A 71,165-nucleotide genomic window follows, 5' to 3' on the forward strand; every position below is an offset into this window, starting at 1 on the left:
TACATTTTTTGACGGGAAAAATCATAAATAGAGAAAGTATGCATTCCCAATTTTGTTTTTTTTTTAAATAAAAAAGCCAAAATGAATTTTAAAAATCAAAGGCATTGAATTATTCAACAAATAATATAAAAAATTATAAATTAATTATATGCATATTTTCAATGTAATAATCTAAACAATAGGAACAAACTAAACAGAAATAAATGTTACATATCATACATTAATTAGAAAAATATATTTCAGTTGGCTAATATAAAGCGGGCTATGATACTCCATCAATAGATTCATCAAGATCAGACTCAAACTCTTAGCTCATCCCTAACATAGGTAGAGGGCTCATGACAAGCCTATGTATTCTCCTATAAATATCAGGTTCGGGTGTCTAACTCAATTCATTCAATATATTATTTTTCAGCAGCACCCATTAGCTGCTCTCCACTTATACCTTCAGTCTCTGACTTGAGCGCTGAAGGGGCAACGCCAAGACACCCTCCTGACCCCTGTCTAACGGTCTTATTTGCGATTTCAGGCTTATGACAATTTCGAAACCTACATCTGAACTAATGACATTTGCTGGAATCGAACCCTAAATTTTACGTGAGTATCACGCTAAAATAGGTTCACCTAGTAATTGATTTAATCATTTTTTTTAAGTGTAAAGACAAGGTATTGAAGTAGTTACTATAACCATTTATTGTGTAATCGCGTTTATAAAATCCGAACACGCGACAACGTGACACTTAAAAAACCCAAAAATGAAGTTTTATTAATAAATCTAAAACAAAATTTATTCAATTTGAATAAATAAAAACACTTTTTTAAAAAATATTATTTCTGATATGTAATATTCATTATATAAAACAAATATTTTAAATGAAACCCCACTCTCTATTATATTAGTATAAATTATACTAAAAACAGCACAAAGGATATTGTGGGCACAAGTTTCGATGCATCTCCGAGTCACCATGTTGGTATGCTTACATTCAATATGAATCACACGTAATACTCAGCTCACATATATACTATATATATATATATATGTAAACTTATGTGAGACGGTCTCATAGACCGTACTTTGTGAGACAGATATCTTATTTGGGTCATTCATGAAAAAGTATTATTTTTTATGCTGAGAGTATTATTTTTTATTGTGAATATCGGTATGATTGACACATCTCACAGATAAAGATTTTTTATTACTCAAGATCTAAGGGCACCCACATTGGTTGGTTAATGAGTGTTAATAACACCCATTTATTTTCGCCCACCAATGTGGACGCAAGAATTAATAATCTTGGCTGACGTGGTAGCCAAGAAATTCATCAGAATGGACGACGTTATTTCGAAATTTGCGACGGTTTTTCGTAAACCGTCGCAAAGTGAAAAGCGTCTGTTTTTTTAAAAAAAAAAGTCGCTATTTGCGACGGTTTTTTAACACCCGTCGCTATGTGCGACGGTTTTTCAAAAACCGTCGCTAATTATCACCAACGGCTATTTTCAAACGCAAAATTATGCACCAACGGCTATATTCGATTATCGTAATTCGTTTTCTTTGTATTTTGTGTTTTTTTTTAAAGAGATTGTGTTGAATAATATTTTAAATAAAAGAGTCTAACTTTTTTTTCATTTCTTAATAATATTTTAATGAATATTGGAATTAAGTTATTTTTAAAATAATAATACTATTTATTTTTAGTAATATTTGTTGTAAAATTTTAAAAATATTAGAAAGATATTGAAATATTAAAAATAAAAAAAAATAAGTAAGTGGACAGTGGGACCCATAACTAATGAAAGTTGAAATTAAATGAATGTGGGTGTGTGTTAATAATGGGGAAATGTTAATGTAATGAATATGTGGCTCGTGGACCCCATCATTTTTGATGAGATGGAGAGTTATTAACATGGATTAATTCCGACGGATGCGGATGCCCTAATAGTGTGGAAGAGTCGAAACCATTATCGAATTTAAAATATTCAAGTCGTATTTAAATCTAAATTATTTTTTCGATATTTTATTTTATTGGTACAATATAATTCTATATACTCAATAAATGTTTTTAAATAAATGTTTTTGAGTCATTTTAGGAGTTATTTTCGATCTTCAAACAACACATAAATAGGTTCGAATATTCTAAATTGAGTTCAAGCAAAAATTATTAAATTATTTGAGTTCTAATTCAAACCTTAATATATTATTTTTGTATTCGATTCGATTCGTTTCGTTTAAAAAATCAATTTTTTTGTAATTTTTTAAACCAAATTTTGCTTATACTTCGGCTTAGCCCAAAGTAGGCATTGTTTAAAGGTTCTTAGGTTTCGATTCTGGTCTGATTCCTATCGGTTCTGTTGCTAGAGGTCTAGAAACCGGACGGAACCGTTTGAAAATTGGTTCGATTCTGATTCCAAGGTAAAACCTTGGAACAAATTTGAATCAGAAGTTCGACTCAGTATCATCATACCGGTTCTGAGCTCTCGTTTTTAATGAATGTGCAGCTTAAACGCCGCTTGTGAGGCGTCTCTTCTCTTGATGCACAGGCGCTTAAGCACCCAAAGATAGGCGTTTAGGCGCCTATGCTTCAAATCTATCAAACGACTCTAACAAAGATTGTATCTATGATATCTAATTACTCGGCCACATGTTGAAAAGGCCGACTCTACAGTTTAGCATTGAACTGCAAATACACATCTCACAGTTGATGATATAAGATCATATATTGTCTTGAATTTTCTTTCCGCAATTGAAAAATATCGAAATAATATCTAATTTGAAAATCCTGATTCAGAAAGAATTGCAGTTCATTTGACGAGTTTGTGGATGCTGCTCTTACATTATATTTATGCTCTCTTAAAGTCCGTAGAAAGATAATTACGGATGATTTCTCAATCGAAATATCTTCCAACTCTGGCTCCTCCTCCCGATCCACGTTCACTAGAATACAATTGAAATATTTTATGAAGTGATTGCATCGATGACGTACTCTGATAGTCAACACTCTTCTTTAGAAACTTACCATGATATTCCTTTGACATGGGTATAATAAAATCGATATACAATGCACTTGTGAGATTACCTCGCAATATTTTTAAATTTATCTTCCTTCTTTAATGACAAAATCTCAATATCTTTATATTCAACAAATTTATAAAACATATTGAAAATAAAAGGGAAGGTAGAACAATGAATGTCAGAAAATCTTTCAGTTGCATATTTAAATGTTTTTAATAAAGCAGCAAATTCACCAACAAGATCTCAATCATTTTCTCCAATTTGAAAGAAGACGAAACTATAGAATTATGAAAAGGATTGAGCAAATCTTTATATGATAATATCATATTCAAAAATGATAAATAAAATTTTAACTGTGGTAGGAAACATCAAAATTATGTTTTCTAACCAATTTTGTTTTGAATATTCCGGTACCACCACTGAAACCATCGGTTTTACATATATAAAGATGTTTTGCGTAGTTTACAAATTGGGAAAAAAATCATCGATACTTTGTTTTTGTTGGATTTCGAAGTGAACCCAATATCTTCTTCATTTTACATGGTTAGATATTATCGACTATGTCGTATGTCCCGATCGAACTAATTGCATCTACAATGCTCCCATCGTCGTCAGCCAAAGCCCGGGTGGTCAAATTTTTTTTTAAAAATTTATATGTAAATTTTGTATAATTTTGAAATGATACGATATTAGCCCAGATATATCAATTTAAAATATTAAAAGATTTCAGAATTTAAAATTTTAGCCTGGACATAGCTATATTTCTGGCTCCGCCACCGCCGCCACCACCACACATCACCACCACCGTTTGAAGAAGAGGTCATCACAAAAAATAGTAAATAAATTTTAGTATACAAAGAAAATAAATTATATGTTGGAAATAATTAGAGACAATTGAAGACAGTTTATAAAATTGCAAGAATTGTAAAATATTAGAATTTAGAAATAAGATAATTGAAGTTGAAAAAATGATAGAATTTGTAACAAATGAAAATCTATTATTAATAATAAAAAAATTAGACTAATATTCAATTAAAATAAATGTAGGTCAATCAGCAATTTAATTTTTTAAATTAAACTAAATCGGTGCCAGTTTTTCTAATGAACCGAACCACTTCGGTTCGGACTGATTTCAGATTTTGAAAACCGGTTCTGAACTGGTTCTTAATGGGGCGGTGCTGGTTCGAATCCGGGCTGAACCGCACGGTTAAACATGCCTTCCTCAATGCGATCGACGTCCAAACGCGATTTTAACATCGCATTCTTGTCCAAACGCGATTTTAACAGAAGCGCCAGAGAAAATTAAGAACAGAAAGGAGCTACGAGATTCTCTGAGGAATCGGTGAAGAAAAATGATACGAGGAGTAATAATAATGAACGATCAGGGCAAGCCTCGCCTCGTCAAATTTTACGAATTCCAGGTTATCAGATTCTTTTCATAATATATCGATAATTAAACTCGAAGGGCTTTCATTATTTAGTGTTCTTTTACCCTTTTTTGTCTGATTTTTTCATTAAGATTGTTTGATTCTGATTTGATTTGTAAGATTAGCCTGTGGAGAAGCAGCAGGAGCTTATTCGGAGCATCTACAGAAGTGAGTTAAGTTTTTTCATGGTTTAATGATGTCTGAATTGTGTAGTAGACTAGTAGTTCATTTATTGAGCTTCTCCTTGCAGTTTTGTGCAGTAGAGCTGAGAATGTCAGTAATTTTGTTAAAGTGGATTCTCTTTGTGGAAAGGTATGCTGTCTATTTAGTGTCCACAACGAGGATTTGTGTTTTATATCATATGGTCGGTCTGTGTGTGGTTTTTAAGTTTTTGATTCGCAGGATGTGCGGCTTGTGTATAAAACATATGCTACGTTGTACGTTGTCTTCATTTTTGATAATTCTGAGAATGAGCTCGCTATGCTTGATCTCATGCAAGGTATCTTTAATTGATCATTGGATGATTTAATTTTTTGGATTTGAATCTAGAGGTTATTGCTCTCATTTTTCAGGCCTCATGATAGTTGAGATTGTAAATAGGAAGAGGAATGCATAGTTTAGAAAATGGGAAAGTGACAATACGGCCTTAGTTGTGAATTTGCGTGTGAAATTATAAATAGATTTTCTTGATCATGTGCAATGGTTTTCCCTTTATATTTTGAGACTCGTAGTGCTACTATCTCAGAGATAATGTTCAATGTGTACCGTTTACTATGTTATATATACTCACACACACGAGTTGGGGTGTGGTCCCTCTTATTCCTTTGCCCCTCGACTGTTTTGAAAAAAAAATAATAATAATGTTTTCAAAAAATTAATATTGTCTATATTTCATTTGCAGATTTTCAATTTAAGTGGTAGAAGGGGAAATAGAAATAGCTTGATCCTTGGCTATTCATTTGAAAATTTTGTTTTGCTGCCAATTATATTAAATGGGCTAATGCTTAACATTTGTTTTGAGTTTCATACAGACAATTGCTTCTGAAGCATATTTTGGATTTAAACATTGTTTATTTGTCTCTTGCATGGTAACATATGTCATAGTCTTGGATGGTTTAATCTTGATAGTATTTGGCATCGACCTTTATAATTTCCTTGGTAATATGTTATCAAGTTGATAAAAAGAGATTGTTGGGATAGTATAAGATGTATGCTTAAGTTTTAGGTATTGATAATGTCTTTTTCAAGTTCTCGTTTGTTCTCACTGGTTCAATATGCAGTCTATAATTCATCTTTGTCATTTTTACTCAATGATGGAACTACTTTTATTTTCCACTGACAGGATGGTTAATAAATTGCTCTATGTTATCTCCTACATATTAAAAAACTGTTCCTATGATGCTGGTTTTAATTGGATTTTCTCTATTTCTATTACTCTGATATCTTACTATAGTTTACCTAAACATTTTTTGGAATTTCTCTATTCCTTTTGCTTTGTTTGATTACTTCATTTATTTTAACAGTTTTTGTGGAGACAATGGACAGATGTTTTAGCAATGTGTGTGAGCTTGATGTGGTCTTCAATTTTAACAAGGTCAGACCTTTTTTATGCTTATCATCATAGTAGTCTGTACAGCAAGATGGTCTTTTAAGAGCAATTTGGTAGTTGATGTAGAAACTTTATCGTATGATATAGCAAACTACTGTCCACTGCTCCAATTAACCACAAGATGCATGTAATCTTTAAGGGGTGATCCTGGTGTAACCAGAGCCTTGGAGTTTGGTGATGCAAAATTGCGATTGATATTAACATTAGAAGAATGTAAACAATACATTTAATTCGCAACAGTTATGCAGTAATATTATATAAACATTGAAAATAAACCGATTGTTTATGCTGTTAAAAATATTATTCTATCAAGGACAATAGTTTTTTTAATGAAGATATGAGTGAGAGAAGGCTCATTTGATCCCCAATGACCAACATTAAGTAATCATTTGCACATTCTAAGTTTCATGTAATCGTGCTTCAGAATTAAACACTAATATTAAATCATGATATAATATTATCTATTTAATTCAATAGGCAATGATTATGTTAGAACAAAAATTTAAGAATATGCATTTAAAAAGAACACATTTATGTTCTTATTATAATTAATTTATTGAATTTTTGTTGTCTAATTATATGTACATAAATCTTTGTATTCTAGTATGTTGTGTGAAGTGTTTAATAATTTTTTTTCAAAAAGTTTGACATGATTAGTTGGTCAGAACTCAGAAGAATTTAATTTTCTCTCCTGTGATATTCTTTCTTTTATAACCCAATAATAAGATTTATACATTTATGATTTTTGGCTTAAAGTTTCAGAGTTTGTTTTAAAATTATTATGTCAGGCTTATTCTGTTAAATTCTTCTTTTTTTTTGGGGTTGGATTGGTGGGATTCTACATGTTTGGGCTAAAATTTTATATTACTCAAAGTTGAGGGAATTTGATTGAACCCCTTTATCGTAAGTGGCTCCGTTGACCTTTGTTTCTGAATACCTCGTGAAAGTCTCATGTCTAAAGTGAATCATATTTAGCATCAAGGAATGAAAAGACTACTGCCTGGGTTGAGAATGCAGTTGTATTTATCCACGAGCTTGGGAACTGACTGTCATTAGGCAGGAATACATTGTTATAGATTGTTGTTTATTGCTATAATGGGCTTATTACGGTGAAAATCACAATTGGCGGCTTGACTGTTGAGAAGGGGAAAGGGGATACCCGATCTCAGTTCTAAGCTAGTTGTAAGCATTTATCCAACTGGCCTGCTTCATTATATCTGCCTGCCTATGCAATTGGCACTTGTTCGCTTTACACCATGACTATCACGTTGAATATGTGATTGCTGATCAAACCTATGTCACCTTAGCTGAGGCTTATTAAATATGAACTTGATGAGCTCCATCGATTATTATCTAGTTGAGAAGTCATGCTAGTGACCGTGGATTGATATTTTTTGTTTGATCTGTTTTGCAGATGCATACAATTTTAGACGAAATTATTTTGGGTGGCCAAGTTCTCGAGACAAATTCTTCAGAAATTGTGAAGGCAGTTGAAGAAATTTTAAAGTCTCTTTTCCGCTCTGTGTGTGTGTGTGTGTGTCTGTTACACACACAAGTAAATATCAATATAGATTGTCTAAAATTGATGTTGACCACATATGTTTTGCAGGTTGGAAAGACATTCAAATTCAAGCACAGTAGGATCATCAATTTCTGGTTGGCAGGGTCGGTAGCAGCAGTTTAGCCCGTGTAACGTCGTCCATCTCAACATATTTATTCCGAGTTTGAGGAGAGTCCTCCGTGTGTACCATACATGAAGAAGTTGGGTCGTGAGAAGCATATATCTTCGTTGTTGTACTGCTGCTTTACAAAATTTTATTAACCTGCAGTAGTGACTTAAAATTCTTGTCTTTCCTGCGTTAGGATGCAATGTATAACATGCGACAGACGTCACCAAGTGACATGATTCCGCCTACTTTGAGAAGTCTGACTCCTTTAGCTGAACATCATATAGTTGGATTGTGAGTTTTGTTTGATATCGAAACTTTTATGTATACAATTTTAGTAAGTAAATTTTGCTATTGTTTGATTACCAGTCATGGCATGCATGCCTTTGAGCAGACGCAAGCCATATATCCAAATTTTATGTAAAGAAATTTTTTTATTGCGCAATGAGTTATCCTTTTGGTATAATTAATCCAACAAAGTTTATGCTATAATTAATCTGTTGAGAATTTCAAAATTAATATATATATATATATATAATATAAATCAAAAGTGAACATATATGAAGTTATTGTAACATACTTTTGGTTCAAATGTATTGATCAACGCTGATTTAGGAAAAAATAATAAATTTCTACCAAGTGGTTCTTTAATTTTGATATGAAAATTTAGTTGAATAAGTTTTATCTTTTAGATAAAACTTTTTAATTATATATATATATAAATATATATATATATATTATATAAATCATATCATGTTCTCCATCGCGATCTTATTTCATAAATCCGTCATAAATCTTGTTTATTTGTATAGTTACCACTCATTCATCCCCAAATTTAGAATTTGTGCTTATATATCAACCATTATGACTTGTGTCAATATTGAGTTTAAAAAATATGATCAGTTTGTATATTTTTTTTATGATAACCACACTTATTATTTAATATGTGAGTACGGTACAATAATTGTCTCTGTTGGTTAGAACAATCGAAACGTGGTGCTTGAGCTGTTGTACTTTTTAAAAAATTCGAGTTTTACCTTTACCAACAGTTATACTTTCAGTAAATCGATAAACATTCGATTCTTCAACTTGGTTCTATAATTGCCAAAAGCGAAATTATTGAGAGAGAGCTTTTTTGATATAATAATTGTTCATGTTGATAAGAATAATTTAAATATGATTTTTGAACTGTACGTTTATATATTGATAGCTTATTTATGAAGTGCATGCTTTACCACATAAATGGGGGATGGGCCTCACTCTTTATCATGGTTCGCCGGAACGGGAACGGCCTTTGCTGTTCCAAAGTTCCGGGGTGGATAGGTTGATGGCTTGTAGCGGCGTTTCGTATATCGAAAACGGCGATATAACGGTGGAAAACGGAGATGTAACGGTGGAACGGAACCGGAACGCAATTCGCGACGGTTTTGTCTTGAACCGTCGCTACTAGCGACGGTTTTATGTATGTAGCGACGGTTTTATTAAAACCGTCGCCGATATTAATATCGCTACTATAGAGATGGTTTGAATTAAAAAAAAAAATAAAGGTTCACGGATTCATTTAATCCGTGACCCATCCGCTTATAAAGTGCGCCCGTCTCTCCTTCAGAAATTGCTCATTTCCGCAGCATGAGTGAATATTGTTCTTGATTCATTATAATCATTTCTTTTGCGTCCTCTCCGCTAATGAATGCAGCATGAGTAAAGTGCACACTTGATTCATTTGCGTGAATTGTTTCTTGTCGCTTCAATTTTTCCACGGCTATTTTTCAGCTTTAATTTTTACTGGTCCGGAGATATTGTGTAATCCAAATTTCACAGGTATTAATTTTTTATTGTAATTAAAATAATTCTGTTTTATAATTTTTTTAATAAAAATGTTTAATATTGATAGGTAATAATATTCTTTGTTGATTTTACGAAGAAATCTTAAAAGGTAACGTTATTATTTTTGTTCATAATATTTATTATTGTTCGTTGATTGATTGAACTAAAATTTATTGACTGAATTTTATTTGAGCTAGTTTTTAAACCTAGAGTTGACTTGACAATTTAATTAATTTTACAGAAATACTATATATTTAAAGATTTTAAATAATATTATTTAATATATATTTAAATTCTTTAGTAACGACAATTTAATTAATACTAGTATATTGTTTAATTATGTATTATGAATTACTAATTATTTATAAAATTACTTAATCATCTTTATCACAGGTTTGTTTACGTATTATATTAAAATTCTTCGGTAAATTAAATATTTGTAAATCCTATGAACAATGGCTCCAAAACTCGATATTGGTTGGGAGTTTGGTAAATCCATCGGAGGTGATAGAAAGACAATACAATGCAAACTTTGTGGAAAAATTATAACTGGTGGAATTACAAGATTAAAGCAACATATTGCTTATGTTGCTGGAAATGTTGAGTCATGCACTAAAGCTCCAAAAGAAATATCATTGATGTTCCGAAAACATCTTCAAGATACTAAGAACGAGAGAAATTTAATCAAAAAAAAGAAAGAAATTGCTATTAATGCAATTCAACAGAGCATACATGGACTCGATAATTGCAGTGACAGTGAAGATGATGATAAATTTGATAATACCTATGAAGAAACTTTAGAAGATATGGAAAATAGGGCACTGCGAAAAGCAATGGAAGAAAGTCGTAGAACAAGAGCATTTGAGGAAGATATGCAAAACCGATATGGTTCAGGTAAATAAATATTTTATTTTTATAGTTGATGCGTATCCGATATGGTTCAAAATTAATGTATCATTTTAAAAACTTAATTTTAATGGAGTAATATAAAAATTCTGATCAAATTATATTATTTAATTTCAGGAGATGTTGGTGGTAGTTCATCATCACCAAGTGCAAATCCCAATTTAAGAAAACAGATGACTCGTAGCTTTAGCGTACGAGAGGGAGCTCAGTTACCATCAAAAGGGATTGATTCTTACATGTTTTCATCAAAACGAAAGAGTATAAAAAATTGGTTTGCTCCTGAAAAGGTCAAAGATGTTGGGAAGGCTATTTCAAAATGGTTTATATACAATGCAATTCCATTTCATGCAGCAGATAGTGGTCCATACTACCAAGCAATGATTAATACCATCGCAAATGTTGGACCTGGAGTACAAGGTCCTTCGGGACGTCAAATAGGTGGTGTTTTCCTGGAAGAGGAGGTCGAAGATATCACTATATATTTGAATACATTAAAATCCAAATGGCCAAAATATGGATGTACAATAATGTGTGATGGTTGGAGCACACGCAACAAGCATCCTATCATTAATTTTATGATATACTGCGATCGCAACATGATATTTCATAGTTCAGTGGATTGCACAAACAAAAGAGAGACAGCCGATTTTATATTATCTCTTCTGAATAATGTTATTGACGATATTGGAGAAGAAAATGTTGTACATGTGGTTACAGATAGTGAAAGTGCAAACAAAGCTGCTGGACAGAAATTGATGATTGAAAGACCTCACATGTTTTGGTCACCTTGTGATGCACACTGCATTGATCTTATGCTTGAAGATATTGGTAAGATGACAAAGGTAAAGAGGTGCATTGATAAAGCAAAGCAAATAACAAGTTTTATATACAATAGTGACAAAATCGTGAACTTAATGAAAATCTACACAAATGATCGTGAATTGTTGAGACCTGGAATCACTCGCTTTGCTACTGAATTTATTTCTTTAGAAAGTCTCGTCCGGTATTGTCAAGATTTGAAGAGATTGTGCACTTCAGTTGGGTGGCGTGAGTACAACAATACAAGCAAGAGAAGAAAAGATGTCGAAAAAATTACAGCGATCATTTTGGACACAAAATTTTGGAAGTCGGCTCGTGATATATGCACAGCAATGGAACCTCTCGTCAAAGTTTTGAAGTTGGTTGATCAAGACAATAAGCCAACGCTATCGATTATATATGAAGCAATGGATAGAGCTAAATTATCTATAAAAGAAAGTGTGAAAGACTGGCAATTGTACTGGGATGTGATTGATGAGCGTTGGTATAATCAATTACACCAACACCTACATGCTGCAGGTAAAATTAGATTATATTTACAAAAAATAAATCCATTGTTGTGGTTATCGTTATATAATTTTAAATTTGTGTGTTTTTAGCATATTTTCTCAATCCAATGCTCCAATATTCTGGAACATGTGTTTACACTGATGAAGTAAGACGAGGATTGAAGACAGTAATCAAAAGACTAGAGCCCGATTTAAATACACAAGCTGCAATGATTAATGAGGTATGATATTTATAAGTTTTTCTTAACATATTTTATATCCAGTATACTATAGTTTTTGTCAAACATGTTTCACATATTAAATTGTTTACTGAACAAATTGGAGAGTTTGGATCTCCACTTGCAAAAATGGCGGTTAAAAAAAGTCTTCCAGGTTTGAATTTCTTTATGTTTTTTCATAGATATTAAAGTTATACAATATATATCATATGTTTCATTTCTCAGCTGAATGGTGAAATGCGTATGGTGAAGAAGCTCCCCACCTAAGAAAACTTGCAATTAAAGTTCTTAGTCAAACATGTTCATCTTCTGGTTGTGAGAGAAATTGGAGCACATGGTCTTTAATACATACTAAGCTTCGCAATCGTTTGGCGATTGAAAAATTGCATAAATTGGTATATGTCCATTACAATATGCGGTTAAGAGTAAGAAATTTGATGCAAAAAAGTGGAGATGATGATTACTATAGTCCTATAGATCTTGATCACATATTCAAAGATGATGATATTTTAAATGAATGGACTAGAGATAATGAACCCTCTGTGTTGCAAGACGATGACTTAGAATGGTTAGATCAAGGTCATGAAATATCAAATGCCCAAGAGAGCAACAAGAACAAAAACAATGAGGGCACCTCAAGATTATCAAAAGGAAAAGGAAACATATTAAATGAAAGTGATGAAGCTGACAATGACGATAAAAGTGACGACAATGATGATAGTGGTGATGGGAACAATCGGGAAAGTGGCAAAAAACATGGAGACGCTGATCAAGCATGTCAAGATGATCAATATGATGCTGGCATGTCATGGGCACGGGGGAAAGAGAATTATTATGCAACACAAGACACTGATCATGGGTATCGTCCTGGGATAGAAGAACAACGTCGCTTTTTAGCAAGTTTGACAAGGTTCTCGAGTGCTGAAGATGATGAACATTTTAGTGGATCTTCAGATTCATATATGCGTGTGGAAGAGGAAATAAAAAATTTGGGCTTGGGGGGTCACCATCAATTTCACTTTGGAGATGATTCGAGAAATTACCATTGGAGCTCTCAAGATTTTGGTCGTGGTGCCATTTGATATAATGAACCAGACTTTGGGTATTCTCATGGTTCTAGGAATAATCAATTTGAGAGATTTTCTAAAAGTTGCCGAAATAGATATCATAATCCTCAAGCACCAGCAGCCACTGATATTAGACATGAAGGTCATGGTTCTATATCTTCAAGTGAGGCCAGTAATTCTTTTGGACATCAAGAATTTGGAGACTACCATCGTCGTGACGATACATTATTAAATTCTCCCTCATTACACCATATACATTCAGTTTCAAATCCACTATTCAATGCATATCCACCAGGACAATTTAACACTGGTTTATATCAGCAACCATATGGTGGAGATCAATTTTCTCAACTGAATCCCGAAGAAGAATACACTAATGATTTTGTTCCTCCATGTCATTCCTCATGGTATTAGTCTCGATGATATAATATTTACAGGTACCTTTCTATATAAATGTTTGTTTTCATCAACTTATATTTCATTTCTCATTGTTATTTTATTATCATATGATATGAGTAATTTAATAAGCTTAATATTAATTTCACTAAGAACATTGGAAAGCAAAGCAACTCGGTTGATGTGAGATGATGAATCTTGAGTCTTCTTCCCGCTGCATCCATCAATGAAAGACTAATAAACAAGAGACCGCAAGTCAACTATTTCTATTGAGAAATTTTCATTACAAAGTGTGAAAAAAACTAAGTTAATTATAAAATTTTTCTATTTTAATTGAAGTTAAATAATTTGTAACATCACTTTATATAAGATTTGATGGTTATTATTAGTCCATCACTCTAAATTAATTCAAATTTGTGCGAACTTATATATATCCAATCGAAAATATTTTAATGTTTTAATTAATTAAATACAAATAACTTTTAATAGTATATTTAATTTTTGATATGATTGGAAATATTTTAAATATAACGACGATATAAATTGTGTTCAATAAATTGTTAATAAAATTTTAAAAATATTTAAAATTCTTATTTACATCAAATATTCTATTTAAATAATATTTATTTTAATTTTTTTATTTCTAAATATTTTCCAAAAATTTTAAATTTTTATATATTTATAATATTTTTTTAAATACCCGTTCCGCGAAATTTCATTGTAATTGGAACGGTAGCATCCGTTCCGATCTCCGCGACCGCGACAGCGAACCATGCTCTTTATTATAACCCAACTATATGTGATATTTTTAGTTTGGTATATTTCATTAAATTAATTATAGTTTAGTAATGTTTTTATATCAATTTTAGTATTTTAAAAAAAAAAATCACGCAAGACGATTTCACGGATCAATTTATCAATCACCGGCGGACAAGCAGCTATCAAGGACAATGATTCACGTGATATGTTTTATGTTTGATCATATGGTTAATATCCATTTAGGTCTCTTTTATTTGTTGTTTTTCCCGAAATCTTCCATCTTCTTTTCGGACCGCCTAATTGATCTCTAATGTTATCTATTTTGTCATCTCTCCATTAAAAATTAACAGACGACTCAATTCTTCTTAATCTCCTGATACGCTGTCTCCTTCTCATTTCTCCCAAATCGAAGAACCTAGGACAAAGCACACCAAATCGCCAAATTGGGCCGTTGGTTGGTAAGTCGGTTGCTTTCGTCTCAAATTTGCAGATTTTTGTTCGTATAATGACATGAAACACCAAAGAAAGAGGCACTGAGTTCTTTCTATCACTGGAAATAACAAAAAATGAACAGTAAAATAAACTATGGAAATCGATAGTAAAATTTCAGCTGTTCTGTTTTGATTTCGTGTTTTCTTTCAGGTTTTTTTTGTGAAGAAGAGAATAGTGTAAAGATGGGTTCTTTATCCTCTTTAAACTCCATTTATGTGGATCGAGGCCACTTTGTTAAACACCAGGTAAATACCCAAATGTCTGATTCTTTCTGCTTGAGAACAGAGTATGTTACTCTTTTGCTCAGGTTGACAGTATTTTGAGCATTCTGGTAGTGATTTTTACATTATGCATTTCACAACTAGGTAGTTTTGAGTTTCCAGTATACGGGTTGTAAATTTATTTTGATTGGAATACAAATTTCGTGTTTAAAGGTTAGGAAGCTTTGTGTTACAGCTTCTGTTAGCACGGCGGCGCCACGGAACTCACAGTTTGAAGAAACGGAGGCCCAGAAATTAGAAAAATTCCGAATTGGTGTGCTTGGGGCTAGTGGCTACACTGGGTCTGAGGTATCATTGATTTGTTCTTTTTAATGTTTTTCATCTTTGTATTTTGGAATATTTCTGTTAACTTATTGAGAGATTATATTTTACTTTGTAGATTTTCTGTTGTAATTTGATTCTCCTCATTTCTTGGATTGTTGCATGAGTGTGGTTTCGCGGATTTCAGATAATTCGGCTACTTTCGAATCACCCAAACTTCCAAATAACTCTGATGACAGCAGATAGAAAAGCTGGGCAATCAATTGGATCAGTTTTTCCTCATTTGGTCAAGCAAGTATGTAGATTATTCTTCTATGAAAAAATTTCTCACCATAATTTTACTCGGAAAGATTATGGTCGTATTTTTTATTATGTTATACTTAAGTTACATCTTAAAGGTTTTCTTTCATGTGATTCTGAAGGAATTGCCCAACATGGTTGCTGTTAAGGATGCAGATTTTTCCAATGTGGATGCTGTGTTTTGTTGTTTGCCTCATGGGACGACTCAGGTTGATCACTTTGTGTCCTCCTATCTTCTGATTTCTGAACATGAAAATTTAACACAATTTACGGCAACTTTTAGCTCTCTTTCCCCCCATGTTTTTTGTAATTGAGGTGGATATCTACTATGTTCACAGCCATTTGTGGAATGAATTGTTCTTTTGGCAGGAAATTATCAATGGTCTCCCAAGTAGTTTAAAGATAGTTGATCTATCTGCGGTATTTCCTGAATCTGTATTTCAAGAATAACAAACCTTGTCCTATGTTATAATCATTTTGTGATTTTTTCATTGATTTACATTTATGAGAGACATTCGGTGGTCATGTAGGACTTTCGACTTCAAGATGTTTGTGAATATGAGGAATGGTACGGTCAGCCTCACAGGGCGCATGAATTGCAGGTTAAGTTTGTTTTTTGTGATGAATAATGGATAGACGTCCATTGTGAAGCTATCTGACGAGGCTCCATTTTGAACGTGTAAATATTCATGTTTCTGCTCAGAAGTTGATTTATAATACTATATTTTGTGCTCACCAACATCTTTTGTGCTGAAAAATACAGAGAGAGGCCGTATATGGCTTGACTGAGATATCTAGGTCCAATATCCAAAGTGCACGCCTAATTGCGAATCCTGGCTGCTATCCAACTTCAATTCAGCTTCCACTTATTCCCTTGATAAAGGTATGGTTTGTTTACCTGGTCAATGTTTTTAACAAGTGGTAGAAACAATGTTTATTGATCAATAAAATAGAGTATCTTGTCGTTTTTCATAAAAATGCCACTGAATCCCAGTTTCGTTTTTAGTTTTACTATGTTTTTACTTTCATGATATTATTTTACTTTACAAAATGCCACTGTATGTCTTTATATTTTTCCGACAGACGGCCACAGTCATACCTTGCACTTTATGCGTCTGCAGGCTAATCTCATCGAAGTTAAAAATATTATTATCGACTCAAAATCTGGTGCTAGTGGAGCAGGTTTGAATTTCATCACGAGCTCTCTGCAGCCTTTGCCATTAAAAAGTTGTTACTTGCGTTGTTAGTTAACTTATGCCCTCCTGATTGCCGCAGGTCGAGGAGCGAAAGAGGCAAATTTGTACACTGAAATAGCAGATGGAATGCATTCTTATGGTCTAACAAGACATCGTCATGGTAAGTAGTTTATCTTAGTATGTAGTGTCGTAATTCTGATGCCTTGGGATTATTAAGCCACAGACTCACATATTGAGTGTCCTATTAATAATATAACTTTATAGTTTGTAAATAAAATTAATTTTTAATAATTAATAAAAATTGGGAATGGAGAAGAAAATCAATTGTTTTTTTTTTTACCTTTTTTAGTAAATATGGTGAGCTAACCTGCCCCCAACCCGTCTCAACCCGTAACCCAATCCGCCAAAGGCCGCACGTTCCGCCAGCAGATTGTCGGACATTGTCAATCCTTCACAACTCATTATATTTTATAAATTTTGTTTTTTGGGTTATAAATATAAATTAAAAACACTGTACATTCTCTTGCTACCATGTAACTGAAAACGCAAGTAACAATTGTGACAAAAATTTGTACTTAGCAGCTGAACATGGTAATTGTTATCCCACGTATACGGAAAAGATTAAACTTCGTTGTATTTTGATTTCCAGTGCCCGAAATTGAACAAGGATTATCAGATGCTGCAAAATCCAAAGTTACAGTCAGCTTTACCCCTCATTTAATTTCCATGGTACTAACTGCCCTTGATTAGTAAAGTTTGATGCACTGAGCTTATCGACCTCATTTCTCACTTGTATTATCTTCAAGAGTCGTGGTATGCAATCAACTATATACGTGGAGATGGCATCTGGAGTATCAACGGACGATTTATATGAGCATTTGAATCTCTTTTATGAGGTAAATGCCTATATTGTAACTCGGGCCAACCTTTGGTGCCAGCGATCTATCAATTTCTTTATCAGGCGTATAATGACAAATTAATTGCATACATACATCTTTAAAATTTCTTTTCTTGACTGATTGCATCTGATGCTGCAAGACTCCTTTAGGGAATGATAATATGAAACAAGCTTTCAATTGAAAAGTAAATTAAAATTGGAAGGAGGTGAAAATAAGATTTTTGACACCTCTAAATGTTGAATATTATTAATTTTTTTATGAGATACCTAGATGATTGTAACCGCCTTTTTTTTCTTCTCTTACAATATGGTGTGAGAATGTGCCTTTACTCTGTTTGAACTGACTGACACCTTAAATTTATTTCATGGGTTTTTATTTTACAGAAGGAAGAATTTGTTATTTTGTTAAACAAGAATGAAGTTCCTCAAACTCGACATGTCAGAGGATCAAATTATTGCTTGATGAATGTGTTTCCTGATCGAATCCCTGGAAGAGCAATAATTATCTCTGTTGTAAGTTATCTTGTCTCTGAGTTTGTTTCTCCAATTAGCTTTGTCAAATAATCGCTGAGGCTGGATCTGCTAGGAACTTCTATTTTGGCTCAAATGTGCGATGCCATTTGCAGATTGATAATCTTGTGAAAGGAGCATCTGGTCAGGCCTTGCAAAATCTTAACTTGATGATGGGAATTCCAGAGAACACTGGACTTCTTTCTGTTCCTTTGTTTCCTTAGAATGATATTTCCGTTAATCCTTGCGCCCGCCGCGCCGCATTCGTGAGTATGCTTTAAGCCATTGATCTAAGGATAGAAGATGGTTGACCAAACTATGCAAATGAGTCTCTTTGAGCCTTAATATTACTCACATTAAAGGTTGAATTTAAGCTCAATTTATTTGGTTCGAAAATGCCATTCTCCCCGTTGAAGTGAAAACCATTTTTTTTATTGAATAAACATTGCGAATACTGCTAGCTTTCTCTGCACACCTCACGTATTCAAGGGTGGAAAAAAAAACATAGATGAGTATACTTAAAAAAAAAAAAAAGAAAAAGAAAAAGCATAGATGAATTATACATTAGACATCGCACGCTTGTTCAAAAAACAATGATAATAACAAATTATTTCAAGTTCTTTTGGTTAAAAGTTTTCGATTAAAATTGATACTTTATCAAATATATAGATTACATGAAAATAAATTACCAGGAATCGCATTTTTAAAATGTTGTCAATGTTAATTTAGAGAAAAAGAATTTAATTTTGAAGTATGATATTTTTTTAAAATTTAAAAGTTAATAGATATAGGTTTCGATATGAAGTTATTTTTATGATTTTGCTGGTGATTTTTTTAGCAAGGTGGATAATAATTTAAAATAACTCTGATATATATTTAATTCAAAAGGCCTTTTGTATTACTTTATATTTGTCGAAAATCTGCCATCAAAATTAACATAACCCCAACTGCTATTACGTTAGACGAGCAATAAATTTTGTGGACACAGATAAATAATGGGAAGTCATTGATTTAAAGGTGAACTGAAATGAGCATTCAAATTACAAATCAAGAGGAAAATACAATTTTAAAGGATGAATTTGGAATTTAACGCAAGTCACAGAATAATTTGATAAATTAACTCATTTAAGGACAAAATTGATCATTACACTTTCTCAAGGCCATTTCAACAATCCCTTGACATTTAACGAGAACATGTAATTAAGGAAAAAAAATCTTATTTTATCGATCGACCAAAGATGTTTACATGGATACAGATACAAAGGAAATCATGCTAACTATAAATTACAGACAACAACAATTTCGTAAAACAAAATACAGTATCCATTAACCAGAGCTTGCAGAAAGGTCACCGGAAAAACCACTCCCATATGAAGCAGAACCACCATATGATACAGATCCGCCACCTCCTCGTGAACTGGTTACCCGAGCTTTCTGCAATTGCCGAATCTTGAAAGCATCTCTAGGTAACGGTTGGCTTTGTGTAGTAGAAGTGTCATCATCTTCTTGCCCTGTGAACATAAGAAATATTTGTGATCAATTCTTTTGTGTCATTTTTCTCCTCAAGAATGAAAGCAAATGAAGTAAATCGTTAGCGTACTCTCAGAATCTTTTCTTTTTCCAGAAAGTCTGCCCCCCTGCTTATAATTGTTCGAACCAGATATGTTGCTGGTACTTGGAGCAGATCCAACTTGCAACTGTGGACGCGCCACAGATACCGCAGTTGCTGGAGTTAAATCGCTTTGCAAACATATGGATATCACAAAGTCAACATCAGGAGATGGGCCTAGAATTGAAGCACCAACAATTCATGATTAATCAACAATAGATGATAACCTTCGGTGACATTAGTTGCAAGGGATAAGTTCAGTAGATACCATCAACAGCTGGCAAATTTGCAGCAAAGTTCAATAATGCCGGAGGCAAAACTTTAATACTGCCATTCAACGGATTTAATGCTCCTCCATTACTCAACGTATTACCAAGTAACGTGCTTGGGACTCCAGGAAGCACAGGGGCAGCAGTTCCTGAGAAATCCAGAATTAACTTTTGAAAAATGAAACAAAGATTACAATCAAATTTAAAATCTAAAACAGTAAGTTTACCAACATGGACATCCACAAAAGTAAAGTTTTCCACGGTTACAAGTCATTCTTCTAAAAAAATGAGCACCATATTGGTAATCATTTTGGAATTTAACCCCGTCTAAGAGAAGATGAATCTTACATGCGCATTATAATTTATACATATTTTTTTAATACAATTTTAAAGCCAAGGGAAGAATACCCAAAATTTTGGTAAAGGAGGAAAATAACACGGACTCGGTGTCAGGAACTCAATAACTTATCTGAACGTAAAGGTTATTACAGAAAAGTACAAAGGATTTCACAGAATCACTTGAATCATAGAAACAGGAAATCGCCACTTTAAGCTTCTAGCTTTTGTACCAAACATATCTACAAATGGTTGACCTAAAAAATGATAAGAAAATGATCTACCAGGCCTTTGAGTCGGACCATAAATCACCATTCTTGATGTATCTGGATACACAATCTTCCCAACATAATTTGAAACATTTGGAGTTCCCGAAATGTTCCTATCTGCATTTGCAGTAGCAAGAATGCAAGATCAGGTGTGCAATGATAGTCCATGAATAGCAAGACGAGTATAATAATTACATCACCTGAAGAACTAGCTCCATTAGGAGGAACATGAATTTCAATCTTCTTCTTGATATTCTTAGAAAGCCACTAAAAGAAAAGGAATGCAACTCCAATCATTCTTTACATGTGAACAAAAAAGGTGATACGACTTATTTTCTCAACCAATGCAAGTGAATATTAAAATTCATTTGTTCCACCGTATTTTTGAGACAGAAGCGAGGGTAAATATTAAAATCATTGAGATTACACAAAGTACCTCTTGTCGAGTTAAATGATCCAAGTCTTTGGCTGAGCATGGCCACAGATCCATAAAACTATAACGTGATAAAACATCTTGCAGAGAACTCTCCAAAACGGACTCTCCATCCTCTCCCATACGAGACAATGCTTCTTTCCTTCTTTGTTCAACCTATAACATTTTAGATGAGTTTAGATGAAAGCTCGGATGAGATAAAAAAACATGTGGCTACATAATAACTCACATTTTTTCTATCAGTCTTATAAAAGTAGTCAACAATGATCATTTTTTGCTTTAGTCTAAAAAAACCTGATTATATTTTGTGAATCAAAACAAGGCACTGAGCCATGCAAAGCTAAATCATCCCACCAATAAACAAAAATAAATATATGAAATAATGAAACAAGAACTTCACATGTAGGGATGCACAAGAATAAAATTACCTTTAACATGCTGGCAAGATCTCCATACGTTTGCTCAAACTGGCTAAATCGTTTCCAAACCTAAAACAAAATAACATCCTTTTATTGACACAATATGATCAACAATTATTTCTTTTCATCTAATTCCTCAATGGTGATCCATTTTGAAGGCAGGTAGTATAAAACGAAAAAAAAAAGAAAAAAAAAATCATGACAAAGTGTTCAATATGAACTGTGGTTGCTTTAAGACATAGTATTATTGGTTTAAAAGAGCGGGGAACTACAGAAATCTGGCTGTGGAGATCATATTGCTGTAGCCTAAGGTTAGATTTTTATATTAACAACTTTGTGATGAACATTTGAGCAGCTTGTTACTTGGCCCTAAAACTAATTCAAAATTGCTAGAGAGAATATTTTCAAAATCAACAATAAAGTATCAAATTACAAAACAGAAAATCATAGAAACTGCTGCAGAACCTCAACAGATTCATCTGGTGGGAGCGAGCTCAAAGCTCTTTCAAACAAAGCACGAATATTTCTATCATCATTCAAACGGCACAAGAAATCAGCATATCTGCAATATAAAGCCATCAAAATAAAGCCTCAATCATTATATATGACAAATAACGTAAAAATGGTCTAATAGTCTAAAGGGCTCAGAAAACAGTTGAATACAAAATATATTTCGTTTTTCTTGTCCTGTATTTTGTTCAAACAGTTTAAATAGCATGAAAATTTGACATTTCTTCAAGTACTTTCAGTGCTCTAATTGTGTTGAATCTGCTGCATACAGTGTTCTAAAAATCGGCATAGGCGGCCAAAAATTATTTTTTATAAAAAAAATTGGGCTTTTAATTTAAATTAAAAATTCAATTTAAAAAATGAAAAGTAATTTTTTTATAGGTCTTGAACCAAAAGTACAACAAATAATGCGATTTGTTGACTTGCCCTAACACACCAAACTTCATCTTATCAAGTCAATACCGTGGAATCCACCTAGCGGCGCCTAGTCTCCGCCAAGGCGGCCTAGGCGTTGATCTAGCGTCCGACTAACGCCTAGCAAATTTTAGAACCTTGGTTGTGTCTTTTAATATACAACTAAATGACCACAACTTGACATGTTGGCAAATGTGCCATCAACAACATAACCTGAGTAACAAACGTTATTTAACACCAAGACAAAGATTACCAAGAAGGCAAGTCAACCTGGACTAGATAGACCGAACATAACTGGGTGTAGCCAGATCTACATTAGACCAGCCCACGAACAGAGCTGATAAAAATTATTTGCTTGATTTCTTAAATTTAACAAGGATTTAGTGTTCCTTTAGGCTTGAAAAGGGGTATAATGTAAATAAACTCGGGCAGAAACATCATTCATTCTTTGAAACAGAGCATTTTCTCCATTTAACTGTAAATTGTAAAAGAACTCACTCAAGAATATAGCCAGGCTCATGCATAAACCGTTTTAGACCCGCTTCAAAAATATTGTGTGCAACCTGCAAAAAATGTAGAAAACTGACTAAAACTAGAAGTCAATTTGAATGCATGTATTGCAACTTATTCAGTGATAATATTTTCTCCAGCTTTGAAATAAGAAGTTAACAGGAAATAAATACGCCAGCATATGCAGGCGAAGGAATTAATAAAGATATAAAGGTAAAATGCTGATTTTAAAAATGTTAAAGCTAAAATCAATTATACCTTGGAGTCCTTATCAAGACAAAAGGCCATCATTGCATATGCAACATACACATGGTAACTGCAACTTGGAGATTTCCGAGCCTCCAGAAAGTATTTGCGAGCTGCCTCCACTCCTTCGGTTCTTCTAAGAAATCGTATGAACTGCAAAGTAAAACATTGTCAGTTGTAACCAATCCAAGAAGTTCAATCTGTCGACATTTTAGCATAGCTACTAAATACAAAACACTGATAGATGATAAGCCGTGCTCGGGTACTTAGGAGTTGGCAAACAATCAGTAACAGTAAAATGATACCTCGTTCACCACAAGGAAGCTAAATTAATATCCAGAGTCCAAACTAATCAATTATATGGAATCTGACTTTTTTTTGGCATCAGTTATGAAAATAGAACCAGTTGGCAACTCATAGGTGTTTGAAATGTAATGGCCTAACGCTGCTCATATCAAGATCCAAGGCTTTCGATAGCAAGGGAACATAAAGTTAATAACTGTATTCTAAAATATAGATACAATATAAACTTTTAAATCCATGATCTTAGTATCTAGCATATACTGAAGTCAACCAGATAAGATGTGACCTGATCAATGATTCCAAATCATAAATATATAAACAAATGACAGTTCTTTTTGAGTCTTGTTTTGTTATCAGCCCATGTCTCAGTGACATACAGGTTGGAGAAGACTCTTTCCTCCACCATTTTCACATAATGGAAAGTAAAAGAAATAAGATATGATCATGCCTGGATATGTGATAAAGCTGTTGCATTCAAACCATCCCCAAGGAGGAGCTCATAAACCTTCTTTGCAGCCTGCAAGGCAGCACCACGGTAAGAAATAAAAGGAATGCCAATTATTATGTAGTTGAATGTCTTCAAACAAGCGAATGCATGTCTCATATATCAAACCTGAATTGCTCCATGAAATTCTTCTAGCTCAGCATAAGCATACTTTAGCATTTCTGAATCTGAAAATGAAAACATGAACTAATGAAAATACCGAATAAGAAATAGCATAAAGTGGTCTTGATAAGAAAGAGAGACAAGCTAGAGATGTACATATAAACAATTTTGCAAGATGCGTACAGCCAAACAAAAAAAAAATTCTTGGACTCGTATACAAAATTAAAATCACAAATGAATTTTTTTTAAAACTGAGAGAAATACCAGGAAGAGCCTTCAGTGCTCGCTGGAAAACTTTAACTGCAGATTCTGTGGAACCACTTTTTGCATGCCATTGGGCATAGTCGTACCATATATCAGGGTAATGATATAAATACATGAGGCACTAGAAATCAAACGAGTTAGTAGTCTTCCCTTTTCGCTATGCCCATAACTTACAATTTTTTTTAAAAAAAAAAAATTATAATTTTTTTAAAAGCACACATAAATCGAAACTGAAAAACCATAATCGGAAAGCACACTAATCGTTGGATCTCAACACAGATGGTGTAAAGCACAGTCCACTTAAGTGGCAGGTAAAAGTAAATCAGGAAAATATCGAAACATTAAGAACAGCCACGCTATTTCATATGTTTGAAGGTGATACAAGATCCATGTTAAGAACACAGAATTATGAAACAATTCATGAGTCGTCATGAAATTCAAATACAAAAAGACTCAAGAGCCAAAAACACTCTTCATCTATCAGCATGCATCATTACAGCAGAATCGTAGTCTGATAGAATAATTGAGCTGGGGAGATGTTCTAACAAAGCACATATTAACACACATGTCATTGTCTAGTTAACAAATAAAAGTGAGAAAGTCTAAACATTTAGCAGGTTTCAGTGTGAGATTTATCTCAAACACAGAGTATGTGAAATTTCTTCTTTGTTTCTTTTTTTTTTTTCAGTATAGAGCATGTGAAATTTCTAACAAAGAAAGAAAATTCTAGAAGGCATGAGCACCTCCTTTAATGAGGTTAAGCATGATACCTGCTCAAAAGCAAATGCAATTCTTTTATTTGCAGAAGCATTATCGATCCTCTGGGGGTTGCCTCTGTAAACAAATTAACACAAATTTAACTAAACTTAGCTTTCATGATGTTAGTACCCTGATTTGTCCAGAAGTATAATGATCCCAAGCAACAAAAGAAAGTAAATGACATAAAACAAGCAAAAACTAATTTCTGCAAAGAAAAACACTAATAACAATGAAAAGGACGACTGTACAAAGATGAAAGATTCAAAAATCACATTCTGGTGCAACATGAAATCAATGATAAAAGTATGAAAATATTACGTTATGTGTCTAAATATACAGAAGATACAGCAATAAATCATAAACATCAAAGACTCAACCTCTTCCACGCCAAAATGCTCAAGAACAAAGGAATCAAGCCATTAACTATAAATTTTGCCTGACTAAAGGTATCAGGAAGCTACCCATCCAATACTAAGGCGCAAATGTCACCAAGCATGAACGACTCTGTAATTGGGTAAAGTATTTAGTAGGATTTACACCATTGGTACAGCCAGAGTGCAGAATTATCAGCTTAAAAATACCAAGTTCAAGAAATTCAGGGAAGATAATCCTCTATCGAGGCAACGATACAAACAAACCAATCACCAATGCCAAAAAATAAACAATCGGAAACGTGAAATCTGAGCACCCTGCATGTATATAAAACCTTTAAATTTATTGGATGAATGTATATAGATGAATCCCTCACATTTACACTGCAATATAATTCCTAATAATTCCAATTTACGAGGACAAACATAACAACAAGAGAGGCACTGGCTTACTTCTCAAAGCTTAATAACTTATTCCATGCCATCCATTGCATTTCCTCCTGAAAAGTGTATAGTTTCACCAATTCTTAATTTAAAAACAATAAACTGACGAGAATGAAAATCTGAACACCACAATCCAAAACATTACCAAATTCAACATATGTATATGTAATCAGCTGGTTCATGCACAAACACATAGTTATAAATACATGCATGACTATTCCCAACACGTTGAAGTGTTTGAACCTTTTGACGACACTTTTCTCAGCCCACTGACCAAGATCCACTCAAGTAACTAAGACTATCTTTCTAATAAGAAGAAAGAAAGGTGGAAAACCATCCATGATATATATTTGGGGTAAAATAATACCTTAGGAGAACCTGAAGGAGGAACAGCTAGCATATTCCAATCAATTTCATCTACATACTTCTTCCGCTCCCTGTAAACAGCCTTTGCACTGTTATATTTTGGTTGATATTCAGACAACAACCCTTTTGCCTACAAGATATATTAATCATGAGATGTAACAACTTCCCTTCACAATTACTTTCAAAAGCATGACATACCATTACAGCAACAACAACACACATAATCCTTTATCCCACTAAGTCAGGTTGGCTATATGTATCCTCTTACACCATTGTGCTCCTCAAGATAAAAAAAATTAAACAGATTCCACTGAAAAATGAAAAAAATCTTAAGAATATTTTCTGATTCTGAAAGCTAGAGGTTTGCCAAATACTCGTGTGTAAAACTCTGTTTTAGTATACATCCCTTGCAGTTTATTTTCTTCAATAATTATGCCTAGAGTTTGCTAAAATGAAAATCTGAACTTGCTAAGAAATCTCATCCAGAAGACATGAATAATTTGCGGGATATGGTGTCATACTAACTGTCTTGATCTCTTGGCTGTGTACTCCATTTTAATGATTATAACTAAACATATATGCCGATCATTACGGTAGTCTTATCATCTCCAATAATAAAGACTTTGGATTGAGACAACTAATGTGTGTTTGTATTTTTTGATAATATCACCCTCAAATAATTATTAAAGGCATTACAAGTAAATTATATCTACGAATACAAGCCTAATTGTTAGTAATCTCTCTGTATGTTACAATTAAAAAATACCGCTTGCCAAACTAACACATTAAATTAGATTTTTAAAAATATTAACACGATATATTACATTAAATTGACTGAAAGTGCACATCTGGTCACTGTCAATATGATTACATGATATCAGAATGATAAAAAAAGTTCAATATGCTATAAATCATCTTAGCATGATATGTAAGCTTTTTAACAAGCAGAGTACCCAGAAGAGCAGCAAACAACTTATTTCCTGTTGCTGACTTCTGATCGGAGCTTTTACAAAGAAAACTATCACATGTTGTAAGTCTACCATTTACACTGAAGTCAGAAACTAATTCTACCAGAGCACGGCTAACTGAATTTTCAAAACTCTCATAGTCCCTCCAGAGCTGTTCCACATGATGAGTAGGCAAAACGATAGCCCTTTGGTATGTCTTGCGTATCAAAGTCATCCTTTGCGATTCCTCTGGAGTTCTTTGTGCCTGCTCCATTATCATACAATTGGGCACACAAAATAGTGAATTTATTGCATGAAGAGACAGCAAACTAAGTACTTTGACTTTTGAGCATGGACATATAATAATTGTACCGGCAAGGATTTTAAATATGCAATATATTCCAACCACACAGGACCAGATGCAATGTCAGCCCCTGAAACAAATAAAATGAGCTTAATTTCGGAAGCCAAATTACTAGGTTGAATGGTGAATGTAAGAAATTGAAGATGCAAGTTCGTAGATACTTGATACAGAGCATTATGAAAGGTTTAAAAGTCACTGAAATAAACATAGGGATAGAGAACATTTTTAACAGGTTGAGGGGTCAACAAACTTTTGTAATCACTAATATCAAACAAACCTTTTTTTTACAATTTTTTTACCAAAATATTCAACATGTAATTGCAATCAAATAACAGCATAAACAAGTCCAGCCTAAGTTTTACGAAATCAATTCATCAAGGTCATATCAAACAAACTAGCTGAAATTTCAAGCAATTTTTATCCTTGAAAAAATTTAGACAAGACCCGGGAATTCTCACTACAACAAGAAGAAGTATGGACACATCAGTTGATTTCATCACGAAGTTTAAGAAATGGCCTTCAGGCAGTTCAGATAAAGATTGACTCAGGACTAGAGCAGTTAGATGAACTTTACTTTGTGGATTCACTGTAATATTCCCACAGGAAGATTTTGGCAATTTAACATACCGACATAATTAAGCATGAAATCAAATGCATTTTTGGTCTCTTCCTGACCATCTATTCCCCTCTTGTCATTAACTTTCCTAATGAAGCGGATGTAGCAGCGCCTGAAATTGACATTGCGAAAGCATGGTAATCATCATCAAGTCAGTTTAAAAACAGGTAAATAAAATCTAAGCAGCAAGTTAGGAGACAGTAATAATAAGATGCACATTGTATAATGCTACAACTATAATGAGTACAAAATCAGTGAATAACAGCAAGATCCTCAAAAATTATTATCGATTGATCCCTCCCAAAGCCAACACAGCAATCAACTAGAGAGAAAGTAGAACATATATATACCAAAGAGGAACTTGCAAACAATTCAGAAGGCAACGACTAAATACTTGTCTGGTTGCTTCATCATCATTCACAGCCATGTGTGCTTCTACAAACTGCTTCCAAAATTTTGCCTGCAAGTAAGTGTAGGAAACTTGGTCACCTAATGTGTTATCTAGCAAAAACAAATGTGTGCTAGGAAGAATCTCAATAGTTTGAAATAAATAATGCAACACGAAGAAAGTATATTGACAAGGTTAAAAGCATTTAAACTTCCAGATACGTAATAACTATTTCTAAATAGAGAAACAAATAGATGATATTCACAGTATAAATAGGGGACTACAGGTTGTACATCAATAATAATAGAGAATTGAAAAAATAAAACTAAGATATCAAGCATTAAACAGCCATGACCAGTAACTGTGGAAATAGGAACTTTTTGTGAAATTGCAACAGACATTGCTTGCCTTCTGGTAGACCTACTTTTATGATTCTCGGGCTTGTTTTTGTCTAGGCCCAATATAGTAGGTCCTGTATTAATGTTGGAGTGCATAACACGTACACAGTAAAGTCTCTATCAAATGTGTGCACCTCTTTAAGTCTTTCATCTAGCTATTCATAGAATAGAACTTTCAATTATATATTCACCAAAAACTTCTTCAGAAAACATCAGGCATACACATATCCACATTTTATATGTTCTGCACGATACATAACATATATCACACCTAAAACTTATTTTACATTATAATGCTGGTATTATTTTATAACATTCACCATGCAATTGATGTTATATAGCTTTGAGGATGAGATTATGGAGAAAGGGGTTACCGCTGTGGGGAATGTGGTCAAGAGTTGCTCATATATGGCCACCGCTTCTGAGATTGGCAAACGCTGAAGAAAAATTAAAAACACAATAAGTCACATACCATATATCATAAACAAGATCAAGTGGGAGGAAAAACACACATCCATGCACCCACGAAACAACAAACCAAAGAATTTTACCAATGCCTCATTTGCAAGAACTTCAGCGGCTTCAGCGTTGTACTTATCAGACATAATGTTGTCTTGTGTCTTGTTATCCTTCAACTTCAAGCCTTGTAAGATCAACAAACCAAACAACTATCAATTTTGAATGCAACAAGAATAATTTCTAATTCCAGTAAATAAAAGTTTCCAGTTTATTGAACTACAAAAGAATGAAGTAAATAATGGAAACAAAAGGAATGGTTCTGAAGATTCGGTACACGAGCACCAGAAACACGTATATGATCCACATTACCGTCTGACCCGACTAGATTAGGGTTTATCAAGAATTACAATCCCCGTTCTTCTAAAGTTGGGGTTGTTTTGACGATAAGGCAAACAGTTAAAATTTTACTACATTTTATGATTAATCAGGAAGCGGTAAGAAAAATTCCCGTCAATCGAAACATTCCAATTTATTTATTTGTTTTGAGAATTAAATATTCCGATTAATGAGGTGCATTAAAGATACAATTTAAACAAGGGTGGTCTTCAAGATTCTGCTAGCACAAAACTTACAAGAAACGGAGATAAAAATTGATACAGTCTCGTTAGTCATTAGTCTCATCACCCAATTGAGGAGTACCAAGAATCACATTTGAGAGCCTTTAATACAACTACCCCCATTCTTCTAGTTTGGTGTTATTTCAGCAATTAAGTGCAATAAAGTATAAGTTTTACTCCATTTGACGATGAAATTGGGAAAGAACAAGAAATTTTTATTGATTCCAGATAACAGAGATACACCAATTAACAGAAAGTAAGCAAGATTGAATTAAAGATACAGTTCAACAAAGACAGTGATCAAAATTCAGTGGAAAAATATATTACCAGAGAGAGTTGTAGATTTTGATTCTGCGGTCCCGTTGCTCATGAGTCAATTAGGGTTTATCAAGAATTACACATCGAAAAACTTAATTCAACGATTCTTCAATTCGTCGCACTGTGGCGCTAATTTTCACAAGTAAGTGAAAGAAAGTAGTAAATCCAACTCAAGCTAATGGCGGATTAAAGAATAATTTGAAGGGAAACACAGGAGAATGGAGAGAGGCGCCAGTAGACGACGGCGGAAATTTGATTGGTGGCGGAGTAACGGTTCCGGGTAAGTACCAGGTCGTCTGGCCCAAATATAAAGAATCAAAAAAAGGAAACAATATTGATGAAATTTGTTCAGAATCCTAAAAAATTTAAACAGGAAATATATATAATCTATAATATATATACCATGTATCTAAAAGTTTAAGACACATAAAATAACTAATTTTTAGTGTCATGATCTGTTATAATAGTTATATATATATATATATATTAATAAACTGTTAAAATTTCAATGTAAATCGCATATAGCTAATTCGATAGAGTTTTGTTTTTCCAAGCATCAAGTTGTATGTTTAATTCTAATTTAAGTTTTTTTTCTTATTTATTTTTTTAATTTATATATCAAAATTGCAGTGTAGTGTCTCACTATTTCTTATGATTACATTTTGATCATCATTTAAATATAAACCAAATGAATTATAAAAAATATTCTACAAGCATTTAATGAGTGCATCGATATATCAATATATATAAATATTGTGAGACAGAATTAAAACGAAGAATGAAATATATTATCCCATAATTAACTCCCTCAGACACTGAAATCATGTACAAATACAATTGGTATACAAGTCTAATATACGGACCATTTTAAAATTAGTGGATTTTGCGCAATATCGAGTTTGGGGAAAAAAAATCTATTTTTATCGTAAATAAACAGATGCAAGAGATCCTCATCTCCATCATTATCGCGACAATTTCTTTATTTCTCAGGCCGCATGATAATTTCTTTTAATTTTGCTTAGACGATTCTCACAAATCTTTATCTGTGAGACGGATCAATCCTACCAATATTCACAATAAAAATAATACTCTTAGCATAAAAAATAATACTTTTTCATTGATGCCCCAAATAAAGACTCTTCTCATAAAATACGATCCATGAAACCGTCTCACGTAGGTTTTTGTTTTTTGTTAATTAAGTAGTTTCCATTTTTAGAATTTCGGGTTTTGAATATTGTGACTCGGTCATATATATAAGACATTTTATCATTATAATAAATAAAACGTCATAAAAAAAGATAAATGAGATTTTAGAAATCATGAATAAAAACCAAAAAAAAAAAATCCAAAAATAAAATAAAAAATTAATTCTATTTTTTGAAAGAAACAAATAAGCAAAAATAAGAGTACTAACACTGCATATCCCATGTAAAGGGCAAATATTGCTTTATATATGGGTTGACTAATATTACAACAAACGAGACAAACAAATAACAACAATTCAGATGTGATGAAGTTACACCGCATGTTATATGATACGAGACAATTTTTATCTTCTGGAAGTTTCAAAGGTCCCTCCTGAGCATGAATCACAGTGCATAGATGATCTCTCCACTGCTATCGATGTCGAGATCTGGGTCACTCTCCAGATCTTCATCCATGTCATCATCGATGTCTAGGCTTCCTGTAAGATAGTGATTCAGACTGTTAGTTCCAGCGGCTGGAATGGTCGCCTCAGTTATTATTTGCATTATTTCATCGTCGTTTTGCATAGGCTGGTCTGGCTCCTCGAATTGACGGTTGTTCATGTTGTCGTCCATGAGATCGGAAGAAAGGTTCTTGAGAAACCATTCATGAGTTCTTATCTCGAGCATCGTAATTCTCTATCAAAGTTGAGGAGGAGTTAGAACACACGAGATGTTGCCGATGACTTAGAGCCAAAAATACACTCCCCCAGTTAAAAAAAAAAGAGAGAGAGAGAGAAAAGAATACACAAGATGTTTGTTTTCATTTTCTGAAAACGTTTTTCATCCCAAAATGAAATCAAATATCCCAGAAACATATGTCATCTTGTTTTTACATCTATCATTATAATAATTACTCTCGGTAAACTTTTCATCACCCTACAGGATATTGAATATTTGTTTTTGATGTACTATCATTCACTCGACATATCTTTATACGATACTACGTCCATAATAAAATATATATGCATTATTCAGAGAATGAAACCAAATATGCAGTACGTTATCAGATATAACCGCCAAACACACATTTACAGATAACACGTCTTTGAAACCGTTGGAAATTAAACAAGAAGTAGGGCAAGTAGCAAATGATCATTGCATATGGAGCATGAGGAAACTGAGATAACCACCCGTAATAACTTACCTTGGCAGGGTCTGCCACAAATATCCTTGAGATCAAATGATGGCATTCTGGAGATATATGAACATAATCAGGAATTGAATACTGGACATTCAAAATTCGCTGCCAATGCGCCAATCCTTGAATAAGTAACATGTAACAAAGATATTAATAAATGAATTATACTGTGAGTACCTGTATGGTTTTTCTAAAGTTTTTGGGTTCATCGGGATCCTCGAATGGGTATGCACCCACCAACATGACGTATAAAGTCACTCCACAAGACCAAACATCTGCAATCTGGATAAGCAATAGTAGATATTCAGTAACCATGTATAATAATGTGGATTTAGTGCTCATTTAATTGAACTAATTTAGGGTGAAGCAGAAACATTTATAACGTGGAAAGATAGTAAAAGGGAGATGATGGGGGTTTCTGCCAAACAAAAACATGTTTCAACAGTGGAAGGGCCTAAAAATTATTGCATCGACGGGTAGGCTTTTCTCTTAGGTAGCATACATTATCCGATACATTTCTGGTTCAAGTATGAACAAGTGTGACTGCTACATCGAGCTACTGCCGAATACTATGAAAATCTTTAGTGAACTTTTAAAACTACCCAAGCATCTTATCTAAATAGTATAGCTCTAGCTTGGCTAAGTTTTCAGACAACAAATTCAAGTTTAGCAAGGCCGACTTAAAGATCCTAAAGTTTTGGTCAAGCCTGAACTGAGAACCCTTCCTCTAGCTTGGTCAGAATTTGAGAAATAAATCAAAAGGTTAATTACGGTCAACCTAGAGCGTATCTGAGGTGCATTGGCTCCATTCTGCCACTTTATGCATTTTAATTCTTTGTTTATTTAGTAGAATTGCGAGGGGTGTGTTTTAACTTGAGTTTGAACCCAAGCTTCTACCATAATCAAGAGAGATTTAAGCCATGCACCGTATGGGGATGTGGTGATGTATTTTATCTTGCATACCTTATATTTCTTTTTCTTGGCATATTCCATTTATGGAGTTCAAGGGAGTTACTTACTGCTGACTCATTTCACTTATTATGATAATTCTACTCTAAAATATATATCCTACATGACGTAAAAAAAAACCTTCGGAAAATTGTATATTTGATATATGACACCAACCCGCAAGCAAATAGACTACGAAAGAATATAATTAAAACTAATAAGTAAAAGCTTAAGGCACCAATTCAGTGTGCCGCCAGAATTGTGAAACAAACAACCAACTCAGTGGAATCCAATGAAAATACTACACAGTACCTTTCCATCATATTCTTTTTTGAGCAACACTTCAGGAGCGATATAAGCAGGGGTACCGACTGTTGATTTCGGTTGAGAATGCAGCACTGAGGACTGATATAAGGCAAACACAGCTGTTACGAAAATGCCCGAAGAAAAGGCAAGTTGAGATAAGAATTAACGACGTAATGACCGAATAATTCACTTTGCCATCGTATGTAATTGCCGGGGCAAAGGTAAATTTTTTAGAAAATACTATTTGGACTACTAATCGTAATCATGGCTTGAAAAACTTGAGTTATATCGAAGTATTATATATTTATCATCTAGAAAGCTTAAATAGGTTGAGAGACATTACGATGTACCTTGGAATACCCAAAATCACAGATTTTCAACCGTGGAACAGGACTACCATCCAGTAATGTATTCTCTAATTTCAAATCACGATGGCAGATTTGCTTCATAAAAAATAAGTATATTTCAGTTAAATGTACGAAATATTTGAATGAAGAGTTTACATATGAACAATTGCAAAAGAGGCCAAGTACCATAGCATGACAATAGCTGACTCCTGATACAAGTTGCTGGAAGAAAAACCTTGCCTACAGCAAAAGTGATGATCTTAATATAAATATATAAACCGAGATCAAGAAAATCAATTTCGCGAAAGCCTGTACCTCATCCTCACCGAATCGACCCGCATTGCATATACGCTCGAATAGCTCTCCTCCGGAAGCATATTCCATCACAATAGCCAAATGGGTCGGTGTCAATATGACCTGGAAAAGTTTTATTATCACAAACACTAACTAGGAAAACCCCAAAATCTTGGCAACCAGGACGGATTAGATATATATAGATATTTACCTCCTTAAATCTAACGATATTGGGATGCCTTAGTGACCTGTGGTTAATGATTTCCCGCTGCACATTATCATCAATCTACAACAAGCAAGCAAAAAGAACAAAGTAAAACGAAGTCGATATCAAATGGTGAAAGAAAGCAAAACTCTAAAAACGAACACAACCATCCAACTTCACAGTTAGTCAAACCAATTCCGAGTGATCAGGAATGCAATCGAGGAGAATCTAGTGTTGTTTCGATGGTGAAATTCGACTTTTATTTTAAATTTAAATAAATCTTTTGCACCTCAATAACTTCAATATTAACCATGTAATTCTCTAGAAAATAATTCAGAACATCAAAAGGAAGTCGCAAAGCTGTGTAAATAGGACCTCACCTTCTCACCCCTCTCGATGTACTTGACAGCAGCAAGCTCGTTGGTTTGCCGATCCCTCATAAGCCGAGCCACCCCAAAATTACCCGACCCGATATCCTTAACCAGCTCATAGCGATCGCTGTCATGCATTATCGGTATGTCCAAACCAGGGCCCATCCCCGCCGTCGGTCGATCCATCTCCGGCTTTCCACCCTCCCCCGAAGAACCCAAAATCCTCCCACCAAAAAACAAAAAGAACCGAACCCACTCCAAATCCTTGGACACCCACAAAAATTCAGCACAATTCTGACTTTCACGTGGCAAGAAATCGACGAGGAGGACAGAGATAGCTAGCGATCAAGCCCGTGATGAGCTAACTTACCCCACCAAACACAAGAAAACACACGTCGCCGTTCACATTTAACGTAATTTATCGAGCAGATATAGCCCGGTTTACAATTAAAGTGCGTCACTTTATTGCATAAAAAATGAGTAAAAGTGGCATTGCTTCGAGGATTTATCTATACTTTATGTGTGGGATTGAGGGTGTACAGGCATAGAGAGAGAAGGTGCTCGTGAAGTAAGCTGCCTTTAAGTTTCCTCAATTATTGGTGCATTGTTGTCTTTTAAATATTATTAATATTAATTAACAGATTTTTAAATATATATTAAGGATAAGTTGAAGATAAATCTCTAAATCTAAACATAAATTTATCCTAACTCCTTGCGCCTAAAAAATTTTGTTTAAACTCCTTGACATAATAAAAATGACAAAAATACACTTATATGTGTTAATTTTAATGATTGATTTTACTGAGCCTCGAATGATTTATTTTACTGAGCCTCGAATGATATATGAAACAAGAAGATCTAACTAAGGTTAGATATCAAGAACAAAAGAGAACTTATCATAGTCATAAGGTAAAATTACGATTCAAAATAATAGGTTCCTAGAAATAGTACCGGATTCCTCTAAATTTTCCTGATATCTTAGAGAAATTCAAAAGACAGTACAGAATTATGACAATATGATGTATTATTTACAATAAAATGTGGAAAAAATACTTGAAAACCAAGAAGAAATTCTTGGAATATTAAAGAATATTCAAACAATAATTCAAAACCTAGAACAACAACCAAGTTCTAGTAAAATGACTTCAGAAAGAAGGTCGCCATCATCCTTTGGTACTGAACCCTTGTTACACCAAAGAGGGAAGGCCAAAGTGATGGCAAAACCTTTAAATGAAGAAGAAAAATGATCAGTCAGATTAAAATAGTCTCAGAAAAGAAATTAATCTGAGACAACTTTAGAAAGGATTGGTCTCGAGAATCTCCAAGACCTTGCAGAATCTTTTACAAATATCAAGGTTGTAGATCTAAATATGAACACAACTGGGGTGAACAACCCACTATAACCTGGTCATTTTCTCAGGAACCACCAAGAGATAGTGTGGGAGATCTCGGAATATAAATATGAAAGAATCCCAACCAGACTTTCATACTGGTGGATAATCACATCCAGCGAGAACAAGGTCAAGGAGAAGTCAAATTCCCTTGCACTAAACATCCTATGAGAAATTTGTTTTAGAACATATACATCCTTATGGGATTATACTTAACTTAGATGTATTGGACTTAAAAAACAGAGAAGATCTCATAGATGATTGGACATCTGCAATGAGAATCGCAGTAGGCACACTTGATCACAACAGAGAATGATTCATTAAACTTTTAGAAATGATTCTTAAGAGATCAGTTAAAATTGCTTGGGACATTACTTCGATATAAACCAAAAAGTCAGTACTAGCCAGAGAATCTCTTAGCGAGATAGCCGGAAGAACGTCTATCCTATTTAAATAACAATTTATCGAGTAGACTATTTTAACAGTCAAGATACATAGAAGAAGATGAAATACACTCAAGCTCTGTATAGTATTGAATTACATGACATATGTTTAGTGGATGAATATATTATGTTATTCACTAAATATAGATGGAATTCAAGGGTCGAAAAAATATAGCAATGCAACTTTTTTCGCCAAGATGCCAAGTTCCTAGAGAGAAATGCTAATAAGGGAATATGTCCCTGACAATCTAGATATGTTTCTCAAACGAAAATTGGTAGATAGATGTCATATGATAGCATTACAAAAAAATAACAAACGACTAAGGAGTAATAAAAAACCTACTTCTTTGTGTTGTAAAAAAATGATCTTCCAACATTTTTCGGAAGTAAACCGCAAAGGCAAAAGAGAAAAAGTTTTAGAACTCATTCTTATGCCAGAGGTGGAAGAAGTTCTTGAAAACCAAGAATCGTATAGTCTAGACAAAAGGCCGTATTTTACAAATCTGGGCAAAAAAGCAGACCATCGAGAAGTATGATATCATCCCAAGCGTCGAGTACATCTCGAAGTACGGAGAAAACGCCTACAATGAAAACTTTCAGAAGAGCTTACACCCGAGCTAATGAAAGTTTTAAGGATTGTAACTGCTAGACATGCGGAGCAAGATGTCATATTTCAACCAATTGTCCAGAAAATTAAAAAAAAAAAGAATTAAACGCTTCGATCCGACTCCGAACATTGAAGAAGCAGTTTATTATCAAGATCTTATTCAAGTATATCAACTTGAAGATATTGCCTCAGAGGAAAGTATATATGAAGAAGAAGAGTCTTTAGTCAGGAAGAATCTGATGGAACATAATCGGAATCTGACTGAATACGAGGTGTTTCGGCACGAAACACATGAAGATTTGTCTGGTTTCTTTATTCAGACAACAATTTCCCATAGCATGGTCCAAAAGATCATAAGAGAAAATCCTAGTCTTCGGAGATATCAAAGATTCTCTGCATGATAGGTAGAAAAGTTCTTAGGAAATCTTAGCCTAAAAAACAGAAAGCATCATCTAATCTATAAAGTTTCCAAAAGAGAAATGATAATTCCAATGGAACTTACGAGAAATAGAATGAAGATGCAATTAATTTCTTCTGAAGAAATTACAAAAACGCAAGATAGAAGTAGCATGAACCATGTCCTGGATTCATAACAGAACAATTCAGATTATGATAAAAGCTACTTTTAAAGAAAGATAGATTCACCTATTGATATTGCTATATGCGATAAATGAATGGCTAACCTTCAAGATTCAGTACTGAGAACTATGTTATGAAATCTCTGTGTAGAGAAAATTCTAGGAGTAATTTATCCAAGAATTGTCTACAACTTGACAGATCGATATTTCAGCTGAACTCTGACGTCGCATCATAACTTAAAAGAAAAAAGGCCGATGAAAGAGGGTAATAGACCGTATTCTATTATCTATCAGATTTCATATGCTCTATCTAATATACATAATTCAGAATTTTTTTATTAGAAATGAGTTCATTGAAATACCTGAGATATTTGAAAAAATTGTTCAGGCAATTTATCCAGAAAGAGTTTAGTTTCTATTAATACAAGAAACAGATATCCAAATTCAAGATAAACCGATTCTACAAAGAAATCAAAATCTTAAATTGGAAGCAAGAAAACTATCTTTTCAGAGAGATAGAATTACAAACTACATGTGAGGAAAAACATTTGTCCAAGAAACCCAATAGATACTAAAAAGCTTTTTGACAGAAGGAAAGTTTAGATGTCCAGAAGGTTGAAAAGAAGATGAAATAGTACTTGATATTACAAAACAAAGGAATCAATTTACTTGTAACACTATATACTATTTAGAACAACTTATGATAAGAACTTGCCAAAAAATTATCCAAATCGGATAATTGGAAGTTCATATCAAAGAAATCCCAGGAAAACAACTAGGTCAATTGGTTCTTGGGCTAGAGTTTCTCGAGTAACATAAACCTTGGAAACGATTAGAGCATGAAATGAAGTACATGGCTGAGGATAGAATGTGGAAAATCCAAAGACCACAAGCCCATTCTCAATATACATTTCAATAGGGATGTTATACAAACAATACAAGGCAAAATATTTTGCTGCCTATATTAATTTAGAAGCTGTAATTTGTACAACAAAAAGAGGAGTTTTTTCAAAGGAATTGGAAGAAGAATTACCTCAGATTGCTATAATAGATTTTTCCAAAATGATATTAATCTTATGTAAAGGGATTAAGATGATAGAAATATTAATCGGAGATGCGGGAGAAAACACTGTGGTATGAAAGCATCACTCAACCTATTCATTTTCTTTCAAATAAATTGTATTATTTTCTCATTCTAGTTTATGTGTATTGTAACTTCGGCTACTATATGTAGCTAAACAAGTTCTCCCTCTTCTACAGAATGTTACTATGTGATAATAATTTGTTATGTTTAAATAAAAGACCAAGACTTTTGCTCCTCTCATGTATTATTTTAAAATTGAAGTACTTTACTATACACCATGAGGTAGGAAACGAAACATGGTTGTGCTAGGTGTTGTTGAATGAATTTGCGTCAGGAACCATATGTTGTGACTGCGTGGTTAGGCTGTGAGGAGCAGTCTGTAAAAACCGGTAGATATAACCCGACGACACTCCGATTAAAGAGGTAAACTGTTCAATTTATTATTCGGAAGCATGATTGACTATTTATTAAAAAAATCGATCATCTAAATATGATATAGGCTGAAATCTTTGTGTATCTGAATGTATTGAGGTTATATGTCTTTAAGAACAAGCTCGATAGGTAAAACAATGTCATGTACCATAATTATGAGGGTTAAAGATATTTTTGAAAATTTAAAAAATGGGGAGCAAAACAAAGATTTGAAGGGATATGGAGTGGGGAGAAGTTGAGATTGGAGATAGGGAGTTATTGTAAGTTTGCTCATATATTAATTTATTTTACACGCTAATTTTTTTTATTAAAATTGAATCTCGAACTTGAAACATCATATTAGCTATAAGTTTTACAAAACAAAAAATAATTCAACTATGGGATGAGGCCAACTTAGAGGGGTATTTCGATTATTTATCCGAAGAAAAAATCTAAAATATGTCATAGAAAAATAAAAAAAATTCAGATAAAGAAAAATAATTTGATAACATTTCTATATCTATACTATATATTAAACATAAGATTCGTAATAACTAATATGATGAAAAAAACAATACAAAATTTTTTATGAGACCGTCTTATGAGTAAATTTTGTAATATAAATATCTTATCTGATATGACTAATGAAAAAATATCAATTTTTATTTCAAAATTATTATTTTTCACTTTAGATATTAATCAGATCGACTTTTTTCATTTATATGTATCCGTAAATCATTTAACAATAAATTAACAAAACAAACAAACAGTAGTGGTTAAGATTTTTTTGTCTCCTTTTTCTTTAGTGATGAAATTTTTCTAAAATAATCTTCAGTTTTATTTATAGAAATATTTTAAAAACGAAAAAGTAATCATTAGTTTTTATAAATCCATATTATTTATTTCATGATCATTTATTTATAATATATATTCTCTTTACTAATAATTTTTCACTTAGTTTAGGTAGTTAAATATTAAATTTAGTGTGTATAAATTTGTTATTTGATCTTAATAGAAATAATAATATTACGGAAATAAATACTCTAGCAAATAAAATTTTATATATCTTTACTATATCAAACTTTGTATAATATTAGTAGCGTATATCCTTTTGCACGCGTCATATGCTTATGAAGTTGATTTTTGTATAAGTATTCTTGCTAAAAAAAGTTAGAAATTAAATTTGTAAATAAAAAATAAAATTTACCGAGTTAATAAATTTTTAGTTTTTTTATATAACGTTAATTTTTTATGCTAAAGATGATAATTTGTGTATTTAAAAAATACATCATAACACTAGTTTGTCTGGTTAGACTCAAACAAAGTGGAAGATAAGATAGCATATAATTTGGTGTCGGGCTTTGGGAAGCCAACCTTCTTTATATTTTCATTTAGAGTAGGTCTTTTGTGAGACGATCTCACGAATTTTTATCTGTGAGACGGGTCAACCCTACCAATATTCACAATAAAAAGTAATACTATTAGCATAAAAAATAATATTTTTTCATGGATAACTCAAATAAGATATCCATCCACAAAATACGATCCATGAGACCGTCTCACACAAGTTTTTGCCTTTCATTTCATTTATAGCTTTTTCATTTTTTCCTTTGGGAATGTAAAATGAGAATGACTATTTTTGGTCTTCAATGAAAATGATTATTCTATCTATTTTGAATGAAAATGATCATTTTCACTCTCAATTCTTATTTATTTTTTTAAAAAAAATTATTATTTAATCTAACTAATTTAAATATATATCTTCATCACAATGATAATCATAATAAATAATTGATAATAATAAAAATATATATTATGATTATTATTTTATGTACTTTTATTTTATAATAATTATAACAATAAATAAAACGATATATAATAAAATAATATATACTTATATCAATACTAAATATATAATAAAAATAAAAAATGAAATAAATATTTATTGGATAATAATAATTATAATATTTTATTGAATGATAGTTATTTTATCAAATAAAATTAATTATTATTTTAATAATAATAATATTTTTTGAACAAACTATTATTTTGAATTTTTTAAATAAAAAATAATGATTAATAAAATTAATTTCATTTCTTTTCTTTCATATCATAATTGGAAGAAAACATAATTATCTTCGTCCCAATATTGATTGAATTCATTCATTCATATCAATCATGTCCTTAATTTCAACTTACAAGTATGCCTTAATTAAAATGGTCGACATTGATGTGATCTCGATGAAATGGATGAGTCGGGTAAGGGGCTCCACCGGATCAAATTAATAATTTAGTGTTTAGGAATTTGAGTGATGATAATGGCTTCGACAACACCTACAAACAAGAAAAGGAACTCGTGAATGGGCGCCGGAGGAGTGTCCGGTGTAGCAACTCCGATGCTTAAGTCAGCAGGTGAAGATGAACACAAGCAAATATATGAGAGAATATATGTGAGTGCTTGAGAATTCAAGGATTTTCAGAATCATTAAATGAGATTAATACATGCTATTTATAGTAGAAAATGGGGTAGATACCTCGTTTCTAGTGCCACCTACTAAGTATGGCAAGTCGGCTGCCCATACTATAGCTTCTGATGACTTTTAGAACACTCCAAACACATGTTGCTCTGACAGATTAGACATCTTGTTTCAATCACCCTCGAGTGTGGTGCAATTTTCGAGGTGGCCCGGGTAGTAGTTATCCGGGTGCTTGTATGAGGGCCCGGGCTGTTGATCTCCCGGGAAGAGGGAAGAGAAAGTGCCCGGGTAGTGAGGAAAGTACCCGGTCGGTTGGCTGTGATATGGGCTATCCAATTAATATCCTGGGTCCATGATGACCCGGGTCCTTAAGGGAGGTATCAGACTTATTTAAAGGGAAAAAACTATGCCATAATTAAAGTTAGGATAATAAATCAAAATTTTAGATAACGTAAAATAATCGACGAACGAAACTTTTCCTCGTTGAGTTTATGTTACATCTAAAATTATCTTCGTTTTAGTACAATATGTTCAATTGATGGACAACCTCGTTTAACAACATCACCTAAAGGTTGTGTTCAATTGATCAACGACCTCATTTGACAACATGTTCGACTCATCCTTGCTATATCCACGGGGGATGCAACATTTTTGGTTGATGAATCCCAACCCCACATTTGAATCTCAGCCCCGTGTAGTTATTAATACTAGTTACCCTACACACGCGATGCTTGTGTATACAGTTTTTTTTATCATTATCAATAGACTAAAGTAAAACTTGACAAATTATGAAGGGACTAAATTGATATGAATTGTTGCAATAAAAAAATTAAAAAAAAAGTGTGTGTTGAAATTAAAAACGAAAAACAAAAAACAAAAGTGTAATATTAGTATCATATAAGGGTAAAATTGGAAGAAAAAATTGGTGTCCTTCCTAGGTGGTTACTATCATGTCATCAACTTTAATAAAATAGAACATATTACAATAATTATAGTATTAATTACAATAATAATACCATCCTAACAATCATGCAGAGCTCAATAGAGACCAGCTTTGGAATATCCATCGTGCAGAGGACGTGGTTTAGCAATTAGCGACGGTTTTAACCAAAAATCGTCGCTAATTTTAATTTTTTTTTTAAAAATTAGTTTTATAATTATATGTACAAAACCTTGTCCGAACGTCGACGATGTGATTATCCAATTGCTTATGGATCATCAAAATGTGATGACATTGCTAAATCGCGTCCTCTGCACGATGATAAGTTTCTTGGTCGGAGCACTGTTCAAGCGAAAAAATTCAGATAAATCGTGACCCGACTCAAGCTAACAAAATTCATTATCATAACAAAAAAATTAAAGCTAAAAAACTTACCTCAAGTCGAGACTAAAATCGCCCAAGAAAAAACTATGACAGAAGTGAAAGCGGTTTGAGAAAAATGGACGGGAATGTGCTGTATTTATAATCAACTAGCCACCGAGGCACACGCGTTGCGTGTGTCATGAATATATGAGATTAATATATTAATCATTCATGATATTACAACACCATGACATCGAAATATTTTGTACTTTGTCCATGAAGGCAAGGGATTCCAAAGCTTAAATAAATATGTCAAACTCAATTTGTTACCTCACATAATATAGATGTTGACCATAAAAAATAATATCATCTCATGTGAAATAATGATAAACTTCAATGTAAAAGAAGTAAACAAATAGTAAAAAGATTGTCGAAAAAATATGAGAATATCATCAAACTAAAATTTATTAAACATAAAAACCTAAAATTGTCTTCTACATTCAGATAATAAATTGAACAAAAACAATTAAAGTTGTAGTTATCTTTAAGCATTTTATGCATAAGCTAGACCTTCTCTGGTTTAGCGTAATAAGAAAATATTCATTTTATCGAATCATACCATAGTACAACATAAACATACAAAATATATAGAACAGTCTATTAAAGCGTGCTATAAAAAATTGATACGACAGAACAAAATGTAAACTATTGCAAGTATTTCGCTAAATACATGACAAATTAATCAGAAATTGGCAAACTCCTTTTATTTGGCAAAAAAAAAAAAAAAACCGAAATATTGTAAGTAGATCACTTAAGAAAGATGAAGAATACAAATTATACCAATAGTGGCAGAAATATTGTAAGTAGATCACTTGACAAAGACAAAGATTTTCCTAAAAAACTAACTTATAATATTCTAAACTAAAAAAAAAAAAAAAAAAACAATACCAAGAACATCATCTTTATAAAGAACCCAACTTTACATTAAATATTTGTAGTTTTTAAGAAACAAAGCCATGAGAACCCATTAACTACATATTGAGCCAAAACAATTGGAGCATCAAGTGTGATGAATCCAATACACAAACACATGTAGTCGAACATCAATACAGAGAAATAAATAAAAACCTAAACAAATAATTGAAATAAATTGGCAGTATTGTGGTGAAAGCACATTTTATTATAACTTAAGTACATGAAGCAGATATAAAAAAACATCAATTGTGCAAATACCTGGGCATCAAATATTTTCTTTCAATCGTGAACTTAAAAAGAAATCATGCATAATCATGCTATTTTTTTAAGTCACCCGTTTAAAAATGAGCAATATAAATAAAAAGTGTATAAGTAACGATTTTCATCTAAAAACTTAAACAATTAAACTTCAGATCTTTAAAAGAGGGAAAAAAAGAAAACAACAACATCAACCAAAAATCTAGACCCTACAAATATTTTTCGAGAAAAAAGTGAGTTCAAGTCCAAAAATCTGTACGTGTGTTTCATCATGCTATAATTTGAGCAGATGTCGATCCATGTTTAAAGAATGCATTTTAATTGTGCTTGCCTTGTTCGTAAACTCCAATTTTTTTCAATAAAGTATAATTTGCAGCATTTTGTTGCAACTTAAAATCCATATCAATTAAAATGAAGCATAAGAGAATGTGAAATTGAGTGTAAAAAGTGGATTTAATTATGCAAGTAGATTACTTGTATAATGTTGCTTGCCTAGTTCGTAACCTCAAATTTTTTTTCAACAAATTATAGTTTGCAGCAACTTGTATTGATTCTCAAACATAGATGTTATGTAAAACATAAAAAAATTAATAAATAAGAGTTCCACTCCTGTATGCAAAGGTCAAAAAATAGCGTATTTTGATACAAATTTTATTCCTTCAAATTACAGCAGTTTAGTTATTCCACATTGGTCCACAACTGATAGATATTAAAATGTTAGGATTTCCATTGTCTCTTGACTCAGAGATGTAACTTTTGGAACCAAAATATATCTTCTATTGTGAAAGATATATACATAACAACCTCTTTCACATATATAGATAACAACCTCTAAATTTTCATGAGATGCTTTGAGTTTTTGCTTAATTAAGATATAACAACTCAACTAATTTAATCTATGCAATTATTAGCAACCAACATGAACGAAAGAATAAAACAGAGCAGTGAGTGTAACGGAAATAATTAGCACAGAAAAGAATGTTAATTAGAAGAGGGAAAGATGAAAACTTCTTGGAAATTATCCAATAATTGCTGAAAACAGTATGACTCCTCAACAATTAGAGAATATACAATAAGGGGGTCAAGTCAATTGATTGAGACTTATTACCACATAAAAGAGTGTTATTTATTTGTGATTAATTGTTAAATAGATGCTATTTCCAATCCTTAACTTTATAATTTTGATGAAATGCAGCTAATTGGATGAGAGTAAATTGACGGTGCTTATAAAAAAGAATCTAAGAACACCGAATAATTAATATGAAAAAATATGACATAATAAAGAATTGTACAAAAAATAAAACCTAGATTAGAATAAAAAAATTGGAAAACATTCCTACGGGGAAAATCGAAACTAACATTCATAAGGGAGAAATCGAAACTAACATTCAGAAGGTGTGTTTTTTTTTCGAGATTATGGAATTCAAACGATAAAAAAAATTTGCAAATAAATAATAAAGGGTAAAAACAGTACAGAATAAAGGGAAAAAATCAAACCTCCAAAAATTTGATGGGTTTGAAGCGGGATCGAAGATCGATCAATTTTTCAGAGACGATAACTTTTGAAGGAGAGAAATTCGTCACTTTGGGTGGGAAGTTTGAAATAAGCAAATTCAGGTGATGTGTTTACGAAGAAGGTGGTTCAAAATAAAGACCAAGAAATTATTTAGTTATTTTAACATGTTCAACTCATTTTCATCAAAATAACTGGATAAGAATATCAAACCACATTTTTGTAAACACATTTCAGGGACTAAGCCAAAGTATCACGGGTAGAATAAGAAAGTACATGTTCTGCGGTGACTTCATTCATCAAAGATTTTGATAATTAGTAGTGTTGTGGGGGTATATTTTATTTATATTGGAAGAAAAACCGAAAGACGATGGGGAATTAGAAAACAGACCAATACACCTTTAATTTCTATGTGTTGCTTAATGAATAAACAGAATAGATAAGCATGATAAACAGAAACAGAGAAAGACGGAGGCGCGCGGAGTGGAGTTTAGCGACAATTTGAGATGACAATATCCGAGCCCAAATGACTAAACAGAATGGATAAATCCTTAGATGCTACCGTGTAGTCAGATTCAAAGTTATCAAGATTTTTTTATCAAAACATTGGCGTAAAAATGAAGGCAAACCAAATAAGATACATGTTCCAAATTTTCCAGAAACTGATCGGATTTTCAATGTCTTCAACGGGCTGGTGTTTTTGTTGTTCTTTGCACGACAATTGTTTGTGTCCTTTCAGAAATTTTAGGAGAATTTTTGTGCTTGCGAAAGGGATTTAACCTAGGTCTGAAAAATGAAGAAAGGGGAGTGGAGTTTAGTCTATCTTTTCGTTTGGGAGTTGGGAGGGAAGAATATAATCTGATGAGGTTGGAAATCTGAAAAAACGTGGAGAATAGAGTGAGGGTATTTCAGGGAATTTAAAAAACAGACCAAGACACCAATTAGTTACCCTAAGATTAAAAGATTAGCGACCGTTAATGACAAAACAGTCGCTATTTGCGACGATTTTTCTTAAACAATTGCTAATCAGCAACGGTTTTGCTTAAACAGTCGGTAATCAACGACGGTTTTCTTAAAAAGCGACGGTTTGCAAACTATCACCGATTAGCGACGATTTTGTCAATTAACCGTCGCTACCGATTAGCGACGGTTTTGTCAATAACCGTCGCTAATTAGCGACGGTTAATTAGCGTTGGTTTGTACAACCATCGCACATATTTAAATAGAAAAAAACCGTCGCTAATTTTTGCGATGGTTTTTGAAAAACCGTCGGTAATTCACTTTTTTTTTTTGGTAGTGTAATAATAATTTGAAAAATTATACTATACCATATGTCCTTGGATCCCACATTTTTCATCAAATATTATTATTTAAGTAATAATAATTTGAAAATTTTGTAACAAAAATTCCAAAATATATATGTCTGAATAATTTATTATTGGCAGAAAAGAAAGAAACAAAACAAATGAAATATGCGACAACTTGAAGAAGATTTTTACTTCGACATTTCTGCCTCACCACGGTCAGCAGAATCTTCGTCTTTCTTTCCGCTTTCTCTCACTCTTTCAGGCTCCCAACACGTGAGCAAGACGACATTGGATTCATACCCAATCGCAGAGAATCAAAGATCTGCAGATAATATGGGTGTGGGATCCAGAATCTGCCCGGAACTCAGCTTGGATTGCCCGTCTTCATCGAAATATTTCATTCAAAAACCAATCGGGAAGTTTCTTGAAGAAGTGTCGAGGATTTGTAGCGTGTCTGAGAAGATTTCGAAGCTCGATGAATATGTCAGTAGGCTGCAAGATGAGATGAAGAAGATCTATGGGTTTAAAAGAGAACTCCCTTTGTGCATGCTCCTTTTGAACGATGGTGGGTTGTTTTCCATTTCTTCGTTCCCTTTTTTTTTTTATGAAATTTAGTTGTCTTTGATTGGTAATTGATTTCTGTTTTCGGCTCTTTTGTGTAATGGGTTTACGATTTTATGTTATTTTTTTGTATGAAATGTTGAATTCCTGGGATTGGATTGATAATTGATTATAATTTTGAGTTTTCGTTTGGATTTGGATTGAGTTTGAGTTATGAGATTGGGTTTTCGCCATTTCTGTTCTTGCAGCAATTGTGATGATGAAAGATGAACTAATGAAGTGCAGAAGATCAAGTACACAGCCATTACTGACGAAAGAATTCATACCATTGAAGAAAGATGAAATTGAAAGCATTAAACAGAATGCTCTTACAAATATCGATGATGAAAGGAGTTGGAAGAATTCTCTGCAGTTGGGAAACTTAAACAACGATCACCATTTTCGATATTCGGGTTTCCGTAACATCAAACAAATGTTACAACCAGATAAAAGTAGAAAGGTAAAGGGGTGGTCCAAAGCTTGAAATTTCACAAAAATTTATTCATATTTGCGTTTCTTATGTTCTTTTTTTGGGGGGTAAATAGAGAGCTAAAGAAGAAATGAATAATTCATTAGAGATCATGGTGAAAGAAGAGGATGATGAATTATCTCTAGCATCAAATTTAAAGGCTAAGGAGAAACAGACTACTAAGAAGCAGAGGAGAAGTTGGTCGCCTGAATTGCATCACCGGTTTGTGGAAGCCTTGCTCAAGCTCGGAGGTGCTCGAGGTTCGGATTCAAGAACTTGTCTTTTTTTTAGTATTTTTGTAGATTCTTTGTTGGAAAATTGGATGTAGATTACTCTGTGTTTTGATCATTGTCGTGATCTCGATGAAATGGATGAGCCGGGTAAGGGACTCTTCCGGATCAAATCAATAATTTAATGTTTAGGAATTTGAGTGAAGGTAATAACTTTGGTTAACAACTGCAAACAAGAAAAGAACTCGTGAATGGGCGCCGGAGGAGTGTCCGGCGTAGCCACTCCGATGCTTAAGTTAGCGGGTTGAAGATGAACACAAGCAAATATATGAGAGAATATATGTGAGTGCTTGAGAGTTCAAAGATTTCAGAATCTGTGAATGACATTAATACCTGCTATTTATAGTAGAAAATGGGGTAGGTACCTCGTTTCCAGTGCCACCTACTAAGTATGGTAAGTCGGCTGTCCATACTATAGCTTCTGATGACTTCTAGTATACTCCAAGCCTAAGTTGCTCTGACAGATTAGACAGCTTGTATCAATTACATTCGAGTGTGGAACAATTCTCGAGATGGCCCGGGTGGTAAGGTACCCGGGTGCTTGTATGAGGGCCCGGACTATTGATTATCTGGGAGAAGAAGAAATGCCCGGGTAGTGAGGAAAGCACCTGGCACATTGGCTCTGAACCGGGCTATCCAATGAATAAACATGGTTAATTATGACCCAGATCCTTATGGGGGGTATCAATCATGATTAGGAGTAACTATTGTCAAGCTTTCTTGAGCTGGGAACTTTTGGATCTTTGATTAACTTAGTTCAAAACTTTGGATTTTGCTGATCAGTTTTGAAGTCTTTCGCTTGCTTTTTAAGATCAAATTCCTAAGTTTCGAACGTAAAAGATTCAGATTCTATGAAGTTGGTGAGAGAGAGGCGGACAAGGACCGTGGCAGCCTAAGTTTGTACTGTGATTTCGCCACCCTTCTTAAAATTTTCAGTTTAAGAAAGAACCTTTATCTTTTAACTTAGGGAGTTTATTTTGTTGCACGTTTGATTGAATTATTTTGTGTTCTTGGCAGCTGCTACGCCTAGGCTGATCAGAGAAAACATGGCTGTCGAAGATCTCACTCTCGATCAAGTAAAGAGCCATCTGCAAGTGCGTTTGATCTCGACTCGTTTTTTTCCTTCTTCCATTCATATTATCGATAAGGACAATCGATCCTTATGTTTCTTGATCTTGTTTTGTCTCAGAAATACCGCATTCACACCAGAAAATCTACTCCTTCAACCAATACCCTGCCTGTTGGGCTAGGAGGTTTAAGGATCCTCAAAGAACCGCTTGGTGAATCCTTGAAACCGAGCAGTTCTGAATCCGGATCACCTCACGGCCCTTCGGCGCTGACTGGTTCCTCTCATGGTACATCCACAACGACCGGTGGGGGAAACATTGTGGAAGAAGATGATGAAAGATCAGAGATCCACAGCTGGAGTAGCCAACTTCAGAGATATGTTGTGTAAATTGTTTGGCACCAATTTTGTAGATAATGGACGAGTTTAGATATAGAAGTTGTAGCTTAAACAATCATTCAAATAAATCCAACTTTTCAAAGTTTTTTTATTGAAAAAAAAACAGAAGCGATTTTTACTTTTGGATAAATATTGAAAAATACTTTTGTTTTTACATGCAATTAGAGAAGCTATAAATTCTATTTTCTAAAAAAGGTGTTTTAAACAATTTTAATGAAAGATTTCTCCTTGTGAACTACTCATTTATGACCACTATTGGATAAACCTTGTTGTTTTCTTGTATATGTCAAGAATCAAATATGATAATGTTGCGTGGAAGACATGGAAATGGGAAATTCCTTTTCTCAAGATCGGATAAGATTTCATATTTCTACTTCATGTCTACCACAAGGATAGATCATGGTCCACTTCCATTGAAATGATATTTTTTTTACGACGTGATAATCCATAACCACTACTTTTCGTTGCACACTGAGGTAAACTTTTGAGCTAATGTAGTAGCCTGTAAATCATGATTGTCTGGTAAACCACACTGGGGCAAGACCTATACAACATGATCGATCAAGAAAGTGTTGGTAGGAATATCGAAATCATTATCATTGACCAAAAGCTCACCTGCTCCATCAACTCGGACAACCCATTAGAAACATTGTAAACCTTTATACTTGAGCACATGTTAGAGGTACATAAGAGTACTTCTTATTTAGTAAATATTTATACCTCTTCAATCTAAAATATAAAGATTAGACTTTTCTTTTCATTTGTTGTCAATATATAGTGTAGTGTTTATATCTAATATTATTTTATTTTATTTATTTTTATCAATCTAGTGTATTAATCATTAAAAACTTTCAATAATTTTTTATATCTTATTAAAACAATCATTAAATAAGAGCAAAATAATTTTTTTATGGAAAAATTTTCTTTTCAAATGATTTTCTTAATTTTTAAAATATATATTTATTTATTTTGATTGAATAATTTTTGTGTTATATTATATATTCATATATTTTAAACTTATCCACCCAAATCCCAAAAACCACTCTTATAATATTTTTAGAATTTAGGATAAAATTAATCATATAAATGCATGAGGCAAGCCTCCAAGAATCATAATTGTTTTTATTTATTTATTTTAGTAAGAAATATGAGGTGATACTAGACCAAATTTAATTGTACTTAGTCAACTCTAGGATTTTATCAAGTGACGTAAAGATATGAAACATATCGATTATTGCTCCTCTTAAGTCTTACAAGTTACATGTGTTCCGAATTTTATTTATTTATATATCGGTATATCACATGTCTCTTGGTCCAATAACATCCGCTATATCTCGCGAGACAGTTTCACGAGACAATTTTTTGAGAGGAATCTCATATCCTTTAAGATTCATTATTTTTTTTGTTATGTTTAAAATATTAGTTTTTATTTTAAGTATAAATGATGTTGACACGTCTAGCAAGAGACTTACTCGTATGATAAAATTCCGAATCTGATATCTACGTAAAATTCTTCTCCCTGATATTAAAAAAAATATCATTTTTATATATTAAATAGGTAACCAGCTCTTAGTTTTGTGCAGTATAGGAGGAGACTATACGAACAATGGATGGCAAACTCCATCTGAAATTCGAAAATTGTTGAGTTTTGAAGAGATGAAATTCATTTTTTTTTCAAAAAAATTATAAATATCGGCTGTGTTTTTTATGTAGAAAGATGAAATTTGATTATATTTACATTACAAAAAAAAAATAATATAATAAATATATATAAACATTAAGAGTACGAAGTCAAAATGGCCTATTAGCTCAGTTGGTTAGAGCGTCGTGCTAATAACGCGAAGGTCGCAGGTTCGAGACCTGCATGGGCCAACAAACGATTTCTAATTTTTTGTCCAATTATTATATTTTTGAGGAAATTGAACACAAAAATTGAGTTTTTTTCCCCCCCAAAATATTGGTTACAAAATCGTGATTGAAGTTTGGATCTCATTATCAACTGTGAATGCTCTGGTGGTAGACTATGATTATGCAAAATGTGGGGTTTCCGGAATTTTTGGGAGTTCGGAGAAGCCGAAGAAAGATTATTTTTTGTTCTTCGGTAAGTTGAAATTTTTAACACGAAATTATTTTTTTAGACGAACATTTTCCCTTAATTTTGTTCTGATTCCTTTACGTTTATATTTTAATATTTGCGCAATTGCGCCGCCTTCATATTTGCCTTAAATTATAATGTCATGGCCAAATCTGTAGCCAGTTTCTTTGATGTAATCCTTATCTAGATTAAGCACTTGAAAATTAGTGGTGATTAATAAATTCAAACTGGTGCAGCCTTTGTCAAAGTTCTTAATGTTTCAGTTTCCGATTCGAATTAGCCGAACCGTTGTGCGACACATGTGATTTCCACTTGTTGAATATAGTTAAAAACTGAGGTGTCTCCGCTTGATTTTGGTTGAACGAACAGAGAGTTTTTGCTTCCCTGGATTATAAAATTTGTGGATTTCTTGTAGGTGTTGCACATGCTTGTAAAATGTACTGATTAAGTGCATCTTTTCCCTTTTAAAAAGCTATTTGCTGATATGCCTGAGTGCAAGTTGATCAAATGATTTTTTTTTTTTTTTTGGTTTTTGGCCGTACAACCTTACCTTATGAATCATCTAGATGTAATCTATGTTGGTTCGAGTTGTAAGGATCATGATTCCCTCTGCATAAGGTTTGGGTCTGGTCCGAGTCTTGTGGTTGGGAAGATTAGCATTGAGAGAGAGCTTCACCGTAACGGCTCCCTGACTCAACAACAGAATAGTTTGGGCCTAACGCGACCCTGGGAATCGGAGGGTTCACACTAAAAAAGAAAGATACCCGGTCGACATAACTTTGGGTACCTTTTGTATGAAAGTAATTGAATTTTCCAAATAAATTTTCTTTTTCCAAGTACTTAGACATCATTCTTCAAATTTACTTACATGATATGACTTTTTTATTAAATTTAGTTCCCAAGTTTTAGTTTATTTAATATAATTAATAACAGGACGACAATTATTTGCACAAAAAAACGTACTTATTGCGTGTGTTAATTCATGTCGTGAATCTTGCATGTTGTTTTATTGTTAGTTACCATTGTTCTAAAAAGCGTGAATAAAAAGTTTGGATTGGGGTAAAAGTGAGAAAAAAGCAATAAACCTTGAGTTGATCACATTAAGCGCGAAAAAAACTCGAAAAAGAGCGAGCTCTTAAGATAAAATTTAAAATTTTAATGATAAGTATACTATAAAATAAAATTCTTAAACAAAAAAAACTTGAAGACACCCAAATAAAACCTGACTTTGTATCGGACAATATGGAAGACGATATAAATGAAGAAAATGATATTGAATTAGAATCCGATAAAGAGCTAGAAAATTTGAAGTATCACGAAGAAAATTTATGCATTTATTCTTAATTTTGGTATCTTATATGTTATTTAACGTATTGATTAACTTGATATAATAATTATAGTAAAAACTAAAACCACTTTTCCATGTTTAGTCTCGTACTAAACTAGCTTAAACTTGTAAAAGTTGAAGCATGGTAGTGATGTTTCGTCATACTTTGCGTTTTTTAAAAGCTCGGAGATGTTACCTACACTAAAAATGATTCCACATTTCTCTGCAATTGAAGTGTAATCTAGCTTTCAAGTAACTTCATAAAGATAGAAATTTTGGCAGCAAGGATAGTTATACATCTCACAATTATTCCTTTTATTTTGTTAAGGTGCTTAATTAGGTAAATTGAAAACATTAGTTGTGAAATATCTGGGATACAAGCTCACAATACTTCAGAATATTCTTATTACTTATGTTTTTCAAAATGTTAAAGTGCAATCATAACGTGTAAAAAATTAAGAACTATCAAGTGGTGTATGATTCACATTTTATCTTCTTTATTTTGATGCATGTATTAGTTCTATGATGTCAGTTATGGCAATTAGGTAATTGAGAATTTAGTGGAATTGCCACTCTCCAAGCTTACCAATGAGTAATCTTGAATAATACTATGTTCTTACTATAAATTGAATCGATTCCATGATTAGTGATCATGAAATTGTGAATAAATAATGGATTGTAAAACTTTCAATCCTGCTTCTTTCTTCTTTATAATCTTTTATTCAACGTTCTTGCCCTCAATTGCCCATGATAGTGAGTAGTGGTGTTTGGGCAGCATTCCAGAATGACAATAGAATCGCTGCTTCCCTCCTCCGGTTACACTTTCATGATTGTTTTGCAGATGTAATAAGTCTCCTAATAACTTGTTATTTGACTTGTTTGTCCTAATAAACATAATGATTATATAATAAGAGTAGTAGTAAATGGTCTTTCAAAATTATGCATTGAACTCGTCTAGTAACTTGAGTTAATTGTTTTCTTAGAGTGAAGAATGATGCAAAATAGTTACTGATGAATCCCGTTATGCACAGTTTTTGTTGCGCCATCTATGAGCATATGGCATGACAAAATTGATAAGGATTTTAAGTTAGAACATGGACGGACTGCATTTCTTGATGTTAATGGGGTTGCTATATGCTTTTTGTAGGGATGTGAAGGTTCTGTGCTTCTGGATGACACTAAAGAATTCAAGGGGAAAAAGAACGCTGGACCCAACCACAATTCTGCTAGAGGATTTGAAGTTATCGACAACATAAAGGCAGAGTTAGAGAAATATTGCCCCTCAACAGTATCCTGTGTAGACATATTGACTCTAGCGGCTAGAGATGCCGTTTTTCAGGTAAGCCACATAATCATACCGTGCTTGTTCTTCATATAATTTCAATAATACTGGGTAAATTGGAGCCAATATATGTCTTCTGCTCTTGTATTCATGTATCTAATTTGTGCAGTCAGGAGGTCCTTTTTGGCCTGTTTCATTAGGTAGGCAGGATGGTTTTACTGCAGCCGAGAAGTCAGCAAACGAACAGTTGACGGCCATCACCTTTCGAACCTCTAGATGCCATCAGTGCCAAGTTTGTAGCAAAGGGTCTTGACATGAAAGACAGGGTAGTTCTGTCAGGTAATTTAATTTTGTTTTTGCTCATAAGTTTTGTAGAGTGCGCGTATGGGCAATGAATTAGTTTTGACAATCTCTGTGATAGTAATGGAAATGCGACACTTATATAGTCTAAAAGCTTTAGGTTGCACTTATCTAAACAGTCGTACCTACCAGAACTGCGACGAATACTCAGTTTTGCAATTTGTTTGATGATAAAACTGCTTTTGTTAGCCTAAGCAACGATGCAAGCGTTGGACTGTTATACCATTTTAGTAATTTAGTTACATTGTCACTGTTTTATATGGCTTTTAGTACCGCAGCATGTGCTTCAGCTAACAATTGATATCCGGGTGAATAGTCTTCTTCGATTTCAGTTGAAGCTGTCTCTAACTGCTTGTTTCTCGTAGTGAAAGTAATCAAAACATGTCAAATATGCTCCTATATATACAAGTTATATGTTTGTGTTATAAGGTCAGTATCAGTAATCAGTCAGATCTCGACACAATTTATTTTAGATTTATTATATAGATATGTGTTCATCTTTCTCATCCTTTATTATTTGTATTTAAACACGATAAGATGAAATTATATCATCTGATTTTAAATTATACGACTCTTATGATTTCTCTATGTTTACTTTTTTTTTTCAGATTTCAAATCAAAGTTTTCTTTTTCATTCAAATATAAATGTATATATAATGATTATTCTTTATTATTATTAAGAAATTATATGTTGGAGTGGAATATTGAGTTGTCAATTGATTAATTTTTTAATATTATTGATTCGATGAAAATGTTGATAAAATATCATGCATGTCAAAAAATAAAAAATGTAGTTATTTCTTGATTCTCAATTTTCTTCATTCCTTATATTTTCCTCTCATTTTGTTTGGAAACATAATTGTAAATCAAAGTTCGTGCTCATGAATAATTTGACTATGATGTCAAGTGAATGTTACTTCTTAGAAATAGAAACTATACAAGTAAAAAATTTAATTTATATTTTATATTTTCTATATAGATATGTGTTAACCTTTCTCACAATTTATTATTTGTGTTTAGACATGATAAGATGAACTTATATCATCTGATTTTAAATAACTGATTCGTCTGTTTTGTTTATGATGAATTATTATTTATTCATTGAAATTTTTAATGATTGTAAATTATATGTATGTATCCAAAAGATAGAGCTGAAAACTTATTTAAGATTAATTTAGTTCATTTACAGAAAAATATATGTCTAAACTAAAGAGAACCTTAGATAATCAAACAAAAAAATCATAAGTTTTATTTCAAATTACATAAATTAATTACTAAGAACAATGATGTGTTGTTAATGGTGTTGAAAGATGTGGAAAAACCAAGTGATAATTCAAAAAAACAAGAGTAAATAAAATGAAGTAAGACCTGAAGTATGAAGACTCAAATAAACAAAATAAGGTCATAAGAAAAAAATAAATATCAAAGAGATTAATCAACTTCAAATCACATTATGAAAAAAGAAACACTAAAATCATATATTTAATCAAACAAAGAAGCAAAAAAATAAATAATTTTTTTTAAAAATAGTTAAAATAAATATTGAATAATTCAAAAATCAAACAAAGAAAAGATTGGAAAAATACCATAATTATTTGAAATGATAGGTAAAATTGAAATAATATTTGTTATTGAATAATATGTGAAAAAATTATGTGTCTATATTAATTTGCAAATTTATGACCAATATTGTTGTTGAGTCGACTAGTCCCGTCCCGGGAAGCTAAGAACTGGCATAGCCCGGTGCGGATTCAAAAATGTCTTCAAAGAAAGAAGACTAAGGGCGCATATGACTCTCAATAACGATGAACAATGACGCAGATTGATTCTCTGTCAGTGCCCCTATTTCGAGCCATGCAAGTTTTCCTCAACTCTACCTTAAGGAGAAGTGGAGGCAGCTTATACGTCCCGTGCAGCTCTAAAATGAGCACTCTACGCTCGACTTATTAAATTATAATGGATGACATGAGATAATCAACTAGATATTGATCTTCTCTAACTCGTTTGATTCCGTAAAGCATCAAGTCCTTTAACTCCCCAACAATACACTTATCGTTGGTTGCTCATCTGAATCGACTTTCAAACAATTATAACCAACTTAGTGATCCGCAAAGCAATGTGCTCGTCTACATAAGAGTCGCGGACAGCTGAATTTTCATGATCATATTCAAGAATTTCGTTTTTCGCCGTAAGGACACCGTAAACTCAGGTACACTTTTTTGTGATGAGCTCCACTAGTAGAATGCCATAAGCAAAAAATATCACATCCCATAGACCAGGGTGGACCTACAACAACGCCAAAAACATTGTTATTGAAACTTGTTTAGAATAATAAGGAAATCGCATTATTGTTCATGATAGAATAAGCCTTCGTTGTTGAAGGAAATCACGTTATTGTTCATTGTTATTGGGCTTAAGCACTCATGGTGAGTTTAAGTAGGTGTTAGAATATTTTGCAGTACTCAGAAGTCGATAAGTTTTGATGATCGACAAAATAAACAGTATCAAACTATTTCAAGATCCAGCCGCTCATTTTATTTTAATACAGGCTTTTCAAACCGTTGGATTTCTTCAAACCATTCGATTTCAATTCGCTCTATCTAGAAATCAAAACTTTGGACTTTATTGAACTTCAGTTGCAAGACATCCTCTGACAAATAATCGGTCCAAACTATTGAATGGAGTGCCCGAGTTAAAACTATTGTTTTCCAATCGCACTGCATAAAGGCAACCATTGAGGATTTCCAAAAAGACGATGCATTTCGAGCCTTTCAGATAAAAACTCAACATAGAAAGATTACATAGTATCCTACCAACTTCCGAAATGACATAACCACTCTATTTGGACATGATTTTCTAGCTTTATCAAAGGCATGGACTTAAAGTCAAGAGAACATAATGAACATTTAATGGTAAGTACAGAGTATGTCAATAAAAACGGAAAACTGTACAGATGATCGTTGAAAAAAGATTTCGACCGTTGAAGCATTCTACTGTAAATATGCAGTACATCTCAAAGATCAAGACTACCAAAACTATTTCAAATCGCTGAAGTTTTCAAGAAAACAAGAGTTTGCATATTTTAAGATTTTTTAGCCTACTTAAGAGTTCTAATTTGTGACTGCTCAATCATAACATACTCATATATATATCGTTACGAAAAATATATGTCTAAACTAAAGAAAACATTAGATTATCAAACAAAAAAACATCACAAGTTTTATTTCAAATTAGATAAATTAATTACTAAGAACAATGATGTGTTGTTAATGGTGTTGAAAGATATGGAAAAACCAAGTGATAATTCAAAAAAACAAGAGGAAATAAATGAAATAAGACCTGAAGTATGAAGACTCAAATAAACAAAATAAGGTCATAAAAAAAATAAATATTAAAGAGATTAATCAACTTCAAATCACATTATGAAAAAAGAAACATTAAAATCATATATTTAATCAAACAAAGAAGCAAAAAAATAAGTAATTTTTTTTTAAAATAGTTAAAATAAATATTGAATAATTCAAAAATCAAACAAAGAAAAGATTGGAAAAATACCATAATTATTTGAAATGATAGGTAAAATTGAAATAATATTTGTTATTGAATAATATATGAAAAGAATTATGTATCTACATTAATTTGCAAATTTATGACCAATATTGTTGTTGAGTCGACTAGTCCCGTCCCGGGAAGCTAAGAACTGGCATAGCCCGAAGGTGCGGATTCAAAAATGTCTTCAAAGAAAGAAGACTAAGGGCGCATATGACTCTCAATAACGATGAACAATGACGCAGATTGATTTTCTGTCAGTGCCCCTATTTCGAGCCATGCAAGTTTTCCTCAACTCTACCTTAAGGAGAAGTGGAGGCAGCTTATACGTCCCGTGCAGCTCTAAAATGAGCACTCTACGCTCGACTCATTAAATTATAATGGATGACATGAGATAACCAACTAGATATTGATCTTCTCTAACTCGTTTGATTCCGTAAAGCATCAAGTCCTTTAACTCCCCAACAATACACTTATCGTTGGTTGCTCATCTGAATCGACTTTCAAACAATTATAACCAACTTAGTGATCCGCAAAGCAATGTGCTCGTCTACATAAGAGTCGCGGACAGCTGAATTTTCATGATCATATTCAAGAATTTCGTTTTTCGCCGTAAGGACACCGTAAACTCAGGTACACTTTTTTGTGATGAGCTCCACTAGTAGAATGCCATAAGCAAAAAATATCACATCCCATAGACCAGGGTGGACCTACAACAACGCCAAAAACATTGTTATTGAAACTTGTTTAGAATAATAAGGAAATCGCATTATTGTTCATGATAGAATAAGAGCTCATTGTTTAAGGAAATCACGTTATTGTTCATTGTTATTGGTTTGAGGCCCGGGGCCGAAGAAGGCGGGGGGTAATCGTCGGTAGCATGAGGTTGCACGTACAATGAACGGCTCCTTGCAGGCTTCTGGGCGGAGGGAACATGAATGAACCGATCTTGCACCGGAAGGAGAGGGATTCCGAAATTGTTCAGGTATGAGACTGTGCAGTTGATGAGGGCTTAAAAGATTTGATATGTAGTACTCATATCAAGAAAGTGCATCTTCTTTTCGGTAGCTCATCACATAAGAACTCCAAGGTTAAGCGTGCTTGGGTTGGGGCAATTTTAGGATGTGTGACCCCCTGAGAAGTTTCTAAGGTGCGTGTGAGTGAGGATATAAGCACGCGCTGAAAAGACTCGTCTTGATACAGCGAGGACAGTCGTCGAATCCAGGACGTTACAATTGGGCTCAAGCCCTCATGGTGAGTTTAAGTGTTAGAATATTTTGTAGCACTCATAAGTTTTGATGATCGATAAAATAAACAGTATCAAACTATTTCAAGAACCAGCCGCTCATTTTATTTTTAATACAGACTTTTCAAACCGTTGGATTTCTTCAAGCCATTTAGGATTTCAAGTCATTCTATCTAGTCAAAACTTTGGACTTTATTGAACTTCAGTTGCAAGACATCCTCTGACAAATAATCGGTCCACACTATTGAATGGAGTGCACGAGTTAAAACTGTTGTTTTCCAACACCACTGCAGAAAGGCAACCATTGAGGATTTCCAAAAAGACGATGCATTCCAAGCCATTCAGATAAAAACTCAATATAGAAAGATTGCATAGTATCCTCCAACTTCCGAAATGACATGAAACCACTCTATTTGGACATGATTTGACAGCTTTATCAAAGGCATGGACTTAACGTCAAAAGAAGATAATGAACATTTAATGGTTAATACGGAGTATGTCCATGATCTTGTAAAGCAATCCTTTTACTGAGTAAAAGATGCTTTCAAAATTATATATATTCATAAGAAAGTACAAATAAATGTTTATATTCTCTAAGTGGACGAGAGGAAAATGTTGATATGTAAGAGACAAGTGAACAAGATTGGACCGAGAGATGAGCCGGCCAGTTCGTCGCCTGATTAGTTTGGCTCTGTTGCTATTGTGTTTCATTAACAAAAATGGCACCATTTCCCCTATTCCAACAAATTATTCAGGATTATTGTTACTTATGCTGATAGATAAAGATTAAACTAGTGAATTTCTGTGAAATGATATTTCGTTTCACCATAAATTCACCCGAGATAAGAGTTCGCTCAAGCATCATGATCCTTTCTATAGTCACAAACGCCACATTCTGATATTCGACAACATAGCCTCCAAACTTTGAAAAGTAATGCAAACCGTTATTCTTTAGCCAAGCGTCAACTCGAGTAATTAACATTCAGTTTTCCTTCATAACCTCGTATTTCAAGTACCAGGAGTACCATGGAGTTTACACAGGTGCACCAAGTTTATTCATCTAAGACCTAGTTGTTGTCACTGGTCCTAGACCGTCCGAAACCTCGAGCTTCACGCGGTAGCATGCAAACCACATTAGTCGGGTAAAACGCACCAGAGAATCAAACTTGTGACTATTTGGTCTCGCGCTCACCTAGTTTACTAACTTGGACACGGAAGAGCTCTTATCTCATGTTGGTCCGGCTAAGCATTGTTTCTACAGCCCAACTTTGGGGTACTGGCTCTTCACGAACCTAGTTGTTGATCTAATTTATGTTTAGTTGTTTTCTACTTTATTTCAATTCGCAATTCATTTTAGTACATTTATATTACGATTGCGACAGATACTATACTAATGCATCTTCTATAGCTTATGTGTTATTCTGTAGATGTAAATTTCTAATCGGTTAACATCGATTCATTTGCAGGCTCGAAACTTATGATTGTCCTTTTGAGTATTTTAAGGCAATGTTTGGCTAGTGTATGAAATGATAAAGAAATTTATATTAGGAGGATAAAAGTAAAGTAAAATATATGAATAATATAATTATTTTTAAGTTTAGTTATTGTAGAACTCGAATCAAATGTCCGCGCCAAAGGATACCTAAATGTGTAAAGTTGCATTCATGTAAATTTTAAAGAAAATGTATCGAATTTTATATCAAAGCAACGAAAGTTTAGCAACCGAAAATAAAATAAAATAATTGAAATTTAGTAACTGGAGATCATTTTGTTACAAGATCAAGGAACAACATAACCACATAGGTTCTTAATACTAGCTCATAGGAAAAAACTTATCTAAGACGCTTTCACGGGTCGTATTTTGTGAAACGAATATTTTATTGAGTCATCCACGAAAAAATATTACTTTTTATGCTAAGAGTATTATTTTTATTGTAAATATCGGTAGAATTGATCCATCTCACAAATAAAAATTTGTGAGACCGTCTCACAAGAGATCTACTCTGACCTATATATATATATATATATATATTATATATAAGCACAATACCGTACACAGGTACACAACTAGATTATAGCACAAGTATCGGTTAGGAAAAGGTTATTTGATACACCTATATACCAAATATTCAGGGTATATACAGTGTTAAAAAATATATCATCATGAAAGTAAAAGAATGAAGATTAATGAATAAAGAACAAAAAACAATAACAAAAAGAAACAATCTCACCGCAGTTCCAAAATTGTCAACGTAAAGGTACACCAAGAAATAAAAATACAAAGGTTGTCTCACGTGCTATTAATCCAGCTACAAAATTCATGAAACATTCTATGAAAGTCTCAGTGCATGAACACCCGAGGGTATTACCTAAATTCTACATTCCGTTACAGGAGACTTCGTTTTTTAAGTTCATTCGACGATAACTCTGCTAAATCTCAGAACAATTGCAGAATATACTAGCTCACTGACTGCTGATGGTTTGTGTGACCATTTGAAGACTTTCCATAAGCTGTAGTCTTGGTGTGTCCATATCCGTTGTTAACTTGTCTGCCATAGTATGTGCCATTATTAGAATCCATTCTTATCTGCAAAGCAAGAAGGATGTACAGAGAAAACAATATTACAGAGTGAATTTGATAGGAAACCTGAGAAAACATTTGATAGGAAACATGCGAAAAAAGAAACATCGGCTCTCTCTCTAGTGCAGCATATCGTTGATAGGATTTGACATGCTAAACTCTGCATTTACAGTCTTCAGTATATATTTTGATGAATGGGCATTTAGACATTGGTGAAGAACTATATCTATATTTCCCCGGTTATGATTATCAGAAGAAATGTCATAGCAAATATTAAAAAAGATGGGTCTTCTGTAAACGGCAACATTAAAAAAGATGGTGAAAGTGAACCTTTTTCTACTACTCCTTTCAACATAAGCTTAAAGTGGTGAATACGCAGAAAATATAGAGAGATATGCCTAGTTATGTTTCAGCCAAATGTTTTGTTTTGAGAAAACAAAATTTCAAGGCGCTAAAAGGTATTGAGCTCCGAAGGATGCAATGCTGACGATTACACTTCTGAACTTTGTTCTTTTATTTGTGTATTGAATGGTAATTTGGCATGTAGGTTCATGTGGTGACGAATTTACAGTTAAATGGGAAAGAACTAAGATTCTCCAAGATGGAAATATCCCAATCACTCAAAATGAAATAAAAATTGAAGAATTACCTGTTTGTTTCCCAGATTTCGACCCCAAGAAAGGCGAACTGTCTGCTTGCCAATAACCGTGCCGCTTAATCTCTCAAGTGCTTCCTCTGCATCGCTTCTGTTCAAATGATATATTATAAGGGTCATGCCATGGTATTGTAATAGTCACATGTATCAACTTTCTTGGTAGCAAAAATTCGACAACATTCCATGTTTTTTCTTAATGAGGGCCTAACATCGAGAATTTTAATTCAGAACACCCCTATTTAGGGAATAATATATATACTCTTGGGAAAACAATCATATCACACCCATGGCTACAAAAGCATGTACAACAAGAATCACAACTTTTATTCTTTTTTTTAAGAATTTTGTGAAATCTCAAATATGGTGTATTGTCCACTATATGATAGGAAAAACACAGTTGTGTAGAAGACACTACACATAGGAAGATAGACAAGCACAGGATAGAAGAGACCAGTAGTAGACTCAGTACAGGATAGGACTATCTCAACAAAAGATCATGCTGAATGAACCATCCTAATGCGAAGGGGTTTACTAAATATCTTACATCATCCATCCAGCCAGTATTTCAAATCAAAGGAAGTTTAAATTATTTGAGTTCAAATCCCCAATCGATTCAATTTGATCAATCCAAACATAACCTACCAAGATGAAGATGTCAGCAAAATGCAATCAAGCAAATCCAATTTCTTGTTTGGATGAACAAATGTTTACATCCGAACCTTTCTTTTTCCTTTTTATATTCAGTTTGTATCATAAATTCTGCATTCATGACCCACATCACAGGATTTACCTGTTTGCAAATTGTACGAAGCCACATCCCTTTCCAGCAGGTATTTTTACAGAGAGAATGTCTCCAAATGGAGTAAAACACTGTCTGAGTTCTTCATCAGTGACATCAGTGTCTAGTCCTCCCACAAATATCTAGAACAAAAAAGGATATCATGAATAGTTGTACAATAAAATTTACCATAACTAACTACAGAGGGATACTTACTGTCGTGTTTGGCAAATCACTATCCGACTGACCTTGGGGCACAGCACCATTCGATGCGTATCCACCAGAAAATACCACAGCTACACGGTGAAAGTACAAAAATTCAATAAAAATTAAATCAGAGTACATCTCTGAACTGCTATTGACAGAGTTAAAGACAAACTCCAATGAGGTTTGACCCAAAATAAGATGAAACAAAGATGCAAGCGGTTGCTCCCATTTAATTTTTTTGCAAGAGTAAAGCATCGAAAGTAATGGACAAAGAATATTAAGTCCGTGTCAAATATAATAATGTATTTACAAACACAAGTGGTGTACCACCCATCACAGATAAACATATGGACAACAATTATATACAGGTGGGTACTGAATCTTTGGAGCAAAAATGCCACCAAGTTGCAGAACAGGGCAAAGGATTCCGTACCTTGTGGAGAATATTGTTGCTGAACTGAAGGTTTCTTAGGAGTTGCAACACCAACACGCATAGGTCTACTAGAACAACACACACCATTCATTTCAGTCAAGGCTTGAGACCTATCATTTTCATCACCAAACCTGACAAAGCCATAACCTTTTGGACGACCAGTGCTCAGATCAATTACTACTTTTGCACCTTTCACAGATGGATATTTAGAGGCAAAGATATCATGCAACATCTCATCAGTAACATCAGTAGCCAAATCTCCAACAAATATTGACAAATCAGAACCAGCTTCAGGTCGCCTATCACTGGCGCTAAATCCTGCCCAGTTTAAGCGGAAGGGTTGCTCAGTATTTGGCATCATGGCGCCGTTGCAGCTTTGTAGGACTTTCTCAGCTGCCGCATGAGAATTGAACTCGACGAATCCGTATCTCTCTGATTGGCCAGTCTGCTTGTTGCGTATAGTCTTGACCGAAACAACCTGCAAGTATGGATCTCTAAAGAGATTAATTCCAGCAGTGATAAATCGCAAATACAATACTTAGATAAAGCAACAATTCCCAACACATTAAAAAATATCAGTTCAGCAACCAAGGCTGGTAGCGAAGCTGTGCTTCCTCTAATTTGTCTTCATGGTTATTTTCCTTATTTTACGTGATTGTAACCCCAGAATCTTATTGTTTGTGTATAAAGGAGCCAAGAAATTTGCAGATATTTTGAGTGTCTGAAGTTTGAAAGCATCTGGCAAGTGAAAAACAATTCGAAGCTTGTTGATAACATAGCTAAACCTTGGTGTTGGTTGTTTATGTGCTTGTTCCATTTTACTGAAAGTTTAAAGTTCTGGCACAATCGAGTTTATATACACTTGTTTGTAATATGGCATTGAGTTGAGTTGATACTTGATAGTAGATATTTATAAACAAGGGGTTTAATTTGCTTAATTTAAGCATACTTTGGCCACAAGTTTTGTACTGTGTAGCTAAGGTGTTTGTTTAAAGGCTTAAATGAGAACAGATGCATTCTAAATGAGTTTACATTTTTTAAAAAACATGTTGCTAAATGCCTTAATGCCCTAGAATATATTCAAACATAGCTGAGGATTGTTTGACATCTTATGTGCCTAAAAATGAGTATATAAATATTTGTTGAAGAATGGGTAAGCCAATAATGAATAATGGCATGTTTAGGAACATATTCCAACCTGTGCATGCTAAATACTTAATAAAGATGACAAGGTGAGTAAAACGGGTAATCAACATATTTTTAAGTGGCTTAAATGAATTATTCATGACGCTAGTAATGATGGTGCATCATACCTCGTAGTAAACCATGTTATGAGCATTTGTATTGATTGGGAAAAGGTTGTTGTGGCTAGGGGGAGTTCATGTCGGGAAGTTCAGGTGTATTCCTTTTACTGTTCTATGCAAAAGGTATGGAAGTTGTAAAATAGAATGAAAATATGTAATTTTATGTGTTTTCTTACTTAATGAGTTGGAGTTCTTGTTGGGTGTCATGATTTGGAAATACAGACCTGTAAAATAGACGATAGGCTCGTTGAATCATGAACTCGAGGTCTTATGTTGGACTATGGAGCCCACGTGAAGCAGACAATAGGCTCATCATGCCGTGGCATGGACCTGAGATATTATGTTAGATAATGAAGACCCCATGAAGTAGGCGACTGCCATATGGAGAACACGTGGTTGGGTAATGTGGGTGTTAATGACCAAAGTTATTGATTTGATATTCCTTTGTTGACCTATACATCATCCGTCACACGCATTCATGCGTGCATCTCATTAGATTTATATACATCTCACCTTTTCCATTTATCTATACGTACTGAGCGTCCCTGCTCACCCTCTGTTATGGGGCTTTGTTCGTATGTTCATAAGATAGCCATCCTGTAGGACTTCGTTATTGGATAGGGATTTCATAGAAACCGGAGAAGTTAGTGGAATCCTGGATTGAGATGCTGAGCTAAATTAATACGTGCTAGATTTCTAGAAGGCTTAAATATGTTAAATTGTTATTCATACACATTAACCCAGTGAGATGTCCAAAGCTTGAATATTCAAATTGGATTGCGTGTGTATATAAATATTTATACATACATACATATATACAGATATAGATATATTCAAATTGGATTTTTTGTGTGTGTGTATATGTATATATATAGATATATTCAAATTGGATTTTGTGTGTACACACACACACACATATAGATATATATGTATGTAAGTATAAATATTTATAGACACACACATATATGATCTATGACTTTTATGTGATTTTGTTGATAAGAACTTTTTTAATAAATTATTTTTTTTTATAAGAAACAATATTTTATTAATAATAAGTTGAGACAAGGTACATCAGTGGACTAGTGATCCACTGTCATCAAGAAGTACATGATATGAAAGTTATCTTAATGATACACATATGCCCAATCTCTCATCAAATCTAAAATCGAAACATTCTTAAAATCTTGATGAGTTCCAATCCACTTCTTCGGTTTCTTTCCAACCACACCGCCCAGCATACGCAATGCACCACCGATTGCCACAATATTCTTCCCCTGGTACCAGTAAGCTGCCCCAAATCCATATAGAACAAATCCCATGTTGACTTAGGAACGACCCAAATCAATCGGAGCTCTTGCAAAGCTCTAGCCCACAATTTGTTTATGAAAGAACAGTGGATGAACATATGATCCTTGGTCTTTGTTTCATTTCTGCACAGCACACACCAGTTTGGGCACAAGGCAATTGAAGGCCATCTTTTTTGAATCATCTCCGAGGTTGGTAGCTTACCCAGAGTTGCTGTCCAAGAAAATATCTGGATTTTTTTTGGGATGGGAACTTTCCAAATAACATTAAAAAGGGGATTAACTGGAAAGCGAATATCTGGAAAAAAAGAATCATAGAAGGATCTGACAGAGAAACTACCCGAAAAATCCCCACGCCACTCTAGATAATCATCCACCCCTTCGACTAACCTAAAGGAATCTAAAACCCCTAATAACTCAGATAATTGAGAAATCTCCTCCTCTCTCGCATCTCTTCTAAAATGGAAATCCCATGAATTGGTCAACGTAAAATTATCAAACTGGACGAAATGAACTATTGGTAGATTGTGAAAAGTTGATAGCTGAAACAAGGCTGGAATAATATCTTTAAAAGAAGAATTCCCCACCCAAATATCCTCCCAAAATTTGACCTTGTTACCACCTCTCATCTTAACTGACACTCTCAGCTTAAAAGTCAGGTATAATCGGGAAATAAACTTCCAAGGGCATCTGAACGTTTCGTTTCTTGCCAACCCCGCATCCCATCCATTTTCTTGCAACCCATATTTACTGACAATAATTCTTTTCCACAATGTTCCTCCTTCCTCAAAAAATCTCCACCACCACTTTCCCAGCAATGCCTTGTTTCACAATATAATATTCCCAATACCCAGGCCCCTTTTTTCTTTCGGTTTACATACTTGGTTCCACGCGACCAAGTGGCTATGAACATCTCCGTCCGCTCCATCCCATAAAAAATTTCTCGAAATCTTTTCCATTGAATCTGCTATCCCTTTAGGAACCCTGAATAAAGACATGTAATAGATCGGCATAGAATTCAACACCGACGAAATCAGTGTTAATCTTCCACCTCTTGACAAGAAAGCTTTCTTCCAACTTGCCAATTTTTTCGACATCCTAAGCCACAACGGGAGCCCAAAAAGATGCTTGTAACGGATTGCCCCCCAAAGGCACGCCCAAGTACTTAATAGGCCACATCTCCTTACCACATTCCACTTGTTGTGCTAACATTTCAACTTCTCCTTGATCACGGTGAATACCCAACAAAGCACTTTTTTCCCAATTGATTTTTAATCCAGACATATCACAAAACGCTCTCACCACTTGCACCAGGAACTTAATGTGATCGTCATTCTGCACAAAGAATAGTGTGACGTGAGCAAATTGAATGTGAGAAATCTCTATCTTGTTTCTACCCACCTCGATCCCCCTAATGAGATTCCTTTCCTTAGCTTTATCAATCAATCTCCCCAACACATCTACGACCAAATTGAACAAGAAAGGAGATAATGGGTCTCCTTGTCTAAGACCTTTAAACGCCTTGAATTTACCTCTCGGTCTCCCATTAATCATGACGGAGAAAGAAACATTCGATACACAACCTTTAATCCAAGATCTCCATCTTCTTCCGAACCCCTTATTCATCAGAACAAAATCCAGAAAATCCCAACTGACATTGTCATAAGCCTTTTCGAAATCCACCTTCAAAACCCATCCCATTTTTTTCTTTCTTCTCCCCTCTTCGATCAATTCATTCGCTATGAGGCCACAATCTAGGATTTGTCTTCCTTCAACGAAAGCATTCTGAGATTCAGATATGGTATGTGCTATCACTGTCTTAATTCTCGTTGTTAGGACTTTCGCTATGATCTTATACAAACTTGTTGTCAGGCTTATCGGTCTAAAGTCCTTCACTTTATTCGAATCCTCTTTCTTTCGTATCAAACAAATATATGTTTCATTAGTCGCACCATTTATGATCTCATTTTGAAAGAATTAATCAAAAACCTTCATTAGATCTCTTTTGACTATACCCAACAATCTTGAAAAAAAGCCAAAGTAAATCCATCTGCCCCCGGACTCTACCCTCCATCACATTGAAAGACTACTTTCTTAACCTCCTCTTCCGTGAATTGCTTTTCTAACTCTCGACTTAACTCATCTTCAATGGGGCACCACTTCACTCCTTCAATACCCCAACATCTCATGTCTGTCAAACTGTATAAGTCCTTAAAGAACCTTAAAACAATGGAGACAATTTCATCGTCATCTGTTTAATAAATTATGATGTCAAAAGACTTCATTTAGGGGTGGATGACAATCTCTTAACCAAACAAATACCATTATATAGATTATAGCCAAGTCATTGGAGGGTGTTCATTAGAACTTAGCAGCAGTACCCCATAATCAAAGAATTCTAGAACAACATAGCATCAGTGGTCAATCTAGATCATTCACTAATGAACTCAAACTAAATTTTTAAAAAATCAAGCAATAGAAGAATTTGATTTCCTAGGACTATGCATTACAGATTACTGATAAAGGTTATCACGAAAAAGGACCTATATTTTGGAGGACTGATGGTGCGCAGTAGTTAAAAGTGAAGATATAAGGGATTCAATCAAACTAGGATCAATTTTTAACCAATAGATTAAGCAGTAATGAGAAGACAACTCAAAATTCAATCTTAAAACATTTTTACAACCCCAAGAGCAAGATAAAAGGGAATAAATGATGAAACAAAAGGGGATAAATGATGAAATAAATAAATCAATGACAGCTTAAGCAATGGATCAAGGCTGTCACATAACTTAAAGATAGCAAATGAAAAAGACAATTTTGGCCTGCTAAGATCTCATCATAGTTATCACATAGATATCATTTCGTCAAGGACGGAGATAGAATATTTTCACTGGGGCGAATCGAATGTTTTAAATTAGTCAATCAATAGAATATTTAAAATATAAAGATAGCATTAAATATTTACTCTCAAAATAATAAGAAATTGATGGTAAAGAAGTAAAACTACATCTTCAAAATAAATTACTTAAAAACAAAAGTAATTAAAACACCAAAATTTATAATTTTTCATCTATGACATATCTCGTAGCAATAAATTATAAAAAAACATGGAAAAAAAGTTTAATCGTTATAAATCATACAGTAATACATTAATTTAAATTAGAAAGATATATAAATATAGGTATTTCAAGTGTGTGTAGCATTAATTTTCTAATTTGAAATAATTGAGCCAAATGAAAGTTTGATCAATCACTTTTTCCACTATACATTAATAATGGGTTACATAAATATTCATCTTGTATTTTATTATTTAATCTTATATTGACAATTTTTATAGCTAAATTAGTGACACTTGACAAGTTCTGAAATTGGTAATTGTGTTGAATTGAGCTCAAAAAAGTCTAACTGACACTTTATAGATAATTTTTCTTAATCAACGAATTCACTGGACTAAAACTTCTAAACAAGTTTGCAAATATAATTAGTGTCGAATGATTTTCTTTATAAATTTGAATTCTATTTTATCAAAGGAGGAATGTGCATTGATCTTATAAGTTGGGTTAGGCATTATATTTTTAAATACAAAAATTTTTAGATAAAATTGATGTTCTTATAAATTAAAT

At 33.3% G+C, this 71,165-nt stretch overlaps 6 protein-coding genes, 1 non-coding gene and 1 pseudogene across 11 annotated transcripts in view; 5 read left to right on the top strand and 3 right to left on the bottom strand.

Annotated features, from left to right (window-relative positions):
- The first annotated feature begins 4,266 nt into the window (after window positions 1–4,266).
- On the top strand, window positions 4,267–8,081 carry LOC142554168 (AP-3 complex subunit sigma-like). Of its 3 annotated transcripts, none has more exons than XM_075664836.1 (7): window positions 4,268–4,434; window positions 4,566–4,608; window positions 4,691–4,752; window positions 4,843–4,939; window positions 5,964–6,034; window positions 7,464–7,535; window positions 7,659–8,081. In XM_075664836.1, exons 1-7 carry the CDS (start codon window positions 4,366–4,368, stop codon window positions 7,731–7,733), a joined length of 489 nt encoding a protein of 162 aa, XP_075520951.1. In that variant the 5' UTR covers window positions 4,268–4,365; the 3' UTR covers window positions 7,734–8,081. The 3 variants fall into 3 exon arrangements, with proteins under 3 accessions (XP_075520949.1, XP_075520951.1, XP_075520950.1); XM_075664835.1 differs by having other exon boundaries at window positions 4,272–4,434; window positions 7,464–7,555; XM_075664834.1 differs by having other exon boundaries at window positions 4,267–4,434; window positions 7,464–8,081.
- Window positions 8,082–14,473: 6,392 nt separating this feature from the next.
- LOC142554169 (putative N-acetyl-gamma-glutamyl-phosphate reductase, chloroplastic) lies at window positions 14,474–18,551 on the top strand. 2 transcript variants are annotated; one of them, XM_075664839.1, is made up of 14 exons: window positions 14,474–14,679; window positions 14,860–14,954; window positions 15,144–15,278; window positions 15,439–15,546; window positions 15,674–15,760; window positions 15,921–15,971; window positions 16,082–16,153; window positions 16,315–16,434; window positions 16,673–16,733; window positions 16,827–16,907; window positions 17,397–17,476; window positions 17,554–17,643; window positions 18,030–18,158; window positions 18,272–18,551. In XM_075664839.1, the coding sequence occupies exons 2-14, from the start codon at window positions 14,892–14,894 to the stop codon at window positions 18,377–18,379; spliced, it is 1,185 nt and encodes a 394-aa protein (XP_075520954.1). In that variant the 5' UTR covers window positions 14,474–14,679; window positions 14,860–14,891; the 3' UTR covers window positions 18,380–18,551. The 2 variants fall into 2 exon arrangements, with proteins under 2 accessions (XP_075520954.1, XP_075520953.1); XM_075664838.1 differs by having other exon boundaries at window positions 14,475–14,676; window positions 14,862–14,954.
- A 780-nt stretch (window positions 18,552–19,331) lies between these two features.
- On the bottom strand, window positions 19,332–30,731 carry LOC142554170 (cleavage stimulation factor subunit 77-like). Of its 2 annotated transcripts, XM_075664840.1 has the most exons (23): window positions 30,401–30,731; window positions 29,549–29,640; window positions 29,372–29,434; window positions 28,562–28,671; window positions 28,223–28,323; window positions 27,604–27,665; window positions 27,356–27,496; window positions 26,286–26,414; window positions 25,928–25,974; window positions 25,115–25,178; window positions 24,345–24,465; window positions 24,087–24,145; window positions 23,922–23,990; window positions 23,183–23,323; window positions 22,913–22,977; window positions 21,956–22,052; window positions 21,500–21,559; window positions 21,075–21,227; window positions 20,839–20,905; window positions 20,654–20,755; window positions 20,033–20,182; window positions 19,756–19,941; window positions 19,332–19,666 (listed from the first exon to the last, which is right to left on the bottom strand). In XM_075664840.1, exons 1-23 carry the CDS (start codon window positions 30,441–30,443, stop codon window positions 19,482–19,484), a joined length of 2,307 nt encoding a protein of 768 aa, XP_075520955.1. In that variant the 5' UTR covers window positions 30,444–30,731; the 3' UTR covers window positions 19,332–19,481. The 2 variants fall into 2 exon arrangements, with proteins under 2 accessions (XP_075520955.1, XP_075520956.1); XM_075664841.1 differs by lacking the exons at window positions 29,549–29,640; window positions 30,401–30,731 and having other exon boundaries at window positions 28,606–28,671; window positions 29,372–29,435.
- Window positions 30,732–31,782: 1,051 nt separating this feature from the next.
- LOC142554171 (serine/threonine-protein kinase SRK2E-like) lies at window positions 31,783–35,824 on the bottom strand. The gene is made up of 9 exons (XM_075664842.1): window positions 35,257–35,824; window positions 34,883–34,957; window positions 34,693–34,794; window positions 34,564–34,617; window positions 34,381–34,473; window positions 34,037–34,129; window positions 32,954–33,058; window positions 32,783–32,881; window positions 31,783–32,274 (listed from the first exon to the last, which is right to left on the bottom strand). The coding sequence occupies exons 1-9, from the start codon at window positions 35,431–35,433 to the stop codon at window positions 31,981–31,983; spliced, it is 1,092 nt and encodes a 363-aa protein (XP_075520957.1). The 5' UTR covers window positions 35,434–35,824; the 3' UTR covers window positions 31,783–31,980.
- Window positions 35,825–47,748: 11,924 nt separating this feature from the next.
- On the top strand, window positions 47,749–50,514 carry LOC142554172 (transcription factor HHO6-like). Its single transcript, XM_075664843.1, has 5 exons — window positions 47,749–48,159; window positions 48,404–48,654; window positions 48,740–48,923; window positions 49,971–50,047; window positions 50,143–50,514. Exons 1-5 carry the CDS (start codon window positions 47,760–47,762, stop codon window positions 50,407–50,409), a joined length of 1,179 nt encoding a protein of 392 aa, XP_075520958.1. The 5' UTR covers window positions 47,749–47,759; the 3' UTR covers window positions 50,410–50,514.
- A 1,702-nt stretch (window positions 50,515–52,216) lies between these two features.
- Window positions 52,217–52,290, top strand: TRNAI-AAU (transfer RNA isoleucine (anticodon AAU)). The gene has a single exon. It is a non-coding gene; the product is annotated as a tRNA-Ile (tRNA).
- Window positions 52,260–56,351, top strand: LOC142554173 (peroxidase 10-like; annotated as a pseudogene).
- Window positions 56,352–62,486: 6,135 nt separating this feature from the next.
- LOC142554174 (polyadenylate-binding protein RBP47-like) overlaps window positions 62,487–71,165 on the bottom strand; it is a 10,421-nt gene continuing 1,742 nt past the window's right edge. Inside the window, exons 2-6 of the mRNA XM_075664844.1 lie at window positions 64,932–65,409; window positions 64,508–64,587; window positions 64,304–64,434; window positions 63,508–63,604; window positions 62,487–62,864 (exon numbers count right to left, since the gene is read on the bottom strand). Coding sequence (XP_075520959.1) covers window positions 62,736–62,864; window positions 63,508–63,604; window positions 64,304–64,434; window positions 64,508–64,587; window positions 64,932–65,409 — 915 coding nt within the window. The 3' untranslated portion in view covers window positions 62,487–62,735. The remainder of the gene's footprint in view (window positions 62,865–63,507; window positions 63,605–64,303; window positions 64,435–64,507; window positions 64,588–64,931; window positions 65,410–71,165) is intronic.

The sequence above is a fragment of the Primulina tabacum genome, chromosome 8 (assembly GCF_025594145.1).
Source record: "Primulina tabacum isolate GXHZ01 chromosome 8, ASM2559414v2, whole genome shotgun sequence".
Lineage (NCBI taxonomy): Eukaryota > Viridiplantae > Streptophyta > Magnoliopsida > Lamiales > Gesneriaceae > Primulina > Primulina tabacum.

What these genes read in the sequence shown, in the direction of transcription:
- LOC142554168 (XM_075664834.1), top strand. Translation starts at nt 4,366, where the DNA reads ATGATACGAGGAGTAATAATAATGAACGATCAGGGCAAGCCTCGCCTC. An exon ending in TCAAATTTTACGAATTCCAG is followed by an intron (nt 4,435 to 4,565) that starts GTTATCAGATTC and finishes TTGTAAGATTAG; the next exon opens with CCTGTGGAGAAGCAGCAGGA. An exon ending in TATTCGGAGCATCTACAGAA is followed by an intron (nt 4,609 to 4,690) that starts GTGAGTTAAGTT and finishes TTCTCCTTGCAG; the next exon opens with TTTTGTGCAGTAGAGCTGAG.
- LOC142554169 (XM_075664839.1), top strand. Translation starts at nt 14,892, where the DNA reads ATGGGTTCTTTATCCTCTTTAAACTCCATTTATGTGGATCGAGGCCAC. An exon ending in CACTTATTCCCTTGATAAAG is followed by an intron (nt 16,435 to 16,672) that starts GTATGGTTTGTT and finishes ATGCGTCTGCAG; the next exon opens with GCTAATCTCATCGAAGTTAA. An exon ending in CCCCTCATTTAATTTCCATG is followed by an intron (nt 17,477 to 17,553) that starts GTACTAACTGCC and finishes ATTATCTTCAAG; the next exon opens with AGTCGTGGTATGCAATCAAC.
- LOC142554170 (XM_075664840.1), bottom strand. Translation starts at nt 30,443, where the DNA reads ATGAGCAACGGGACCGCAGAATCAAAATCTACAACTCTCTCTG. An exon ending in CTCCTTCAGGTTCTCCTAAG is followed by an intron (nt 25,975 to 26,285) that starts GTATTATTTTAC and finishes TACACTTTTCAG; the next exon opens with GAGGAAATGCAATGGATGGC. An exon ending in CAGCTTTATCACATATCCAG is followed by an intron (nt 23,324 to 23,921) that starts GCATGATCATAT and finishes TTTACTTTGCAG; the next exon opens with TTCATACGATTTCTTAGAAG.
- LOC142554171 (XM_075664842.1), bottom strand. Translation starts at nt 35,433, where the DNA reads ATGGATCGACCGACGGCGGGGATGGGCCCTGGTTTGGACATACCGATA. An exon ending in GTCGATTCGGTGAGGATGAG is followed by an intron (nt 34,618 to 34,692) that starts GTACAGGCTTTC and finishes CTTTTGCTGTAG; the next exon opens with GCAAGGTTTTTCTTCCAGCA. An exon ending in TTGTGGCAGACCCTGCCAAG is followed by an intron (nt 32,275 to 32,782) that starts GTAAGTTATTAC and finishes CAACTTTGATAG; the next exon opens with AGAATTACGATGCTCGAGAT.
- LOC142554172 (XM_075664843.1), top strand. Translation starts at nt 47,760, where the DNA reads ATGCGACAACTTGAAGAAGATTTTTACTTCGACATTTCTGCCTCACCA. An exon ending in CATGCTCCTTTTGAACGATG is followed by an intron (nt 48,160 to 48,403) that starts GTGGGTTGTTTT and finishes CTGTTCTTGCAG; the next exon opens with CAATTGTGATGATGAAAGAT. An exon ending in AAGTAAAGAGCCATCTGCAA is followed by an intron (nt 50,048 to 50,142) that starts GTGCGTTTGATC and finishes GTTTTGTCTCAG; the next exon opens with AAATACCGCATTCACACCAG.